General features: G+C 43.6%; 2 protein-coding genes and 1 non-coding gene across 3 annotated transcripts; 1 reads left to right on the top strand and 2 right to left on the bottom strand.

The window, feature by feature from the left end:
• Positions 1–12,554: 12,554 nt before the first annotated feature.
• LOC115106696 (transforming growth factor beta-2 proprotein-like) lies at positions 12,555–46,442 on the bottom strand. The gene is made up of 7 exons (XM_029629684.2): positions 45,136–46,442; positions 19,387–19,550; positions 15,049–15,181; positions 14,824–14,934; positions 13,953–14,121; positions 13,371–13,524; positions 12,555–13,104 (listed from the first exon to the last, which is right to left on the bottom strand). Exons 1-7 carry the CDS (start codon positions 45,479–45,481, stop codon positions 12,946–12,948), a joined length of 1,236 nt encoding a protein of 411 aa, XP_029485544.1. The 5' UTR covers positions 45,482–46,442; the 3' UTR covers positions 12,555–12,945.
• Positions 18,111–18,263, top strand: LOC115116945 (5.8S ribosomal RNA). Its single transcript, XR_003861630.1, has one exon. It is a non-coding gene; the product is annotated as a 5.8S ribosomal RNA (ribosomal RNA).
• Positions 46,443–49,657: 3,215 nt separating the features above from the next.
• On the bottom strand, positions 49,658–58,090 carry LOC115106704 (RRP15-like protein). The gene is made up of 5 exons (XM_029629696.2): positions 57,986–58,090; positions 56,768–57,147; positions 56,443–56,540; positions 53,139–53,328; positions 49,658–50,221 (listed from the first exon to the last, which is right to left on the bottom strand). The coding sequence occupies exons 1-5, from the start codon at positions 58,032–58,034 to the stop codon at positions 50,063–50,065; spliced, it is 876 nt and encodes a 291-aa protein (XP_029485556.1). The 5' UTR covers positions 58,035–58,090; the 3' UTR covers positions 49,658–50,062.
• Between the last annotated feature and the right edge of the window lie 13,999 nt (positions 58,091–72,089).

The following is a 72,089-nucleotide window of genomic DNA, read 5'->3' on the forward strand; positions in this document are numbered from 1 at the left end:
TATTGCAAAACATAGCTTATTATCGGGATTGTGAACGTTTATGAGGTAGGCCCTTTTATTGCTTAAGATTTCTGACTGCATTAGGCTATCAAGCTTCCTTCTCTGCCCACCACCCCCCTGCGGTTGACGTATTATTTGCACTACAAGCTCGAGGGTCCGATCGGCTATGATGGTTAAATTTGACTGAACAAGGCGTTCTAGCAGCGCGGTAAATTGTTCAAGATCTGCTTCGCCATTGGGTAAAATAAGAGATACTGTGTTATGCAGGCTATCTCCACAAATTTCCAACTGTAAGACATCACGAGGTTCGCCATAATCTCTTGCCGTCTCTAACAGATCATTTAGAGTGTCCATTATCATCATGTAAAATACAGCATAGTCAAGATTCTGATTCACCCATAGGAAATTGAAAAACTGTCGAATCTCTGTATCAATTTATTCCTGTACACAACCCTGACACGTCTATCAAGAACATCTGCCTCCAGATTTATTAGACATTTGTCCAATTCCCCAAAAACATCTTGTGGCATTTCAGACTCTACGGACCTGGGCGTTACTGGTTGTTCTATCGCTGTTGGGGTGGTCGGGGCCGAAATTGTCTGACTCTCGTTCATCCGATTAATTAAGGTTATGAGGGCTTCGGGAATCTGGGATAACATGTTTTCCTCAGGCGCCCCTGACTCGTTCATACGATTAATCATTTCTAAGAGTTCGGCGGGAATCTGGGTTAATATGCTTTCATCTAACGTTCCTGACTCGTTCATACGTTTAATAACTTCTAGGAGTTCGGCTGGAATCTGGGATAAGAGGCTTTCAACTGTCTCCCCTTGTTGCGGTAGTTCAGCCATTTTTGGATAATTAAGGGGGTTAGTTTTTTTGGGTCTTTCTGTAATGGTTGGTGTTACATGTATGATTTTAGCGTCTGTATTTGCGTTTTTTAATGGGGTTGCTGTTTAACATGCGTGGAATTGTTCTATGCCAGAATAACATATCGTCTCTGTACTGTCTCTCAATTAAATCCCCCAGTCGTTTGTATAGCAAAACATTCCTCGATTTCAAAGCCCTGGAAAATAATGTGAAAAGAGGCCCAACAAGTCTCCACTGTGCGCATTCCCTCAGAATATGCCGATTTGGCTATCGCCTTCTGTAAAAAGGAGGCGACCCAATTACCACCTCATCGACGAGGGGATTGTGCGATAAATCTCCTGGTAGGCGCTGCACTTCCCAGGAGTCACGTGTATCCCCTGTCACAGGAGGAGACGGTGGCTATGGAGACATACATATCTGAATCTCTGGGGCAGTGGTTCATTCGGCCCTCCATCTCACCTGCCTCCTCTGGTTTATTTTTTGTGAAGAAGAAGGAGGGAGGTCTGCGTCCGTGCATTGACTATAGAGGTCTAAATTCCATCACGATGGGGTATAGTTACCCACTACCTCTCATTGCCACGGCGATTGAGTCATTTCACGGAGCACGGTTTTTCACAAAACTGGATCTCAGGAGGGCATATAACTTTTAGTACAACATCCGGCCATTATGAGTACCTGGTCGTGCCGTACGGGTTGAAGAATGCTCCAGCAGTCTTCCAATCTTTTGTAGACGAGATTCTCAGGGACCTGCACGGTCAGGGTGTGGTGGTTTACATCGATGATATTCTGGTCTATTCCGCTACACGCCCTGCACATGTGTCTCTGGTACGCAAGGTACTTGGGCGACTGTTGGAGCATGACCTGTACGTCAAGGCTGAGAAATGCTTGTTCTTCTAACAGGCCATTTCCACATCGGGGTTGGTGATGGAGGGTGACCGCATTGCAGCCGTGCGTAATTGGCCGACTCCAACCACGGTAAAGGAGGTGCAGCGCTTCTTAGGGTTTGCCAACTACTACCGGAGGTTTATCCGGGGTTTTGGGCAGGTGGCTGCTCCCATTACGTCACTGCTGAAGGGGGGCCGGCGCATCTGGGATGGTCGGCTGAGGCGGACAGGGCTTTTGGTCGCCTGAAGGCTCTTTTTACCTCGGTTCCCGTGCTGGCGCATCCGGACCCCTCTTTGACATTCATAGTGGAGGTGGACGCATCCGAGGCTGGGGTTGGAGCCGGGTACGCCCAGCGCTCGGGTACGCCACCGATGCTCCACCCCCGTGCTTTCTTTTCTCGGAAGCTCAGCCCGGCGGAGCGAAACTATGACATGGGGGATCGGGAGCTGCTTGCTGTTGTCAGAGCCCTGAAGGTGTGGAGACATTGGCTTGAGGGGGCCCAACACCCTTTTCTCATCTGGACTGACCACCGTAAACTGGAGTACATTCGGGCAGCGAGGAGACTGAACCATCGTCAGGCAAGGTGGGCCATGTTTTTCACACGATTTAGGTTTACCATCTCCTATAGACCAGGCTCCCAGAACACTAAGGCAGACTGTCCCGACTATATGATACGGAGGAGCGGGCCATTGTTCCTGCGCCCATCCTCCCGGCTTCTTGTCTAGTGGCACCTGTGAGGTGGGAGGTGGACGCAGACATTTAGCGAGCATCACGTGTTGAGCCTACTCCACCACAGTGTCCAGCGGGACGGGTGTATGTTCCGCTGGAGGTTAGAGACAGGCTAATTTGGTGGGCTCACACGTCCCCCTCCTCTGGTCACCCGGGGATCGGTAGGACGGTGTGATGTCTTAGTGGGAAGTACTGGTGGTCCACTTTAGCCAAGGACGTGAGGGTTTATGTGTCCTCCTGCTCAGTGTGCGCTCAGTGCAAGGCTCCTAGGCACCTGCCCAGAGGGAAGTTACAACCCTTTCCCGTTCCACAGCGGCCTTGGTCACACCTGTCGGTTGACTTCTTGACCGATCTGCCACCATCACAGGGCAACACCACGATCCTGGTCGTTGTGGATCGGTTTTCTAAGTCCTGTCGTCTCCTCCCTTTGCCCGGTCTCCCTACAGCCCTACAGACGGCGGAGGCCCTGTTTACTCGCGTCTTCCGGCACTACGGGGTGCCTGAGGATATTGTTTCTGATCGGGGTCCCCAGTTCACGTCCAGGGTGTGGAAGGCGTTCATGGAACCTTTGGGGGTCTCGGTCAGCGTTACCTCTGGGTTTCACCCCGAGAGTAATGGGCAGGTGGAAAGAGTGAACCAGGATGTGGGTAGGTTTCTGCGGTCGTATTGCCAGGACCGGCCAGGGGAGTGGGCGAAGTACATCCCCTGGGCAGAGATGGCCCAGAACTCACTCCGCCACTCCTCGACGAACCTGTCGCCCTTCCAATGTGTGTTGGGCTATCAGCCGGTCCTGGTACCATGGCATCAGAGCCAGACCAAGGCTCCTGTGGTAGACGATTGGGTGAGACGCTCAAGGGTTACCTGGGAGGCCGCCCACGGGTACCTTAAACGGGCCGAAGGGCGGCAGAAGGCCAGTGCCGACCGCCACCGCAGCGAGGCCCCGGTGTACACACCGGGGGACCGGGTCTGGCTCTCGACCCGAAACCTGCCCCTCCACTTGCCCTGCCAGAAGCTGGGTCCACGGTTTGTGGGGCCATTCAAAGTCCTGAGGAGAATAATCAAGGTGTGTTATAGGTTACAGCTCCGCCGTTATTACCGTATTAACCACTCGTTTGATGTGTCTCTCCTCAGGCCGGTGGTGGCTGGTCCGCTTCAAGAAGATGAGGTGCGGGAGGTCCGCGCCGGCGTATGCAGTTCGGTCCATACTCGACTCGAGTCTTCAGTACCTCGTGGACTGGGAGGGGTACGGTCCGGAGGAGAGATGCTGGGTGCTGGTGGAGGACGTACTGGATCCACCTATGCTAAGGGAGTTTCACTGCCTCCATCCGGATCGCCCTGTGCCTCGTCCTCCGGGTCGTCCTCGAGGCCGGCGTCGTCGCGCTGTGGGAGCCGAGCGTCAAGGGGGGGAGGGGGGGTACTGTTACGACTTCTACCGAAGGTAACTCCTCTCCCTGTTCGGGTGGCGCTCGGCGCTCGGCGTCGCCGGTTCACTAGCCGCCACCGATCCCTTTTTCCTTTTCTGGTTGTTTTGTCTGTGTTCCTTTTCACACCTGGTTTCAATTGCGTTTATTTCTGTGTGTATATAGGGCACCTGTTGCCTGCAGGATTAAGCTTGTGTGTATTTGCGTTCAATGATCTATGATGTTTATTGTTTTCGCTATTACGTACGTGTAGTTAAGTTTCGGAGCTGAGTTTGTTCCTCCGTGCGTTTGGCACGAGTTTCTGTATTATCTTCACTATTTAGGCACTTGTATGTAGTGTCGAAACTGTGGTTGTTCCTCCGTGTATTGGCACGAGTTTCTGTTCCTTCGAGAGCGTAGTTTTGGATTTTCATCTGTGCCAATTTTGTATTGGTGGACTATGCTACTATATATATATATATATTAAACATGCTTCTCAGAAATCCCTGCTCTCCTGCGCCTGACTCCTACACCTCTCACCGAGACGCACCTTATCACAGGTGTATTCATACACAATTGAAAGTAATAACTTCACAATGCTCAAAAGGATAAGCATTTGTTTTTGTCTATGTTCCGTGTTTGGGCACATTTAATGTTACTTTGTGCTGTCATTTTGGACCGGAATAAAACGTGTGCCTGTTCACTACACTCTGCTCTCCTGCACCTGACTTCACCTCTAATACACACTCCTAACACAGATTTTCATTTTTTATTAATTTGTAAAAATTGTGAAAAACATAATTACACTTTGACATGATGGAGTATTCTGTTTAGGCCAGTGAAAAAACATCTACATTTATTCAATTTTAAATTCAGGCTGTAACACAACAACAAAAAGTCAAGGTGTGAGTATACATTCTGAAGGTGCTGTAGCTACTATCTTACTGCTAAAAAAGTTGGTTTATCATTTCAACTTGTATTTCTTGGCAAGTAAACATATTTCAATAAAACAGTAGCAAATCAATATAAATAGATTGTATTCAGATAATGCTCATTTGCTCAGGAGACCGAGGTGAGTTTACACAGCGGTATGCAGGAACAGTTATGGCAAACCCACTGGCTCCAGGTCATCTACAAGTCTCTGCTAGGTAAATCCCCGCCTGGTCTCAGCTCACTGGTCACCATAGCAGCACCCACCTGTAGCACGCGCTCCAGCAGGTTTATCTCACTGGTTACCCCCAAAGCCAATTCTTCCTTTGGCTGCCTTTCCTTCCAGTTCTCTGCTGCCAATGACTGGAACAAACTGCAAAAATCACTGAAGCTGGATATTCGTATCTCCCTCACTAGCTTTAAGCACCAGCTGTCAGAGCAGCTCACAGATCACTGCACCTGTACATAGCCCATCCAACTACCTCATTCCTATACTGTATTTATTTATTTATCCTGCTCCTTTGCACCCCAGTATCTCTACTTGCACATTCATCTTCTGCACATCTACCATTCCAGTGTTTAATTGCAATATTGTAATTACTTTGCCACCATGGCCTCCCTTATCCTACCTCATTTGCACATACTGTATATATAGACTTTTTCTACTGTATTATTGACTGTATGTTTGTTCATTCCATGTGTAACTCTGTGTTGTTGTGTGTGTCGAACTGCTTTGCATATGGTGTGTTTGGTGGGTGCAGTGAGGTGTTCGGAGTCACTTTGATACAACAGGAGATTTCACATCTTATTTGTATCCAACATACTGTCCATTGTGTGAGGGATGTATGGCCCCAACAGGCAAGGGGATTCGGTGTCCTGTGCCTAGCTTCTCCCCACATAGAACTAACTCCAAAAAGAATCCGTAGGCCATCAAACGGTATTGCCTGTACGAGAATGACAATTAAACGCTACTAGACTTTCTTACTGTTGCAGCACAATGAATGGTATTACACATATCACAGACACACGTTAGCAATCTAGCTACAACACACAGGTATAGTTACTCAAAGACTAATATGTGTCATAAAACCAAAGACATTCCATTACTCTTTGTCGTCGTCGTCATCATCGTCATCATCATCAAAACATTTCTCCAGTTTTGCTAATAAGAATCTCCTAATAAGATGCACTAAGGGTATCTAGGCTTGCTAATAACGTTAGCTAGCTATCTAGCTATAACATTAGGCTACAGTATATTTTGGGTATAGCAAACAATTCTACCTAGCTCAATTTGGCTAGCTTGCCTTGTAGTGGTACTAGCAAGCCCCGTTACGGCCGACTCAATCACGAAATTACACTGCACTGGAGAACAATGCCTCGTGTGAAAAGAGAGATTATAGTGCTAGCTAGCTACTGACAGCAAAACAACTTACTCATTTGTCATTTAACCTGCTGGTCAAGCTGGTCTAGGCTGCTGCCGCCAGTTGATCTTGGAGGTTCTGAAGAACGTCTCCAACACACCTCTATCTATATCTGCATCGAAACTTTGATGGTCTGTCACAGACACACGATCCATGGGGTCTGTGACCCTCTCCAGTAAGAACTGTCCGCCCCGTTTGAAGATCCTGCCATTTTATAGCTGTCAGGCTGCATGTTGTGGCAGATAGGAACATCGTTGAGACAAGTCCAATGGCTCTATTGAACAAGGACAACCATATTTACGCACTGCTAGTGTGATTGTGTAATCGGTGACACACAATTGGCCTCCATAATTGCTACAAAAACATGACTCTATTCAATTTGCGATCATACTGCTATGGTGGATAATTATGTATGAAACACCTCTCATCACTAATAATTATGTAGGTAGACTAGACTGAAAAAAACCCCATTCCAAATAGTTTTGTTTAGCGATGAGGTTTCCGTTTAACCCCTAACCCACGAGGGAAAATGTCCCTTGTTTTACTATCCTTGTGGGGACTTCTGGGGATTTCCATTACCCATACGGCCAGGTCGCAATTGTAAATGAGAACTTGTTCTCAACTGGCCTACCTGGTTAAATCAAGGTGAAATAAGAAAATAAATAAAAAAATTAGGGTAGCAATACAAGCACACATGCGCGCGCACGAACACGTGTAAGCACGCATGCACACACACGCACACACAAACTGTCAACAGACATACATTTTCTGACAAGTAGCCTGAGATTTTCTCTGTGATAATCAGGGCCTGTGCATTGCTTCATGCTGATGTCACCGTTCAGAGTGCCTCTCTCTGATTTCATATTATTGTGTGCCGCCAGCTGCGGCTGAATCACCAAATCGCTTTACTCCCTCAGGAGGAGGAGCCCTTTCACCCCAAAACCCCTCGCTCTGATCTGCTGGATACTCTCAGGCTTTCACTCTGTGTGTGTGCATGAATGCCAAGGAGGGAGAACACTTCTGAGGTATTGCAGACATCTAAAAGTGTGTGGTGTGTGCAGTATGGGTGTTTGCAGTATGGGTGTTTACAGTATAGGATGTGTGCAGTGTGGGTGTGTGTGTGAGAGAGACAAATAATGCATGCGTGTATACGCGTGTGTGAGAAAGATTGAATGTGTACGTGTATGTGCATATGCATGCGTGTGTGTTTAGAGCAGAAAAGTGTGCATGTGTGTGTGTACGTTTGTGTATGTGAGAGAGAGAGAGAGAGAGAGAGAGAGAGAGAGGCCACACCTGGACACAGTAAGACGCGATGTGGAGAATCAAAGAACAAAGAAGAAAATGACAACCCAGTTACTCTGCTGTTCACTGCTCGTCCTGCCGCCACAGCTGGTCAATGTCTAAAGCCCAAGAGCACTATACTCACTGAGCTGTGTGTTAGTGTTTCTCAGTTGAATCCCATAGCCCTGCACCTGTCAACCATTGGTAATCTTGTGCCGTTGTTCCTCATGTTTATGACTGCCTATAACAGATGTCATAATGTCTTATGTAGCTATTATAAAGACTTTATGAATGCATACATATGGGAAGATGCATTAAAGTGTTCCCAACCCTAACAGGTTAGAAGTTCTTAGCTTACTGTAGGTCTGGCAATGATCGAAATGCTATCTACTACTTTAGAAGAAAAATTATTATTTCTAATGGTTTCAAAGTTTTAATGTTACTTGCACAAGTGCAGTGAAATGTCTTTCTTGCAAACCAAAAACCCAACTATGCAATAATCAATAACAATGTATTACTAGAAAAAAACACGAGAAATAAGAATAAGAAATATGAAATACACAATAAAGTAAGTAAGCATACTAAACTCAGCAAAAAAAGAAACGTCCTCTGCGTTTATTTTCAGCAAATTTAGCATGTGTAAGTATTTGTATGAACATAACAAGATTCAACAACTGAGACAAAAACTGAACAAGTTCCACAGACATGTGACTAACAGAAATGTAATAATGTGTCCCTGAACAAAGGGGGGTCAAAATCAAAAGTAACAGTCAGTATCTGGTGTGACCACCAGCTGCATTAAGTACTGCAGTGCATCTCCTCTTCATGGACTGCACCAGATTTGCCAGTTCTTGCTGTGAGATGTTACCCCACTCTTCCACCAAGCACCCGCATGTTCCCAGACATTTCTGGGGGAATGGCCCTAGCCCTCACCCTCCGATCCAACAGGTCCCAGACGTGCTCAATGGGATTTGAGATCCGGGCTCTTCACTGGCCATGGCAGAACACTGACATTCCTGTCTTGCAGGAAATCACTCACAGAATGAGCAGTATGGCTGGTGGCATTGTCATGCTGGAGGGTCATGTCAGGATGAGCCTGCAGGAAGTGTACCACATGAGGAAGGAGGATGTCTTCCCTGTAAGCACAGCGTTGAGATTACCTGCAATGACAACAAGCTCAGTCCGATAATGCTGTGACACACCGCCCCAGACCATGACGCACTCTCCACCTACAAATCGATCCAGAGTACAGGCCTCGGTGTAACGCTTATTCCTTCGACGATAAACGCGAATCCAACCATCACCCCTGGTGAGACAAAACTGCGACTCGTCAGTGAAGAGCACTTTTTGCTTTTTGAACACTCCTGTGTTCCAATGGCACGTTATGTTAGCGAATCCAAGTTTATAATTTAAAAGGCTAATTGATCATTAGAAAACCCTTTTGCAATTTTGTTAGCACAGCTGAAAACTGTTGTTCTGATTAAGGAAGCAATAAAACTGGCCTTCTTTAGACTAGTTGAGTATCTGGAGTATTAGCATTTGTGGGTTCGATTACAGGCTCAAAATGTCCAGAGACAAAGAACTTTGCGAGAAATTGCCAAGAAACTGAAGAGGTGACTCCGGGATACTGGCCTTCTAGGCGGAGTTGCAAAGAAAAAGCCAAATCTCAGACTGGCCAATGAAAATAAAACATTAAGGTGTGGCAAAAGAACACAGACACTGGACAGAGGAAATCTGCCAAGAAGTTCAGCATCTCGGAGTCGCCTCTTCACTGTTGACGTTGAGACTGGTGTTTTGTGGGTACTATTTAATGAAGCTGCCAGTTGAGGACTTGTGAGGTGACTGTTTCTCAAACTAGACACTCTAATGTACTTGTCCTCTTGCTCAGTTGTGCACCGGGGCCTCCCACTCCTCTGTCTATTCGGGTTAGAGACCGTTTGCGCTGTTCTGTGAAGGGAGTAATACACAGCGTTGTTCCTAGATATTCAGTTTCTTGGCAATTTTAAAGCAATATCAGTGGGTTTTGTGACAAGGAACCATCTGATGCAATGAATGATGGAGCGGAGTTTGCCTTTTTGCCCAAAATTTCAGTTAAGGTGCTCCAAAGCTTTTTACTATCATTCTTTATGTAATTTATCTTTGTTTCATAGTGTATTCCTCTTATCTAGGTGGGTGAGGGCACCGTGGAGAGCAATTGAAATTGCGTCATCTATGGATCTGTTGGGGTGTATGCAAATTGGAGTGGGTCTAGGGTGGCTGGGATGGTGGAGTTAATGCAGAAGTGAGTGCTACAGGGCAGTAGTCATTGTGGAATGAAGCCTTAGAGTTCTTAAGAACAGGGATGACTGTGATCATCTTAAAACGTGTGGGGATTACAGACAAGGAGAGGTTTAAAATTACTGTGAATATATATGCCTCCCAGCTGTTCTGCGCATATGCCTCCCAGCTGGAACGCGCCCTGGAATACTGCCGGGGTCCGCGGCCTTGCGGGTGTTGACCTGATTAAAGACCTTTCTCACGTCGTCCTTGGAGAGCGAGATCACCCAGTCCTCTGGGTCGGTGACGGCCCTCACACCCGGCTCGATGTTGTGGTTTTCAAAGCGTGAATAAAATGCATTGAGAACGATGTGTTGAACATTGCAGTCGTATCCAACTTGATCATTTGAGAATAGAACTGCCCCCCCCATTGGTTCAGGCTCAGATGATGCCAGAGTCTCGTTGGGTCCAGCAGAGATGTTGAGACATGTTTTATGAGGGGCCAGATGACTTTAGAGTGGAGCCAGGCACTAGGTTGGTCTAAAGGGTGTGTGCGTTGTGTGTCTTCCTGAGTTACCACACAGAAAGTCCAGCTCTGCCTAGGACCACACTGTCTTTATTTATCTCAGCGGTTACTTAGATATCTGCCATGTCATATTTCTACCTGGGCAGCCTGCCTGTCTCCCTTTCACTCTCAAGGTGAGAAGCGTCATACCAGGACTGACTCAAACCTCCCACGTCCTATTAATACTGTTCATACTCCTTCCATCTCTCTTTCCTTTCCTGCACCCTATCTGTGCACACACTCCCTCTTTTCTCCTCATCTGCAGACTCCCTTTCGTTCCCTTCTGAGTCCATCTCTGGTAGTTACCGTTCTGGAGAGTTATTCAATTCTGACAGACACTGTAAATGTACATTCGTGGAGTACTAACAACGTGCCATTCTAGCTTCCATAGCTTTTCACAGTAAGAAATAGAGAGAGATGCATTAGGTGCTTGTGTTGGAGATGTAAATGACAGCCCACTCATGCAGCATAAGAAAATCATACGGTTATTGTTTTGCTCAATGGGAGTGGCAAATTAATCTGTTTTTGAAACTTCTCTCTCAACATCTTTCTCAAGGTTTGATAACATTTATGTAATATCCTGCTTTGATTAACACAGATTAACAGCAAAAAGGAAAGGCGAATTGTGTTATTCCCTTGTAATTTAAATAATTTATTTACCACTAGAGTACAACAACAATAATGTGTTACAATACATCATAGTGGGTCAACAACAACAAAAACATAATCATCATAAACAACAACAACGAAAAATAATAGCTCTATCATGACAATATTGGTGCCTCGCTCCTCTTCCTGGTTTTCCAGGAAGTCCTCTGGCGCGGGTGCACAAAGGGGGGTGGGGTTAGGGGCGGGGTAGTGTCACCTACACTTCCTGCTCTAAGTCACATCATCAACACTCCTCATTTAATAAGGGGGAAGTAACGACTATTAAAAAAAAAAAAAAAAAAAAACAGAATCAAAATAGCGTCAGTGCAATTCTTTGTATCCAACAATTTTTATTCCACAAAAGGACAAAAACCTATGACTGAATAATGGCTTTACACTATGAGGGAGGCGGGCGAGACAAAGCTTTTCGGATGCAAATGAGCAGATACAATGCTGGTGTCCATAACAACTACTGCACACCTGTAAATATGACCTTTTGACCTCTGACCTAAAGTAATCTCAGACCTAATGGAATGGTCTCAAAGGTACATGGATAATCTCTGAACCAGGTCACATCTACTGTCCATTCTCACCTATTGTATCCCTTCTCTCTAATTGTCACGACAACACTAGTATACCTCCCTAACTAACATACTTCCACATTCCCATACCACTGCATCATATAGACAACGACAACCCGGTTCTACTCAGAACAATCCAACATATCCACAGAAATCTTAAACGTGTGTTTATGATGACATACCTTGTGTAGTTGATGGAATCACTGTTGGGCTTCCTAAAGCATTCAAGATTCAATGCACAAGGTAAACAGAGTTCAACATTACTTTGGGACACTTTTCTTGTTTAGTTGTTTTGTTATCAAAATGTCAGGACTGTTCATTCCAGCAGAGTTTGAATATGTTGCCTGCTGCAGTGTTTGGGATGGGTGTGTGTGTGTTTTTTTTAATGAGTATGCCTGTGTGAGGATGAGTCTATATTGAAAAGGTAGGCATGCTAGGTGTGCTTATTTTCTTTTGTTCTCTGTCTCTCTCTTACAGTCTCCTAGCCTCTTTCTGCCTAAAGTGGCTGTTACAGCACATATAAACAGCATATGGGATGCGATTATAACATTACTATGTTATAACATATTAGTAAACTGACATTGGGAAGTGGATTCATCCACCACTTCTCGAGAGAGTTGAAAACGTGTTGGGGGCTAACCATAAAACACTGGATATTAAATAGGCAATACAATTATCAAAAATCTAAACAAAATATAAAATTACAATAGTTTCAAAAGGATGCAAAACGAGACAAACAAAATCAAGGAGATGGCTTGCTTTGAATGTTGAAACCGGGGGGTTGTCTTTGTTTCTCAGACGTATTATTTCACATATAGACACGTATACTTTTTTCCAGTGTTTGCCGTACTCTTGTGTCTTTGTGTGACAAGTGTGTGAGGTGAGGCATGTTAACAGGGCCTTTCTAAACACAAAAACACAGGCACACCTGTACAAAAGCCACAGCTGCGTGTGTGTGTGTGTGTGTGTGTGTGTGTGTGTGTGTGTGTGTGTGTGTGTGTGTGTTGTGTGTGTGTGTGTGTGTGTGTGTGTGTGTGTGTGTGTGTGTGTGTGTGTGTGTGTGTGTGTGTGTGTGTGTGTGTGTGCGCATGGATGTTTCGGGAGACATGTTTTCTGTACCTAGATCTGCTCAGCACCTTTTCCACTTGTGCTTGTAGGAGATCAAATATGTCTGTACAATAGTGCAGGAGACTAATAGTGTGACTGACTGTGTGAATGTACAGTATGTGTTTGTTGATGAATGTGTGTATGTGTATATGTACAGTATGTGTATTTATATGTGTGGGTGGGTGGGTGCATACACGCGTGTGTGCATGTGTGTGTGACTGAATGTGTGTGTATCCAAGTGTGTGTGTGTGTGTGTGACTGAATATGCACAGTTCCTAGCTGCACTTGCAGGACTTGACGATCATGTTGGAGAGCTGCTCTATCTTGGGGGTCTTGCCGATGTAGTAGAGGATGGTGAGAGGTTCCAGATCCTGAGACACACAGCAGGGCGATGCTGACGCCTCCGGGTTGATGGTGTTGTACAGGCCTAGCACCTGAAGCGAAGAATCACACACAGAGGTATGAGTATGAGGCTTGATGTTGACAAAGGCAATGGTCTTTGACCAGTGCTGCTTTGAAACTATGAACAAACTAAAAAGAGGAATGAGACAATCTACAGAAGAACTCCACTGCACAATGCTGCCACAATGACCACTACTCCACACTGCTACTCTCACCACTTCTCTACTACCACTCTGACCTCTGCTGGCTCTAAACCAATCCCTTTGGATTATTTAACCTTTGACCCTTGACTTCTCACCTTGGAATGCTGGGTGTCAGCGCTCCATAGATAGGGACAGGCCCCGGCGCAGAAATTAGCATTGTAGCCCTTGGGCTCATGGATCCACCTCCAGCCCAGATCTTTCTTGAAGTCGATGTAGAGCGACCGCAAGCAGCAGTTATCCTGGACATTTCTGTGCGTAGGAAGACAGAGAGAGTTAGGAGTGAGGGATGGATACGGTTCTGTGGGAGCCACACGTGTGTGTGTGTGTGTGTGTGTGTGTGTGTGTGTGTGTGTGTGTGTGTGTGTGTGTGTGTGTGTGTGTGTGTGTGTGTGTGTGTGTGTGTGTGTGTGTGTGTGTAAGAGAGAGTGAATACATGCATAGCTGTGAGCAGAGAGAGTTCTGCAATAAGAACAACTGCCAAGTGTGTGTGTGTGTGTCACTGAGAGGGTGAGCTGCTGACAGAGAAGGTAACAATTTACTCGGTGTGTACAGTATCTATTAGCTGTGAGTGTGCATGCACACATGCTTGTGTATGTGTGTTGAGTTCCCGCCAGCAGAGTGGTGTCGAGGTCAGATGAGGATCAGTGGGGTCAGTAGGGGTCATTATGGGTCAGTACCTGGAGCAGAAGGCAGCATCCAGGGCTCGTTTGGAGCGGTGGCTCTTGTGCTGGGACTCTAGGCGGTAGGAGGGCAGCAGCATCATGAGCAGGTGTGGAGCCTGGGCGCTGTGGCGCCGCTTCCGATACACCTTCAGGTCTCCGCTGTGGTGGAAGCTGTCATCTATACCTGTCAATCACACACATACATATCATCAAAATCCATCATGTTCATACAATGTCAAATCAAGTTAGGGGAAATCATGTGTGACATTTTAAAGTGGAAATGACACTTTTTAAAAGCTTTTTAAAACCTTTGGAATATACTACAATTTGCATTTCCTGCTGTGCAGAGTGATCAAATTAAGATAGAACATATGTGTAGGACCCATAGGGCTCTGGTCAAAAGTAGTACACTATATAGTGACTAGTGTGCCATTTGGGACATACTCCAAATCATCTGTACCAGTGAATCACACAAACTGCATATCTGCTACTTACTGCACTTCTTATTTACACTTGCCAAACACATTGCTGCATAAGTATCCATGTCAGTTAGCTACATATGAAGGAAAGTAAAATACAATGTACTTATCTCTCAATGTACAGATATTCTATCTTTATTTGATCACTCTGTTGTCGCAGAAAATGTTCCTGCACTGCAGGAAATGCAAACGGTAGTGTTCAAGGCTTCTAAAGTTTTTAATTTCCACTTAAACATTTCAGACTTGATTTTCTCGAATGAAAAATGTATCATCCCCTTCAAAAAATTTCCATAATAATTCACATTTCCTTTAACTGCAGGATTCTTCCCCTACCGTGAGAAACTAGTCGAATTAAGACAGCATCTGTATGCCTGTAGAGTAACACACATATACTGTCCAATACATACCTGCAAAGCGGGTTTCCAGCTCCTCACTCTTATTGGGGATGATGTAGTTGTTTGAGGGCACAAACGTACAGCACGGACAGTGCAAGCTGATCTTGAATCCACTGTTTCTGTCTGGGGGGAAAAATAGACAGGATTGTTAATATACAACAGGCCAATGAGATTTCCGAATCATGTATGATCAGTGATTCAGCTGTAGTATAGGAGGTCAAAACCTCTGCGTCCTACCTCTATGAAGCAACCATTCACTGACTGCCTCTGTCACGTCAAAAGACAGCCACTCCCCTTCCGTGCGCGTGCGCACCACCTTGCTGTCAATGTAGCGCTGCGTCGGGGATGCCAGGTCCTTGTGACTCAAAATCTGTGGAAACAACATGTGTCCTATGTATGAGAACAACCTGGAGGGAAATTCTGGCAAGAGTCCCAGAAGTCGCTCCTGGTTCAGTTACTCGGGTCTAGTAGTGGTCCCCCCAGTCTCCAAGACTGCTCTCTCCCTGATCGATTGAGCAGGTCTAGGAGGAGCTGAGCTGGGCCGGAAACAGATGCCGGACAGAGCGTTGTTATTCTGCTGTCCTTCATAACCATGTATTTATGTTGGCCATGCTCTCCTTAATGTGAGAAACACTGCTTCTCTACTCCACCACTGTCTGCTACACCACTGTGATCTACTGCTGCTACAGGGAAGCCTAACGAGAGAGGGAGGGAGAAGAGGCAAGAGAGAGGCAGAGAGAGATAGAGTGAGAGAAAAAGGAAAGAGAGGTTGAGACTAGTCAAAATCTCTGAAAAGTAAGCTTACAGAGACTGGGGCCAATTGCTTACAAACCCTTGAGATGAGAGACCGACAAGGGGGCCCATCTACCTGGATAGTCACTTACTTCAACATATATAGGTCCTATCTTTCCTCTAGGCCCTGGCTAGTCTTCACTAGGCCCTGGCGAGTGAACCATCTCAGGGCCCGATCACTCCTCAACAGTCATGGCAAAGAGAGAACCTTCCTAGTAGTTAATGTATAGTAACACTGTATCTCTGAGACACACATCATCGTGTATCGGCTCAATTCCACTCTGCATCTGAATGGGTGTCCAGTTCATGTACAGCACGACTTGAATGTATTACTGAATGTTATCAGTTCATCTCCTTGGAGAAACTCTCCCTGGTTGCACCGGCTCTATCTGTCCTCCCTCACACGCTTTCAACCGCCTGTGTTGGCGTGAGAAAGTCCTCCATGTTGAGCTGTGTTTAGGTCACCTGTCATTCCCCTGGCTGGACATAAACACCACCACGCCCTGGGAATGGGCTGGTGCCGACGGTCCTACACCGTGTGGAGGCAGGAGACGCTGGGCCGGAGCGCAGCCCCCGGAGACTCAGCACCGGCTCTAAATCACCGCTCTGCATTCCACACTCCTCTCTCCACTCACAAATAACGCTGGACTGATCCATGCGCTGCCCGGCTCCCGACACTACTGACTCACACATTTCTAACAGGCCCACACTGAACTTTATAATGTGTGTGTGCACGCATGTACACTCAAGTATGGCATATACTCATTTAGTGGTAAGCATTTAGTCATCTATTTCATACTGGTCTCAAGTGGTAAAACTTAAAAAACAAAAGTAGTATATTTGTGGAATTCACCATATTATCATTCATCCTGTGTCAGGTGTGCTAATAGTGCTAATTGTTTTTATTTGTCAAATGGCAGCCAAGCATCGATGATCATGTCACCAGAATAAGACCCTCGATGTTTATTGGAAAGGAGCATCAAGCTCATCACATTGCACTTTCACAAACCTGTTCATCATCATTTATTTAATCTGTAACCTAATGACTCCGGTTCTATTTTGTGGGTTTTTCTTCTGAACTGGGGCCATGATTGAGAGGGACGGCCGGGGGCATATGTATTGTGCAGCTCGAGGTGAAATTCTTGGACCTGCGCTAGACAGACGAAAGCATTTGCCAAGAATGTTTTCATTAATCAAGAATGAAAGTCGGAGGTTTGAAGATGATCACATACCGTCGTAGTTCCGACCATAAACGATGCCAACTAGTGATCCGGCGGCGTTATTCCCATGACACGCCGGGCAGCGTCCGGGAAACCAAAGTCTTTGGGTTCCGGGGGGAGTATGGTTGCAAAGCTGAAACTTAAGGAATTGACGGAAGGGAACCACCAGGAGTGGAGCCTGCGGCTTAATTTGACTCAACACGGAAACCTCACCCGGCAGGGACACGGAAAGTATTGACAGATTGATAGCTCTGGTGGTGGTGCATGGCTGTTCTTAGTTGATGGAGCGATTTGTCTGGTTCATTCTGATAACGAACGAGACTCCGGCATGCTAACTAGTTATGCGGCCCCGAGCGGTCGGCGTCCAACTCGTTCGAGGAACAAGTGACGTTCAGCCACACGAGATTGAGCAATAACAGGTCTGTGATGCCCTTAGTTGTCCGGGGCTGCACTCGCGCCACACTCAGCGGATCAGCGTGTGTCTCCCCTTCGCCGAGAGGCATGGGTAACCCGCAGAACCCCACTCGTGATATGGATTGGGGATTGCAATTATTTCCCATGAACGAGGAATTCCCAGCGCGGGTCATAAACTCGGATTGATTAAGTCCCTGCCCTTTGTACACACTGCCTGTCGCTACTACCGATTGGATGGTTTAGTGAGGTCCTCGGATCAGCCCCGCTGAGGTCGGTCACGGCCCTGGTGGAGCGCCGAGAAGACGATCAAAAAAAAAAGTTTTCCGTAGGTGAACCTGATCATTAACGGATTGCCAGCCGCAGGCGTGGGGCTGTGCTCCAAGAACAAAACTGCTGTGGGTTGGGTAGGGTGCTCACGCCCCCTGGCTCTCCCTTCCCTCGGCATGGGGCTCTTGACCTGGAGGGTGGCTTCGGCCCCAGCCTGAGCCCGGTTCCCCGCATCACCATGTCGCCTGGGTTGCACCCGACCGGCTCCATCCCCCCTTTCCCCATTAGGCACGGCCACATGGCCCACCTCGGTCACGTCCGAAGGGGATTGGGGGTTGCCGGTGAACCGGGTCTTCATGACTCGGTCTCCATATTTAAACTGCTTGGGTCTCACCCAGGGCCCTCGCGAGGCTCTGGGAAGCCAGCCAACCGCTCTGTGCCCCGGTGCAGGTTTAATGTCTCCCCTCCCGGATGTTTTTCGTTCAACCTCAAACCTTTTTGCTCCGTAAACTGTGGCCTCTTGCTCTGGCGAAGGGTGTGCGGGGAAAAGGAGGGCAATCTCCTCAACACCGCCTAGCCACTAGCCTCTGCATAAAACAAGAGTACAACTCTCAGCGATGGATCACTCGGCTTGTGCGTCGATGAAGAACACAGCTAACTGTGAGAACTAATGTGAATTGCAGGACACATTGATCATCGACACTTCGAACGCACCTTGGTCCCCAGGTTCCTCCTGGGGCTACGCCTGTTTGATGGTCGCTTTGCCATCAATAGGAACCCCCAGGTTTCCGCGGCTGGGGCAGTCGCAGGCCGCCTCCGGGCCTCGGCTGTCTCTCCTCTCCCCCGTGCTCTCTTCCTTTCCCTTCCCACCTCGGCGGGAGGCGCCCACGTTCCCAGCATGGTGGACTCTGTCTTTCTGTGCTGCCCACATTACGCATGCAGTTCCCGGGGTAGCGCTCGGGGGTCAGGTTTGGGCCGTGGAGAAGGTGACAACGGAAGCCCAGCCACACTCCATTCACTTTGACTACGACCGCAGATCAGACGAGACAACCCGCTGAATTTATGCATATTACTAAGCGGAGGAAAATAAACTAACCAGGATTCCCTCAGTAGCAGCGAGGGAAGAGCCCAGCGCTGAATCCCCGTCCGTCCGGCAGGCGCGGGAAATGTGCATGCTTTTCCGGACAAGTCATAGTGGGAGTACCACACAAGTTTACTTCGATATGATGGTTATTATATCAATATTTGTGAATAAAAGCTTTTCCACTGACATTTCTCGCATAATTAATTATACTGACACAAAAAGATGCCAACTTGTCTAGCCTATTTTGTTTAGTCTACATCTGGAAAGTTAACCGACAAATTTTCTGTTTACATCAGGCTGGTCGTAAAATGTACTTCACTCACATCAAAAGGTTGGATTGGCCTCCCGAGTGGCGTCACTACAGACCTAGGTTCGATCCCAGGCTGTATCACAACCTGCCTTGATCGGGAGTCCAATAGGGCGGCACATAGTATCCGGGTTAGGGGAGGGTTTGGCCGGGGGGGGCTTTACTTGGCTCATCGCGCTCTAGCGACTGCTTGTTGCGGGCCGGGCGCCTGCAGGCTGACTTCGGATGTCATTTGAACGGTGTTTCCCCCGACACATTGGTGCAGCTGGTTTACAGGTTAAGAGGACAGGTGTTAAGAAGCGCGGTTTGGCGGGTCATGTTTCGGAGGACGCATGACTGGACCTTTGTACTTCCAAGCCCGTTGGGGAGTTGCAGCGATGAGACAAGATCAAAATTGGGGAGAAAAAGGGGGTTAAAAATGTTTTTACTAAGAAAATAAAAAAAGGTTGGATGGAAACCTGGTTAGAGATGAGGACAGAAGGGAGGTTTACCTGGTACATTTCAATCCTCTGTTCAGACACGCGGGCCTTGGGGTTCTGGAGGCGGAAGACTCGTAGCTCAGCCTTGACCAGGTTAGAGGCATTCTTCTCCATGGAGGTCACGTCGAAGGTGAGCCGTCTGTAGTACGGGTTGTAGTGCGTGGGAGAGATAACATCTGAAACAAAGGAAGGAGGACGGAGTTTAGCAACACAACTGACGATTTTGTTTATGTGTGTGTAAAGACAGACCAATCCAAATGGCTGACAGGGTGGAAATTCTTCCCTACTTTTACTCTTCCCCACTCACTGTGTTCAGTTGAGAGGTTATAAAAAGACAAAGAATGGTCAAATTCTCATAGTTTCACAGCAGTTATCAAAATGGCTCACACACCAGATTAGAATTTGATGACATTCGCTCACTTGCAATGTTAACACACACATCTCCCTGTCTCCCGCGTGGGTCACTTGGGGGTAATGTTGCAGTTCACATGGTTCCTATAGGAACCCGGTACCATGGTAACGCTCACTGAATACTCCCGAACATGTGCGTAAGTATCTGATATGGGACCTGCACAGTAGTACTGTAACGCTCACACAACTCAAAACCATGTGTGGTGGAAGCGTGTGTTTGACAGAAGCTTACACAGTAGAACCGGGTGACACGCTTAGCACTGACAACCTTGTGTGTAGTGGTGCGCCTGACAGTCGTGTGCTTGGGCGCAGAAAGTAATGCAACACACTTAATGCTGGGAACCATGTGTGCGGTGGTGTGTGCTTGACAGTTCCCTACACCACGGTGTATTAGGAGGCCCGGAGCCTTAAATTGATGGCTGCAACGTTAGGCAGAAGCCCAGGATTAGCCAGCCACCATGGTTTGTTTAAAGAGAGTATACAACCGCAACGACCATCAGGACAGGATGGAGAGAAGGGGGAGAGAAACTGCTAAGCAGTTGTACTTGGAGCCAGACCTTAAAGGACAACGACAGCCAAAATACCATTTACTTTACTCAACACTGAGATAAATTAGTTGAATTATAATAGCTTGCGTGTGTGCGGTTTGTGTGCGTGTTAAACACAAAGCTGTGACAATGCTCTTGTGTCAGAGGGAGCATGTGTGAGGTGACTGTGTCTAATGTGACCTTTGACCTTCTTAGTGAGAGACCCATTCAGGTCTCTCACAGGCACCTACCAAATACCCGTCCCAGGGTCATGTTTCAGAGCAGATCCTGTCTTTTTTTTTTATCAGCCTATCAATCTTTTTTCTCTCTCTCATTTTCTCTCTCTCTGTGTTGCGCCAGTGACCAATGGACTGGGCGCGCCAACACTAACCCTTCTCTGTGTGACCAGAGAGTCAGATGAGCCAAGACTAACTACGCTCTTGCTCGCTTCCTTCCCATCTGTCAACAGAGAAAGTCACACTTCCAAGTCCCAATGGGCCAGCTTAAGGCAGTGTGTAACTTCTACACAGCGGCGCTGCCTCATGAATGATGCCGCTGTGCTTAACACAACACTGGCCGCATTGACTGAGGACACAGGAAATAGGGCAGCTGGACTAACCACAATGAACATACACTCACCTAATGTACAGGTCTGGATATCCATTCGCACACATACAATCTATTTGCATACACTTCAAACAGACATATACTACAAGTCAAAAGTTTTAGACCACCTACTCGTTCAAGGGTTTTCCTTTATTTTGACTATTTTCTACATTGTAGAATAATAGTGAAGACTTCAAAACTATGAAATAACACATATGGAATCATGTAGCAACTAAAAAAGTCAACTTTATATTTGAGATTCTTCAAATAGCCACCCCTTTGCCTTGATGACAGCTTTGCACACTCTTGGCATTATCTCAACCAGCTTCATGAGGTAGTCACCTGGAATGCATTTCAATTAACAGGTGTGCCTTCTTAGAATTTAATTTGTGGAATTTCTTTCCATCTTAATGTGTTTGAGCCAATCAGTTGTGTTGTGACAAGGTAGGGGGTATACAGAAGATAGCCCTATTTGGTAAAAGACCAAGTCCATATTATGGCAAGAACAGCTCAAATAAGCAAATAGAAACGACAGTCCATCATTACTTTATGACATGAAGGTCAGTCAATAAGGAACATTTCAAGAACTTTGAAAGTTTCTTCAAGTGCAGTCGCAAAAACCATCAAGCACTATGATGAAACTGGTTCTTATGAGGACCACCACAGGAATGGAAGACCCAGAGTTACCTCCGCTGCAGAGGATAAGTTCATTAGAGTTAAAAACCTCAGAAATTGCAGCCCAAATAAATGCTTCACAGAGTTCACTACGACAGACACATCTCAACATCAATTGTTCAGAGGAGCCTGTGTGAATCAGACCTTCATGGTCGAATTGTTGCAAAGAAACCACTACTAAAAGACACCAATAATAAGAAGAAACTTGCTTGGTCCAAGAAACACCAGAAATGGACATTAGACCGGTGGAAATTTGTTCTTTGGTCTGGAGTCTAAATGTGTGATTTTTGGTTCCAACCGCCGTGTCTTTGTGAGACGCGATGTGGGTGAATGGATGATGTGTATTTCCCACCATAAAGCATGGAGGAGGAGGTGTTATGATGTGGGGGTGCTTTGCTGGTGACACTTGTCTGTGATTTATTTAGAATTCAAGGCACACTTAACCAGCATGGCACAGCATTCTGCAGCGATACGCCATACCATCTGGTTTGGGCTTAGTGGGAGTATCATTTGTTTTTCAATAGGACAATGACCCAAAACACCTCCAGTCTGTGTAAGGGCTATTTGACCAAGAAGGAGAGTGATGGAGTGCTGCATCAGATGACCTGGCCCCCACAATCACCCGACCTCAACCAAATTGAGATGGTTTGGGATGAGTCGGACCACAGAGTGAGGGAAAAGTGCTCAGCATATGTGGGAACTCCTTCAAGACTGTTGAATAAGCATTCCAGGTGAATACGCAGCTGGTTGAGAGAATGCCAAGTGTGTGCAAAGCTGTCATCAAGGCAAAGGGTGGCTATTTGAAGAATTTAAAATATAAAATGTATTTAGATTTGTTTAACACTTTTTTGGTTACTACATGATTCCATATGTGTTATTTCATAGTTTTGATGTCTTCACTATTATTCTACAATGTAGAAAATAGGGAAATAAAGAAAAACTCTTGAATGATGGGTAGGTGGTCTAAAACGTTTGACTGGTAGAGTACATACGTCACCAGACACGCCACAACGGGTTTCTTCACGGTACACAAACCAAAAACAGATTTAATGCATTGCTCAGTTATGTATGGAGCCATGTCATCGTGAAATGCTCTGCCACCAGATGTTACTCAAGCAAAACGCCAATTAAGCTTTAAAAAAACTGATAAAAATACATGGTGTATCACAGCACCTCCTCTTTCTAAAGATGTAATTGAACTGTACTGTATATAAGAATATGAATATGTATATATGAATAGTGTGTAAATAGTATTTTTTGTTGTCTCCATGTGTCTTTCCTATATAACATTTATTTAATATGTTTTATATATAATTTCATGTGATATCTCATGTTGTTCTCGTCTATAACTGTTCTGTACTTCGTTACGTATTTGTAAGTTTTATATGGACCCCAGGAATAGTACCTGCTGCATGTACAGTAACTAATGGGGATCGTAATAAACTAAACACCACACTCAAGCACGCACACACATAAAGCTACTGTATATCCGTTATATACATTTGGAATGCTCTCTCACACACAACTACTGCACAATAGGTCATTTTACTCAACAAAACATAAACAGTCAAGCAGACACACACACACACACACACACACACACACACACACACACACACACACACACACACACACACACACACACACACAAGACAGTAATACATCCTCCCTCAAGTCAACTGGGGAATTCTGGGTGACTCAATAAGCCAACCACTGGTTGACATTTAAGTCATTTAGCAGACGCTCTTATCCAGAGCGACTTACAAATTGGTGCGTTCACCTTAAGACATCCAGTGGAACAGCCACTTTACAATAGTGCATCTAAATCTTTTAAGGGGGGTGAGAAGGATTACTTTATCCTATCCTAGGTATTCCTGAAAGAGGTGGGGTTTCAGGTGTCTCCGGAAGGTGGTGATTGACTCCGCTGTCCTGGCGTCGTGAGGGAGTTTGTTCCACCATTGGGGGGCCAGAGCAGCGAACAGTTTTGACTGGGCTGCGCGGGAACTGTACTTCCTCAGTGGTAGGGAGGCGAGCAGGCCAGAGGTGGATGAACGCAGTGCCCTTGTTTGGGTGTAGGGCCTGATCAGAGCCTGGAGGTACTGAGGTGCCGTTCCCCTCACAGCTCCGTAGGCAAGCACCATGGTCTTGTAGCGGATGCGAGCTTCAACTGGAAGCCAGTGGAGAGAGCGGAGGAGCGGGGTGACGTGAGAGAACTTGGGAAGGTTGAACACCAGACGGGCTGCGGCGTTCTGGATGAGTTGTATAGGGGTTTAATGGCACAGGCAGGGAGCCCAGCCAACAGCGAGTTGCAGTAATCCAGACGGGAGATGACAAGTGCCTGGATTAGGACCTGCGCTGCTTCCTGTGTGAGGCAGGGTCGTACTCTGCGGATGTTGTAGAGCATGAACCTACAAGAACGGGCCACCGCCTTGATTTTAGTTGAGAACGACAGGGTGTTGTCCAGGATCACGCCAAGGTTCTTAGCGCTCTGGGAGGAGGACACAATGGAGTTGTCAACCGTGATGGCGAGATCATGGAACGGGCAGTCCTTCCCCGGGAGGAAGAGCAGCTCCGTCTTGCCGAGGTTCAGCTTGAGGTGGTGATCCGTCATCCACACTGATATGTCTGCCAGACATGCAGAGATGCGATTCGCCACCTGGTCATCAGAAGGGGGAAAGGAGAAGATTAATTGTGTGTCGTCTGCATAGCAATGATAGGAGAGACCATGTGAGGTTATGACAGAGCCAAGTGACTTGGTGTATAGCGAGAATAGGAGAGGGCCTAGAACAGAGCCCTGGGGACGCCAGTGGTGAGAGCGCGTGGTGAGGGAGACAGATTCTCGCCACGCCACCTGGTAGGAGCGACCTGTCAGGTAGGGACGCAATCAAGCGTGGGCCGCGCCGGAGATGCCCAACTCGGAGAGGGTGGAGAGGAGGATCTGATGGTTCACAGTATCGAAGGCAGCCGATAGGTCTAGAAGGATGAGAGCAGAGGAGAGAGAGTTAGCTTTAGCAGTGCGGAGGGCCTCCGTGATACAGAGAAGAGCAGTCTCAGTTGAATGACTAGTCTTGAAACCTGACTGATTTGGATCAAGAAGGTCATTCTGAGAGAGATAGCGGGAGAGCTGGCCAAGGACGGCACGTTCAAGAGTTTTGGAGAGAAAAGAAAGAAGGGATACTGGTCTGTAGTTGTTGACATCGGAGGGATCGACATGAGTGGCGGGGTGCAGTGGCAGAGAGAGCGAGAGAGAGAGTCAGTCAGACCACGGTAACACTGATTTATACAAACGTGACACCAAAATGATCCACCACAACTGGCGCCGCTGTGGTCTGTCTGTGTGCACTGCACCCGGGCTCAATTAGGGAATTGAGAAGCGAGGAGGCACTGGTGATGTCACACACGGGAACGGAACACACCAAGTGCAGGCTCATTGGGAGGGGGTGAGTAGGTTGGTTAGAGGGATGGCACTATACTTTCATTAACCAGACCAAGGCCTCCGTTCCCTCTTTCCTCCCAGAGCAGCCTGATGTCACATGAGAGCTGTCACACACAGCGTATAGACAGCCCCCTGATCCCTCTAATCATTCCCTTCATTCATTACTCATCACTTCCATGACATCACAGGCCAATGGCAAAATAGTCAGGCATGTGCTGCTGGGAGAAAAAGACTATACTGCTCCCATGTATATTCAGAAGCCAAGCAATGATTGTCATAGACTTTTCAAAAATAAACAACAAGCACATACTCTTTACATATTTATTTATTATCACATTTTCAACCGGGCAAGTCAGTTATTTTTCAAATAGTTATTTTACCTTTATTTAACTAGGCAAGTCAGTTAAGAACAAATTCTTATTTTCAATGACGGCCTAGGAACAGTGGGTTAACTGCCTGTTTAGGGGCAGAACGACAGATTTGTACCTCAGCTCGGGGGGATTTGAACTTGCAACATTCCGGTTACTAGTCCAACGCTCTAACCGCTAGGCTACCCTGCCGCCCTGGCAAGTGGCAAGTCACACAAGCAACTGAGGGAGGAAAGAAAACTAGGCCCACCTTTCAGGGATCATACTGTTTCATAATAATACAGCAGGAATGTCTTCCTGCGCGGGGAGGAAGAAACTTGTCCTAGGATACTTCAAACATCAGCTTCCTTCCTGTGAGGAAAGAGAGGGCAGTGTGCTGGGCATGGCTGGACTCTCTATTCACCTTGTGCTGCCGACACAGAGTATTGCCATGGCAGGTTAAAGCAACACCAGTGGGCTGGTGTGGTTACAATGGCTGAGTTAGCTGGAAGAGGGTGCCTGTGACACCAGGGTTGTGGGGTGGGTTCTTGTATATTAGGCCACATCCAAGACTTAGACAATTTAATGTGCCCTGTTATAACATGTATTGATTCCAACCTATATATAGTGCCTTCGGAAAGTATTCAGACCCCTCGACTTTTTTCACATTTTGTCATGTTTTTCCTTATTCTAAAATTGATTAAATAAATAAAAAATACTGAGCAATCTACACACAATACCCCATTATGACAAAGCAAAAACAGGTTTTTAGAAATGTTTGTACATTTCCTACAATGAAATTGGTGCATCCTGTTTCCATTGATCATCCTTGAGATGTTTCTACAACTTGATTCCACTTGTGGTAAAATCAAATGATTGGACATGATTTGAAAAGGCACACACCTGTCTATATAAGGTCCCACAGTTGACAGTGCATGTCAGAGCAAAAACCAAGCCATGGGGTCGAAGGAATTGTAGAGCTCCAAGACTGGATTGTGTCGAGGCACAAATCTGGGGAAGGGTACAAACAAATGTCTGCAGCATTAAAGGTCCCCAAGAACACAGTGGCCTCAATCATTGTCAAATGTAAGAAGTTTGGAACCACTGAGACTCTTCCTAGAGCTGGCCGCCTGGCCAAACTGAGCAATCGGGGGAGAAGGGCCTTGGTCAGGTAGATGACCAAGAACCTGATGGTGACAGAGCTCTAGAGTTCCTCTGTGGAGATGGGAGAACCTTCCAGAAGGACAACCATCCCTGCAGCACTCCACCAATCAGGCCTTTATGTTAGAGTGGCCAGACGGAAGCCACTTCTCAGTAAAAGGCACATGACAGCACACTTGGAGTTTGCCAAAAATACACCTAAAGACTCTCAGACCATGAGAAACAAGATTCTCTGGTCTGATGAAACCAAGATTCTGAATTTGGTCCTGAATTCCAAGCGTCACGTCTCGAGGAAACTTGGCACCATCCCTACAGTGAAGCATGATGGTGGCACCATCATGTTGTGATGGTGTTTTTCAGCGTCAACGACTGCGAGACTAGTCCGATCGGGGCAAATATGAACGGAGCAAAGTAGAGAGATCCTTTATGAAAGTTTGCTCCAGAGCGCTCAGGACCTCAGACTGGGGCGAAGGTTCACCTTCCAACAGGACAACGACCCTAAGCACACAGACAAAACAAAGCAGGAGTGGCTTCGGGACAAGTCTCTGAATGTCCTTGAGTGGCCCAGCCTGGACTTGAATCCGATAGAACATCTCTGGAGAGACCTGAAAATAGCTGTGTACTGAGCAAAGGGTCTGAATACTTATGTAAATGTGATATTTCCGTTTTTTTTTTTTTTTTATCTAAAAACCTGTTTTTGCTTTGCCATTATGTGATATTGTGTGCAGATTGAGGGAAAAAAACAATTCAATACATTTTCGAATAAGGCCGTAACTTAATAAAAAAAAGTCTAAAACCCATTAAAAACCGAATAAAGGTCAAGGGGTCTGAATACTTTCCGAAGGCACTGTATATACTTGCTCACCAAACATCTAATTCCAAAATTATGGGCATTAATATGGAGTTGGTCCCCCCTTTGCTGCTATAACAGCCTCTTCTGGGAAGGCTTTCCACTAGATGTTGGAGCATTGCTGTGGGGACTTGATTCCATTCAGCCACAAGAGCATTAGTGACGTCGGGTACTGATGTTGGGCGATTAGGCCTAGCATGCAGTAGGCCTTCCAATTCATCCCAAAGGTGTTCAATGGGGTTGATGTCAGGGCTTTGTGCAGGCCAGTCAAGTTCTTCCACAACAATCTTGACTAACCATTTCTGTGTGGACCTCGCTTTGTGTACAGGGGCATTGTCATGCTGAAACAGGAAAAGGCCTTCCCCAAACTGCTGCCACAAAGTTGGAAGCACAGAATCAACTAGAACATCATTGTATGCTGTAGCATTAAGATTTCCCTTCACTGGAACTAAGGGGCCTAGCCGAACCATGAAAAACAGCCCCAGACTATTATTCTTCCTCCGCCAAACTTTACAGTTGGCACTATGCATTCGGGCAGGTAGCGTTCTCCTGGCATCCGCCAAACCTATATTTGTCCGTCGGACTGCCAGATGGTGAAACATGATTCATCACTCGCGTTTCCACTGCTCCAGAGTCCAATGGCAGTGAGCTTTACACCACTCCAGCTGAAGCATGGCATTGCGCATGGTGATCTTAGGCTTGTGTGTGGCTGCTCAGCCATGGAAACCCATTACATGACTCTCCCAACGAACAGTTCTTGTGCTGACGTTGCTTCCAGCTACACCATGGTGCTACCCTAGAAGGTGCTGTTGAGGCTTCTGTAGACATTCATTGCAAAACAGTGAGTTTTATCAGTTATTTGGTGACGTGATTATATTTAGTATAGTTTTATCTAATAAGGATAACTTGTTATTCAGCCACACTATTTAAATTTCTATGAAATTCACTGAGTATGATGGTGCCCCCCTTCCTCCTTTGAAGAGCCTCCAGGAGCGTTAATCTTGGGGGAATTACATTAAATATGCATCTTTCCCACGGCTCCAGAGCCGGGAGGCCTGTGAACTGCTCAATGTCTGCCGTGCAGTTATCGAAACAGCAGAGTCACAGGGACCTGTGCCAACCAATGCAACCCCTCCCAGTGTCCTTCACTCCTCACACTGTCACTGACCTCCACTGACCCTACACACACTTCCTGCGCCCTGGCTCCACCCACTTGCTTCCTGTCCCCGGAGCGGTTCCAGAACTGCAGCCAGCATCATCTTTGTCCTTTAATGCACTCCAGACATGCAGGTTTTATACAGTACACCGTGTGTGTGTGTGTGTGTGTGTGAGAGAGAGAGAGAGAAGAAGTTAGACTAGCCTCCAGCTGCCCAAACTCTCTCAGTTTATACTGAAATGACACTAAAACTGGCCTTAATTGCAGACTGTTTGACAAAGAGCGATGTTTCAAGCTGTGTCTGGCTTCTACTTTACAGAGCGACATTAAGGAGATTTTGTTTTACATGAAAGGGACTTCACGGTGCTTGGCACAGCTCAGTGAAACACCTGCAGTGGGAAAACATTTGACCTTCGAGAAAGAAAAAAACAATTTAAGGCCAAACTGTTTCATTTGGAGTTGGTCTGTGCTGGTTTCGGTTGAGCCCACTGTTCCAGCAGTACTAGACTCCTTTTGCTAATGGTTAGCCAATAAATATGTCTGCACAGTTTTTTAGTTAGGATCTACACACTATATTAAAATCTCATTCAACAAGCTCTTTGAATGAAAGATTTTTCCTTGCCCATACTCCCTGAAAATAAACAGTGCAAATCAGTGAAAAACAGCCGAAGAGTGCCTACAAAAGTTAAAATACCTAACTCACAAGGTTCTGCTCCGGAGAAAACTTGCCTGGTCCCAGATATGTGTGTGCTGTCTTGCCAATTCCTATGATCATTGTCATGCCAAACATTTAGCATGACAACAACCAGAAGTTAGCTATACAGCACAATCAGATCTGGTACCAGGCTAAAAACTGCGGTTTCAATAAAATCCTGTGATATTAGCACAGGCTATTAGGATTTCATAACAACACCTGCAAGTGTTTTAGCAGATAAATTGGCATGGCGCATGCAAACACAGTCACACACACACACTGGGGGATATTACAGGGTGTTTTGTGTAATATTAAAACATTTGAGTTGCCTGGAGACCTTTATGGCATAACATGTGGCTTTAATAAAATATGACATTAAGTGGTATATATTTTATGAGGAGACATTCATTTTCTTCATTGTTGGAATGGTCCTACAAGCCCTGAATTACGAGGAAAATATCAAAATGTTTGTTCAAATTCCCCAAAAGTCTGATTTATGACTTTTGTAAAATTACCGGATGCAACTGTTTGCTACCTCAGAGTCATTTTTACCATTTGAAAATGGAAATTGAGACCAAATATTGGTTTGCAGGGCTGAGATATCCCGGGATAGACCAAAGGGGAAATTATTTGACCTACTTTGGAGCATTTCTCACTTCTATAAGATATGCTCTCAGATTCCCCAGGTTTCCTCTATGCACGGACAGTCTGTTCTCTCTCACACACTCTGGACCGGCAAGTGGTACCGATGCACCGAGTCTGGAACCAACAGGACCCTGAACAGCTTCTACCAGGAGTAAGCCATAAGACAACTTAATAGTTAACTAAAGAGCTACCCGGACAATCTCAGGACTTTACAGTGTGACCATTTTACTCACATATGTGCCTAAACATTTTCCTGTGCAACCTAGAATTTTTATTTTAGGAGCACCAGTGCGCCTAGAAAAATGAAGGAATCTAGCTTTATTACCTTAAATATTTATCATTGTGCTCCAACATATCTTTGTGCCAGTCTACATTTTCCCACTTAGGCACACACGTGTTCCTTGTAAAAGAAAAGTCAGCATAGAGCCCTGTATCTGCATTTGACTCTCTTCGCACTAACTATTTTGACTCATCACATACACTGCTGCAGTTACTGTTTATTATCTATCCTGTTGCCTAGTCACTACCTATATGTACATAAAGTGCATTCAGAAAGTATTCAAACCACTTGACTTTTTCCACATTTTGTTACGTCACAGCCTTATTCTAAAATGGATTAATATGTTTTTTCCCCTCATCAATCTACACACAATGCCCCAAATGTATTGCAAAGAAAAAACTGAAATATCACATTTACATAAGTATTCAGAACCTTTACTCAGTACTTTGTTGAAGAATCTTTGACAGAAATTGCAGCCTCGAATCTTCTTGGGTATGTCGCTACAAGCGTGGCACTCCTGTAATTGGGGAGTTTCTCCCATTCTTCTCTGCAGATCCTCTCAAGCTTTGTCAGGTTGGATGGGGAGCGTCGCTGAACAGAAATGTTAGATCGGGTTCAAGTCTGGGCTCTGACTGGGCCACTCAAGGACATTCAGAGACTTGTCCCGAAGCCACTCCTGTCGTTGTCCAGTTGGAAGGTGAACCTTCACCCCAGTCTGAGGTCCTAAGCGCTTTGGAGCATATTTATTTAATTTCTGTTTATTCAGTTTTACACACAAGACAACACAAAACAATATAAATAATATACTCAACTAGAACAAATACAAATAAAAAAGAATAGCTTTAAAGATACCGTACTTTAGACAAGTTAAACACACCGGGCAGAAGGCTACAAAGGTTAAAGGGCAATCTATAGTACAGGGACAGAGCCGACACCTCACCATTGTTCCTGTAAGCAGGCAAGGGATAAGGGTGGAGAAATGCAGTCACTCACAGACAGTCATGGCCACAGACCGACCATCCACTGGAACAAAAACAAAGTTGACAATGCTTAAATTTTTTTTAAATAAAAGTAATAATCATTTAAAAAAATTATACGCGTGAACAAAAATAAAAATAAAAACAGGGAAAAACAAGCTCACATTTTAGTCTCTGACCGGGCAAGATGAACAAGGCATCTGCAGGTCACAATCAATAAGCACATCATCAACCTTAATGCCCCCCCCCCCTCACAGTCTTATTTTTGTTTTAATATGAATGCCATCAGAGGATGGACTGTTTAAAGTAAGACCGGATTGGAGCCCAAGCCTCATAAAACAGTTTGGGGTTCCCACGTGTATTGAATATAATTTTTTCTAGTTTCAGAGAGCACAACACATCTCTCACCCAATATTTATAAGATGGGGGAACTGCCATCTTCCAGTTCTGTAGTATTAGCCGTCTAGCTAAAAGAGTTGTATAAGCAACAGTGTCCAACTGGATTCTTGACAGGGGGGTACCTATGGGCAGTACTTCAAAAAGGGCTGTAAGGGGAGACGGATCTATAACAGTGTCATATATATCAGAGAAACATTTAAATATTAATTCCCAGAAACCTGACAGTTTGTGACAGCCCCAAAACATATGATACAGTGTGGCTGGTTCCGTTTTACATCGGACACAGTTAGGATCAAAATCAGGGAATATTCTTCCTAGTTTGGCCCCAGACCAGTGGATACGGTGAACCACATTGAATTGAATGAGGCTGTGTCTAGTGCTAAAAGAGGACGAATGCACCCCGTGCAGCACAGATTCCCAGGTGTCTTCCCCAAGTTCCTCCCCTAAAATCCTTTTCCCATCGAGTCTTTAAAGGCACCAAACGGGGGTTCTGTAAGTCATTAATCATTGCATATACATCTGATATTGCGCCCCTAGGAAGCTTGTTCAGCTCCAAGATGCTCTCTGTAGCTGTATTCGCAGGGCTATGGGGAAATTCAGGTGTGTTAGCTCTAATAAAGTTCTGAGTCTGGAGATAGCAGAAAAAGTGGGATTGGGGAGGTTGAACTTTTCCTGTAGCTGAGCAAAAGAGGCAAATGTATCAACAAAGAATAATTGGGCGGGCGAGGAGAGGCCTAGTGAGTGCCAGATGCCAAAAGCCCCATCATTTAAAGATGAAGGAAATAAAATGTTCTGATTGATTGGGCCTGATAGAGAAAAGCTTCAGAGGCTAAAGGCTAAACGGAACTGATACCAAATTTTAAGAGACTGCTTTACAATTGGGTTGACACACCTTTTGCCTGGGGACACTGGGAGAGACGAGCACAACACAGAAGAAAGTGCAGCAGGTTTACACGATTCAGACTCCATCTGAACCCAGAGTGGTCTAGGGCCAGTAGGCTCAGTCTGCAGCCAGTACAAAAGGGCTCTGAAATTTGCAGCCCTGAAGATTTGGTAGAGCTAAACCACCCAATGCCTTAGGCTTCTGTAAATGTTTTCTACCAATCTGGAGCAGATTTTCATCAACGACCTCTCTGTGCTCCATCCATCTTTCCCCCGATCCTGACTAGTCTCCCAGTCCCTGCTGCTGAAAAATTCCCACAGCATGATGCTGCCACCACCATGCTTCACCGTAGGGATGGTTCCAGGTTTCCTCCAGACATTACGCTTGGCATTCAGGCCAAAGAATTCAATCTTGGTTTTATCAGACCAGAGTGTCTGGTTTCTCATGGTCTGCGAGGCCTTTAGGTGCCTTTTGGCAAACTCCAAGCGGGCTGTGCCTTTTACTGAGGAGTGACTTCTGTTTCTCCCAACTCCACAGAGGAACTCTGGAGTTATGTCAGAGTGACCATCGGGTTCTTTGTCACCTCCCTGACCAAGGCCCTTCTCCCCCGATTGCTCAGTTTGGCTGGGCGGCCAGCTCTAGGAAGAGTCTTGGTGGTTCCAAACTTCTTCAATTTAAGAATGATGGAGGCCACTTTGTTCTTGGGGACCTTCAATGCTGCAGAAATGTTTTGGTACCCTTCCCCAGATCTGTGCCTCAACCACAATCCTGTCTCGGAGCTCTACGGACAATTCCTTCGACCTCATGGCTTGGTTAAAAAAATTATCTCAAAAACATTTTTTTCATTGTCATTATGGGCTATGGTGTATAGATTGATGAGGAAAATGTTTTATTTAATCCATTTTAGAATAAGGCTGTAAAATAACAAAATGTGGAAAAAGGGAAATGGTGTAAATACTTTCAGAATGCACTGTGTCTTCCGCAATTACCTCGTACCCCTGCAGATCAACTCGGAACTGGTACCCTGTGTATATAGCCAAGTTGTTGTTACACATTGTGTATTTATCCCTTATTATTTCTTCTATATTTTTCTCTGCATTGTTGGGAAGGGCCCATAAGTAAGCATTTCACTGTTAGTCTACCCCTGTTGTTTACGAAGCATGTGACAAATAAAATGTGATTTGAGATGAGGAGACGTGGAGAGGAGAGAAAAGATAGAAGGGAGGAACGCAAAGGTGAGCGGGAGAGAGGGAGAGACAGATCCTGTGTGGAATCAAGACGACCATCTGAGGATTAAAAAAAAAGCATGCGCAATAGGAAAGGAGAGAAACATTAGTCAAGAAATGGTAACGAAGAGGACGAGGAAAGGAGAGGAGAGGAGAGGAGAGGAAAAGGCGACTGGCTGAGAAAGTCAACCTCGTCAGGCGGAATAGGAGAACAACGAGACAGCGATAAAGAGAGAAGTCGAGAAGGAAATAGGGACAGACAGACAGGAGATCACAGAGGAAAGAGTGGGGGAAGAGCGAGAGTAAAAGGGGGGAAGAGTGAGAGTAAAGGCGGGGAATAGACGACAGAAAGAGCGAGAGGGAATGTGAGACGGAAGAGAGCTCCCGCCTGTCTCGTTCCCTGCAGACGCCTCCGCCCAGCCACTCACCTGCCAATAGCAAATTGAAAACAACTCTGCACATAATCCCTGGGAACTAAAAATACCCGGTGCTTTGAAGCCCCTTCCACGAAGGTCTGTCAGTCTCCACAGGCCTCTTTCCCAGCAACAGACCAACACACACACACAGAAACGTATATACACACATACACAGAAACACACAGTGTGAGAGTGTGAGAGAGAGAGAGAGAGAGACAGAGACTCAGATGAGAGGGGCTTTTGGGCTTCAGCCAAGAGACAGACACATGGTCCCTCTCCACTGTTGCTGTATGGCAACCAGAAAACAAGCAAGCAGCATAACAGAGCAGCGAGGGAGGAAGATGAGGTGAGATAGTGTAAGAGGGAAGGAGAAAGAGAGAGACCCCATGGCGGCGTGTGTATGTTTGTGTTTAAATGTGTGTATGAGAGAGAGAAAGCGAGAGCGAGCAAGAGAGAGTGAGAGAGAAAGAGGGTGTGCATGCATGCTGGGTAGCAGTGGCCTGGTCCAAACTCAGTGGGAGAATACCTCACCTCATTAATCGCTGAATACATAAACCTTCGGAACACTATGACACACACTGCAATTCACTATCCTCTGCTCGACGATTGCATAACATTACAAACCGCAATCACACATTCAACAGTCCCATAAAACGTGCCTCTCTGCAGTACACATTCACTAAACTGCCCTCCACTAACAACAGCACTAGCTCTCACTCCCTTCTATCACTGTCATGTTAGAGTAGCATCTTACACGGGAACCTGTCCCATTGTTGTAAACAACACCAAACGTCGTTGGAGGAACCGTGGTTACTCTTTCTCTCTCTTTCCCCCGTTTCTTTTTCTCTCTTTCCCTCGGTTACGCAATGCTGCTTGGCCACGGTTGTCCTCCAATTCAAATGGCAGCAGCGTCCAGGTCTTGCGTAAGTTTTAGCGGAGGATCAAGCCCCATTCTCAACAACAACCCCACAGTGCTGCTGCTGCTGATACCTCCTGGCTCTCTCTCTCTCTCTCTCTCCTTCTCCCTCTCCAAGAGCACCAATGAGACATCAACAGGGTGCACAACAGCAGAGAAACTGAACACTGACAAAGACCTATTGCAGACCTCAAAGAACTACACAACACCAAGGCTACATGGCATTATGATTACATAGCAAACACAGTTTCATTATGATAGAACTCAGCTCCATGACACAGCAACAATAAAGCCCCCAGTACAAAGAAAGCCATATACCTGAAAACAGGGATACAGGGGCAACACGTTGACTATAGGAGTTGCCATGCTGGTTAAGTGTGCCTTGAATTCTAAATAAATCACTGACAGTGTCAGTAGCAAAACACCTCCACACCATCACACCTCTTCCTCCATGCTTCATGGTGGGAACTACACATGCGGAGATCATCTGTTCACCTACTCTGCGTCTCACAAAGACACGGCGGTTGGATTCAAAAATCTCACATTTGGACTCATCAGACCAAAGGACAGATTTCCAACGGTCTATTGTCCCATTGCTCATGTTTCTTGACCCAAGCAAGTCTCTTCTTCTTATTGGTATCCTTTAGTTGTGGTTTCTTTGCAGCAATTCAACCATAAAGGCCTGATTCACACAGTCTCCTCTGAACTGTTGATGTTGAGATGCGTCTGTTACTTGAACTCTGTAAAGCATTTATTTGGGCTGCAATCTGAGGTGCAGTTAACTCTAATGAACTTATCCTCTGCAGCATAGTTAACTTTGGGTCTTTCTTTCCTGTGGAAGTCCTCATGAGAGCCAGTTTCATCATAGAGCTAGATGGTTTTTGCGACTGCTCTTGAAGAAACTTTAAAATGTCTTCTAATTTTCTGGATTGACTGACCTTCATGTCATAAAGTAATGATTGACTGTTGTTTCTCTTTGCTTATTTGAGCTTTTCTTGCCATAATATTGACTTGATCCACATCTGTATACCACCCCTACCTTGTCACAACACAACTCATTGGGTCAAACACACTAAGGAGGCACACCTGTTAATTGAAATGCATTCCATGTGACTATCTCATGAATCTGGTTGAGAGAATGCCAAGAGTGTACAAAGCTGTCATCAAGGCAAAGGCTACTTTGAAGAACCTCGAAAATAAAATATATTTTGATGTGTTTAACAATTTTTTCGGTTACTACATGATTTCAAGTGTTCATTCGTAGTTTTGATGTCTTCACTATTATTCTACAAATGAAGAAAACAGTCAAAATAAAGAAAAACCCTTGAATGAGTAGGTGTGTCCAAACTTTTGACTGGTACTGTACATGCTTGAATGCACATAATCACACATGTAAACAAACATGGACACACACACATGCATGCCCACAATACACACCATTACATCTTAATAAAAGCAGTGCTATTCATAAATGTGCATTTGTCTTTAAGACCTATGTAAGTCTGACATGCTTCCCACAGAAAGTTTAAAAAGCTGATTAGATGTCATTATGTAACTCAAACACTTGGCACACACACACTGGGCTGTTCTTATTATCTGGCCCCTCTGCAAACTCTCACCAGAAGAATGTCTCTACACAGCGCTAGGCTAGCTAGCTCACCTTAGGAGAGTTATATTATGAAGAACAAAAAACTGGACAAAAGCAAAATATCAAATCAAATCAAATTGTATTTGTCACATGCTTTGTGGACAACAGGTATAGACTAAGTGAAATGCTTACTTACTTCCCACATTTGATTATGTTACAGCCTTATTCTAAAATGGATCTAATTGTTTTTCCCCACTCATCAATCTACACACAATATCCCATAATGACAGAGCAAAAACAGTTCAAACTGAAATATCACATTTACAGAAGTATTCAAACCCTTTACTCAGTACATTGTTGAAGCACCTTTGGCAGCGATTACAGCCTTGAGTCTTCTTGAGTATGATGCTACAAGCTTGGCACACCTGTATTTGGGGAGATCCTCCCATTCCTCTCTGTAGATCCTCTCAAGCTGTCATGTTGGATGGGGAGCATTACTGCACAGCTATTTTCAAGTCTCTCCAGAGATGTTCGATCGGGTTCAAGTCCAGGCTCTGGCTGTGGCACTCAAGGACATTCAGAGACTTGTCCCGGAGCCACTCCTGCGTTATCTTGGTTGTGTGCTTAGGGTCGTTGTCCTGTTGGAAGGTAAACCTTCGCACCAGTCTGATGTCCTGAGTGCTCTGGAGCAGGTTTTCATCAAGGATCTCTCTGTACTTTGCTCCATTCAGCTTACTCTCGATCCTGACTAGTCTAGCAGTCCCTGCCGCTGAAAAACATCCCCACAGCATGATGCTCCCACCACCATGCTTCACTGTAGGGATGATGCAAGGTTTCCTCCAGATGTGATGCTTTGCATTCAGGCCATAGAGTTCAATCTTGGTTTCATCAGACTAGAGAATCTTGTTTCTCATTGTCTGAAAGTCCTTTAGGTGCCTTTTGGCAAACTCCAAGCAGGCTGTCATGTGCTTTTTCCTGAGGAGTGGCTTCCGCCTGGCCACTCTACCATAAAGGCCTGATTGGTGGAGTGCTGCAGAGATGGCTGTACTTCTGGAAGATTCTCTCATCTCCACAGAGCAGAGGAACTCTAGAGTCACCTCCCTGACCAAGGTACTTCTCGCCCGATTGCTCAGTTTGGCCGGGTGGCCAGCTTTAGGGGAGTCTTGGTGGTTCCAAAATGTTTCCATTTAAGAATGATGGAGGTCACTATGTTCTTGGGGACCTTCAATGCTGTAGAAATGTTTTGGTACCCTTCCCCAGATCTGTGCCTCGACATGGTCCTGTCTCGGAGCTCTACGAACAATTCCTTCGACCTCATGGCTTGGTTTTTGCTCTGACATGCACTTTAAGCTAATGGACCTTATATAGACAGGTGTGTGCCTTTCCAAATCATGTCCAATCAATTGAATTTAGCACAGGTGGACTCCAATCAAGTTGTAGAAACATCTCAAGGACACACTTGAACTCAATTTTGAGTCTCACAGCAAAGGGTCTGAATACTTCTGTGAACAAGGTATTTCTGTTTTTTAAATTTTTTAATACATTTGCAAAAATAAAATGTCTTCCTGTTTTCGCTTCATCATTATGGGAAATTGTTTGTAGATAGATGAGAAGAAAAAAGTATTTAATCCATTTTAGAATAAGGCTGTAACGTAACAAAATGTGGAAAAAGGGAAGGGGTCTGAATACTTTCCGAATGCACCGTACACATACAGTAGGTAGGGATAAAGACAACAGGATAGATAATAAAACAGTAGCAGCAGCGTATGTGATGAATCAAAAGAGCTAGTGAAAAAGGGTCAATGTAGATAGTCTGGGTAGCTATTGGTTAACTAATTTACTAATTTAGCAGTCTTATGGCTTGAGTGTAGAAGCTGTTCAGGGTCCTGTTGGTTCTAGACTTATTAATCAGCATCATAGTTTGTCACAGATTAGCAACATGGACATTGTTCTATCAGGTAAATTTTCAATTAATTTACCTTAGTAGAGTTGTGTTACTGCACCCCAAAAAATTGTTACTTAACTATACTAAACTACAGCGTATATCAATGAGGCTTTCTGAGAAAATAACACCGGTGCACTCCAAATCTAAAGTGATTCAAACTAATGCCTTTTATTTGAACCATGTAAAGTTTGATGTTCAGAACCTGTTCGAAGTGTAATGTACTGGCGTGTTGTTGAAAGGCTAGGTAATTAGTGCTCCTTTGAATCCACATGACTGAAGAAAAGGCAGAATCAACATGTGGTCTCTATTTACGCTGGTACAGCACTCACTGTGTTAGCTGACCTCTCTTAAAACACTTTGAAATGTTTGCCCGACAACGACTCATTAAATTGCAAATATGTCTAGTGATTTGCTGTGAGTACAACATATCAATGTCTACTGCATTGAGTGTGGTTTAGATAGTGTAGTACAATTTACTACACTATATACAATGTAATCGTGTTTTCTACAATGTACATTTCCAAAGTTAACGTTAATGTAAATCAAATGCCACATATAGTTTAATACAAAACACTTCCAGTGATATGACTAAAATGATGGGAGGAGTAGGCTGCTCTGAACGAGGATTGCACTTCTATATTGTACAAAAATATAAACGCAACATGTAAAGTGTTGGTCCCATGTTTCATGAGATTAAATAAAATATTATAGAAATGTTCCATACGCACGGAAAACGTGTTTCTCTCAAATTTTGGGCAGAAATTTGTTTACATCCCTGTTAGTGACCATTTATCTTTTGCCAAGATTATCCCTGCACCTGACAGGTGTGGCATATCAAGAAGCTGATTAAACCGGCATGATCATTACACAGGTGCACCTTGTGCTGGGGACAATAAAAGGCCACTCTAAAATGTGCCGTTTTGTCACATTTTTGAGGGAGTGTGCAATTGGCATCATCACTGCAGGAATGCACACCAGAGCTGTTTCCAGATAATTTAATGTTGATTTCTCTACCATAAGCCACCCCCAATGTCATTTTAGAGAATTTGGCAGTACGTCCAACCGGCCTCACAACCGCAGACCAATTGTAACCACGCCAGCCCAGGACCTCTACATCCGGCTTCTTCACCTGAGGGATCGTCTGAGGGGTGCTGAAGAATATTTATGTCTGTAATAAAGCCCTTTTGTGGGGAAAACTCATTCTGAAAGGCTGGGCCTGGCTTCCAAGTGGGTGGGCCTATGCCCTCCCAGGCCTACCCGTGGCTGCGCCCTTGCCCAAGTCATGTGAAATCCATAGATTAGGGCCAAATTTATTTATTTCAATTAACTGATTTCCTCATATGATCTGTAACTCAGTAACATCTTTGAAATTGTTGCGTTTATATTTTTGTTCAGTATATAATGAGCAGAATGTTCTATATTCAAGTACAGCTGTAACAGTTTGCATTGTAAAGTTTGGATTGTAAAGTGTAAAGTGCTTAAGTAAAAAATACTTTAAAGTTTTTTTGGGGTATCTGTACTTGACTTAACTAATTTATATTTTTGACTACTTTTACTTTACTACATTCCTAAAGAAAAGAATGTACTTTTTTACTCCATACATTTTCCCTGAACCCCAAAAGTACCTGTTTACATTTTGAATGCTTATCAAGACTGGAAAATGGTCCAATGCACGCATTTATCATCCCTACCGCCTCTGATCTGGTGGACTCACTAAGCACAAATACTTTGTTTGTAAATTATGCCTGAGTGTTGGAGTGTGCCCCTGGCTATCCGTAAATGTAAAAAAAAAAATGGTGCCATCTGGTTTACTTAAAATAAGGGATTTTAAATGATTTATGGTTTTACTTTTACTTTGATACTTAAGTATATTTTTGCAATTACATTTACTTTTGATACTTAAGTATATTTAAACCAAATACTTTTAGGGAAAGGGAAAGGGGACACCTAGTCAGTTGTACAACTGAATGCATTCAACTGAAATGTGTCTTCTCAACCCCTTTTACTCAAGTAGTATTTTACTGGGTGACTTTCACTTTTCTAATAAGGTATCTTTACTTTTATTCAAATATGACAATTGGTACTTTTTCCACCACTGCTAAATATGAACCAACCAGCATTCCTGTCTTATCACAAGGACAAGACACCATAGGTGATGCTACTCTCACGATGCCACCCTTCTAAGTCTAGGCTATAATGCTTTCTCCTTTCCAACCATTTATCATAGTCAATAAAGGTTTGCACATGAAGAACATGTCAGAATTAATGTGCGGATAAATTAATAAGGTCATTCGTTTCACCCCTGCCTTTGAACGATGCTGTGTGCATGACATCATCTAAATCCCATTTTATAAAAGCAAGCAACACATATAGTTTAAACATATATACACCCCGGTAAAAGGGAATGGCAAAACTATCCCCAACAGACACACACACACACACACACACACAAACACACTAGGGTCACTGTGAGAGCTCTAGTCCACAGGAGAGCTATAAGCACACTGGAGACATACAATAACTTAGAGACTAGGCAGGGCAAATGCTAAACAAGCATTTCTGTATAGGGCAATGAGGGCATGCTAACAGGCCAATGTTGTATCAGCTTTTACAGTGGCAAGAAAAAGTATCTGAACCCTTTGGAATTACCTGGATTTCTACATAAATTGGCAATCAAATTTGATCTGATCTTCATGTAAGTCACAACAATAGACAAACCTAGTGTGCTTAAATTACCAACACAAATTATTGTATGTTTGTTGTCTATATTCAATACATCATTTAAACAGTTACAGTGTAGGTTGGAAAAGTATGTGAACCCCTAGGCTAATGACTTCTCCAAAAGCTAATTAGAGTCAGGAGTCAGCTAACCTGGAGTCCAATCAATGAGACGTAATTGGAGATGTTGGTTAGAGCTGGCTTGCCCTATAAAAAACACTCACAAAATTTGAGTTTGCTATTCACAAGAAGCATTGCCTGATGTGAGCCATGCCTCGAACAAAAGGGATCTCAGAAGACCTAAGATTAAGAATTGTTGACTTGCATAAAGCTGGAAAGGGTTACCAAAGTATCTCTAAAAGCCTTGATGTTCATCAGTCCATGGTAAGACAAACTGTCTATAAATGGAGAACGTTCAGCACTGTTGCTACTCTCCCTAGAAGTGACCGTCCTGCAAAGATGACTGCAAGAGCACAGCGCAGAATGCTCAATGAGGTTAAGAAGAATCCTAGTGTCAGCTAAAGAATTACAGAAATCTCTGGAACATGCTAACATATCTTTTGATGAGTCTATGATATGTAAAACACTAAACAAGAATGGTGTTGATGGGAGGGCACCACGGAAGAAGCCACTGCTGTCCAAAAAAAAACATTGCTGCATGTCTGAAGTTTGCAAAAGTGCATCTGGATGTTCCACAGAGCTACTGGCAAAATATTCTGTGGACAGATTAAACTACAGTTGAGTTGTTTGGAAGGGGCTGCTTTGCTACCTCTGGGGGTGGACAGCTTGCTATCATCGACAGAAAAATGAATTCCCAAATTTATCAAGACATTTTGCAGGAGAATCTTAGGCTATCTGTCCACCAATTGAAGCTCAACAGAAGTCGGGTGATGCAACAGGACAACGACCCAAAACACAGAAGCAAATCAACAATATAATGGCTTCAACAGAAGAAAATACGCCTTCTGGAGTGGCCCAGTCAGAGTCCTGACGTCAACCCGATTGAGATGCTGTGGCATGACCTCAAGAGAGCAGTTCACACCAGACATCCCAAGAATATTGCTAAACTGAAACGGTCCAAATGGTCCAAAATTCCTCCTGACCGTTGTGCAGGTCTGATCCGCAACTACAGAAAACGTTTGATGGTCAACCAGTTATTAAATCCAAGGGTTCACATACTTTTCCCACCCTGCACTGTGAATGTTTGCACAGTGTGTTCAATAAAGACATGAAAACATATAATTGTTTGTGTGTTATTAGTTTAAGCACTGTGTTTCTCTATTGTTGTGACCTAGATGAAGATCACATTCTATGACCAACTTATGCAGAAATTCAGGTATTTCCAAAGGGTTCACATACTTTTTCTTGCCACTGTACAGTCCATAATGCAGCATCATGAGAGACTGTCGCATGACATAGCCTAGGTGACAATGTTGAAAAAGATGCAGCACACCTACACGCAATGCATGCAGCACGCACACACACACGCCTGCATACCTGTACATATGAGATTGGGAAAGGGGGCGTGAGAGAAGGCAAACATTGCGAAGAGTTTAAATGGGGGCCAATGAGTATCAATGAGGGGCAAAAATGAGTGGGGAGATGAGAAAGAGAGAGGAAGAGATTGGGATGGGGAAGGATAGGTTATCTTTCTACCAACCACTCCACAGCCTAGAAACAGTGCGTCTCCTGCTGGAATTTTCCATGCAGCAAGTGGCAGAGCAGAGCCCAGGGCAGCATTCGGTATTATATGTATAATGCCTGCTTGCTGGTTTAAATAGTGTACTGTGGGCCTGCCAGGCTTCTGTCTCTGCCCCCACTACACAGCCCCTCAACCCCAGCCATCCCCCCCTTGTCCAATCCACTCCACAGCCCATCCTCTCCCCCGTGCACATTTTAGTGTGAGTTCCAGTGCCATGGTGCCCCACAGTGCTGCCTCTGAGGACTTCCTGGCACCCTACCAGATAAGATTGATACCCTTGTGTGTATGTGTGTGCATTATTAGCTGGCAAAGACATTCACACTTTGACACTGGATCACACACACACACACACACACACACACACACACACACACACACACACACACACACACACACACACACACACACACACACACACACACACACACACACACACACACACACACACACACACACACACACACACACACAGTCGACTGTTAAAAAAATAGCCATCCGTATCGTCTTTGGCTGTGCATTTTGGGACTAACAACTGGTGGTTTGACTCCCTCTCCCTCTCTCCTGTCTCTCTCTTTGTCATCTTTCCTCCCAGGAGCTAAAGAGTAGAGCAGCGTCAGAAGAAGATTAAAAAGGATAAATAAATAAAATAATTCAGCCTTTTTCTCTGAATGTTGACTCAGGATGATTTATACCCTGTAAATGTCTTCCTGACTGCGCTTGGCACATCGCCTGATCTATACATATTTAGGTGTATTTATACAACGGGCAGGGCCAAGGATAATATTTAATGCAAAATATACCTTGGGGCATATAAAATATCTCCTAATTAATTTTTTCTCTGTGCCGTGTACTCACATTTGATCTGGAGGAGAAAAAAATGATTACAGAATAAATGGCACAATAGCAGTGTTTAATATGATTATGTTTAGGCAACCATGAATTTGAAAACATGAATGTGTGTGTAAAAATGTAGCTAGAAACACAGTGGTTTATTACTTGAAAGCAGTGAGGGGGAAAAAACAACTTTAAATTAGGTAATTGTAGTGACTCTGGGAGCCCAGGGTTAGCCGTCTCAGACCCCTATTAATCCAATTTGGGAGTGTAGGTCTACACATAAAACACACACACACCACTTTCTCAATATCACCCCCTGCCTCCTGAGATGAAAGGAATAAAACTTGATATCTCAAACCTGTTCTGACAATATTTTATATTGCCCTGCTCTTCATGCTTTTGACATGTAAACAATGAAGAACTTGCCGTGGGAGTGTATTATCAATTTTGATAGGGTTTATAGCAGTCAGGTAAAATGGGAATTCAGAGGCGGCCCACTGAGAATAAGAGGTTATCACTGATATAATCCACTCTTTCAATGTGATAAATACTCATATGCCTCTCTATGAGGTCAATGAGTCCTTGGAGCTCACCCTGTCCCTATCTACAAAGCAGCTCCACGCTGGAGAGACTCAGGCAAGGACACGCTGAATTAACATAACATTAGGGAAAACTTGCGTGTTATGTTACAAATGTACCAACATACACAATACGAACTCTTTCTTTAGAGTGAGATGGGGGGAGGGGGTAAATATTGAATCAGTGTTTCATTGTAGTCTGCTTCTACTACCTCATAACTATGCAATAACACATTGTCAAGGCGGCGCCGGGAGTCAGCCTAGGAGGAAATCGATCCCCCTATCCCACGAGAGGTTCATGTCAGGCTACTTTTTTCGATGACAGCTCTAGCAGCACAGGCCGACCTGCAGGGTTCGCATTGTCGTTGTTTTGCTTGCCTGGCTGCAACAGTGCCAGGAATAGTTTGTATAGTTTCCCCCAAAATAATCACAAACACACATGAAGTACATAAAGGGAATGGGGATCTTTGAAAACTTTGCAGATAATACTACACTGAGCAACAACCTGCTGAATCAACGTTGTTTCCATGTCATTTCAACCCAAAAAGGAACAGGGGAAAACTGATTGGATTTGCAACTTTTAACCTAAATCCAATGACATGGTGACATGTTTTGTTGATTTCACTCTAGCTGTCAACTCAACCAAATGTACGTTGAACTGACTTCTGTGCCCAGTGGGTAATTACTGGTTATTGGAGCTTTTCAATTATGCATTAAACCGTTACACGGGTGCGCGTGCGCTCTGGCACGTATTCAGGCGCGCACACACACACACAAACACACACACTTACTCTCAGAGGGGTAGGGGGGTTGCATGTCGATTTTGTGAACCTCTTTTGCGTAGTACTCCTCCTCGCTTCGTTGGCGCTCACACGTCGCCGCCCGATCGTTGGCTTTCTCCTGCAACAGGTCTCTCGTGCTGTTATAGATGGCGATGATATCCCGCGACACCTCCTCGGGCTTGGGATATGTCTCCGGGGGGCTCGTGAGCTTCAACTTGCTCAGTATCTGTCCACGGATGGCTTCTATGCGCTTTTTCATAAACTGATCCATGTCCAGCGTACTGCATGTAGACAAACTGACGGCCACAGTGGCTAAATCCATGGTCAGGAGAAGACTTAAAACGCAGTAGTTCATTGTGAACTCTAAAAGTAGACTACAGCAGCGTCTTGAAATCTTGACCAAAAAAAGATAACAGCGGCCTTGGAAAGTATATTTAAATATAACGGAAAGGCAATATAAACATGAAAAAAAAGCCTAAATATTGGATATATAGGCTTGCACACTTAAGTACTTGTGGCCTAAATATTGGGAAACGTAGTAGTTTTGTGATCCCAGTTTCAGCACAGTATTTCAAATTGTACCTGGAAATCCATTCAACCATGGAAGTGAACTAATCTGTAAAATCCGTTATACGGGCAGCGGGGAGCAGACAGCAGCAGTAGGCAATGTATGATATTACCAATCACTTCACAATAAACGCATACTAAACGCGCGTAAAGTTACAATTGTCCAAACGAAAAAGACCGAATTGTGGCCATTAAATGCCAATCAAGGTTTAATATAAAAACCTTGAAGCAAAAACAAACTACAACCAGCTAGCTCGCTATCTCCAGTTGTGCAGAACAGACGTGTAGCCTGTGGGTTAGCGCACACCTCTACCGCATCAGAGCGCTGCGAGCTTTCCAACTGTGGCCAGTACCGCGCTCAGCAGAAATCCGTCTTTGATTTCTCTATCTCAAGATCAAGGTGGGCTTCGCTGAGCAGTTGCATCGCGGTTCTTGACAGAAGAACATACAACAGTGCAAAAATCAACCCGTCCTGGTACTCGCAAGGTGTCGTCTCGACGAGATATAACCTATTGAAGTTGTTATAACGCATGTGTTGGGTCAATGTAAATTGAGAAAATGCGGGGAAAAAGTGTATCAAAAGTATGGCAAGTAGGTTGAAGTATAAAGATAATCGGTATTTCCTTTTAATACAATGGTAGACCGTTGACGCGTTCCTCCATCTCTTCTTGCTCTGAAAATCGGTCCGCAGAGCTGATGTTGCCAGTGGCACAACAGCATGCGGCCGGTTGTAGAGGGATATTTATAAGACTTACTTAACCACGTGCTCCTTCTTCTTCAAATGGATGTTGTGGTCGTCACTTTCAGGCCGGGGGACTCCTTCAACTTCAGGTTACGAGACGATTTATTGTAATGAGTGTTTAGTGTGCCCATCCGGACAATGCAGCGGGCAATGTCCCTGCGCGCAACCACGGGGTCCTAACGCCAGATGTTTCATTTGGCGTCCACTAGCTCAATAACCATATCCACAAATCCGTTGTAAAAACATACACTTATTTTGGTACCTCATTTTGCAATGGATAAAGTAGACAATAAATATTTCATATTCGAGCTGGGATGGTTCTAAAGAAACGTCTCGCAGATGAAAACTTACAAGAACATTACAATAACATAAAATGGAGCTTCCTGAGAAATTATATGAACGGGATAAATACGTGATAAAGGCTGATTTGATTTGTGGGTTCCGGGTATGCATGCTCTTTTCGCAATCCTCAATAACACGACAGAAGTTGGCAAGAATACTGCTTCCCGTAAGGTTTGAATAACTTCAATAAAAACAACATCACCACTACAAGTAATTTGTTATGCCCATTATTTTTAAAACACTTTATCCAGCTCTTAAATGGGGGATGTTTAGAATGGTTCTCCCCTGGGTCTTTGTTAGGGAGTGGTACACTACAGCTCTCTTGTCATCCCTGCACCTGTTTTAGGGGGACTGCACCATGTCAGCCATGAGAGTTTATGGACATTCCCGCATCCACTCTGTTTCTATTTTCTTGGATTCTCACTCTATTTTCTTGGATTCTCACTCTCACAGTCATAATGCGCCAGGTTGATTTACATTTACGCTCCCAAGAAAACCCCACTGTTTTCATCCTTTGCCAAGGCTTTTTTCCCTGTCTCTGCTAAAACCTCCCTCTCTCTCACCCTGCCCCCACACCTCCGACCCCACTCCACCCAAACCAAAGCCTGCAATTCATCAGCAATGACAGGCTCTCAGAAACTCTCTCAGAGCCCGGACTTACTGGTGTAAACCAGATGTTGTCACTAAATCAATACCCACACATACATCTTAGGCCAACAAGAGGTGTGAGTGTGTGTGTGAGATGCATTGGGAATAGAGGTAGATATCTCACACAGGGAAGACAGTTCCTGCATGTCCTCTCCGACACCTGCTCACTGTGTTGAACACACCATGACCGGTCAGAGTATACGGTACAGTAACACAGACAGAACACCATTATTACTTTAAAGCCCTCTAAACATATGTAGTGAGTGACCCTGTCATGTTTAATCTCCTTCTGCACCTGTAGATATCCCTATATCATTCTTTTACACCCAGTGAACCTGTATTAGTAACTCCATCTCTACAATCCCTGTACACCGGCTCAGGAAAACCCTTGGGTCGTGTTCATTTGGGCACACTGACAAAATGACAGAAAACAAGTGTGTCTTATTGGGCACATTCAGGTAGTACCTCGCTAATTACCTACATTTTCTTCCACTTTGTGCTTAATGAACATGGCCCAGGTCAGAGCAGCAAAGGGACAGCTGGACCTAATAGAGAGGGACAGAGGACAATACCATATAGACTGAAGAGGATGAGATGACATAGCAGGCTGGTTCTCTAGCAGTGTGTCAACAGAGCCAGGAGAGCCCTGGCATTCCATAGTGGCAGGTCGCAGTGTTGCCATGACGAATGGGCGCTCTAAGCGGTGGAGACAGGTCGGCTTGAGACGTGGCGGCATTCTCCTTGCGTCGATAAGGGCGCTTTGCAAATATTTCCACTACTTGTGTGAGTGTGGCAAGGGTCAGACAGGAAGAATTTTTTTTTTTGTGAAAAAAGAAGCGAAAGGGAGAGAAAGAGAAAAGAGGAGTAGGCAGAACTGCCACTGGGCAGTCGCCACATCAACTTGGCGCTCAGGGTCACTCCGATATGAGGGCTGTCACCTTGGCAACCGTCCAGTAGACACACGCAGGCAAGCAGTGTGTAAAACGGGGTGGGCGCCACAAAACGAGAGGTTTATGTAGTGGGGCAGCATCTCAATGTCACCAGCTGTTCTATGCTCTCTGGCACACACACATTTCCTCTCCGAGGGGTCATCAGTAGGGCATCTCACATTCTCTGAAAGTCAGGGAGCATGTCTACTACATCTTTTGTTTGTCACATGATCACTACAACCATACCACGTAAAAACCAGTGGTGTCAAGTGCTTAAATAAAAAATACTTTAAAGTACTAAAGTAGTGTTGTGGAGTATCTGTAGTTCACTATTTATATTTTTGACTGGTACTTTACTACATTCCTAAAATAATGTTTTACTTTTTACTCCACACATTTTCCCTGACAACCAAAAGTACTAGTAACATTTTGAATGCGTAGGACAGGATAATTGTCAAATTCATGCACTTATCAAGAGACTCACTAAACACAAATGCATCTTTTGTAAATAATGTGACCCTTGCGACACATACATTTTAAAAACAAGAAAATGGTGCTGTCCGCTTTGCTTAACACAAGGAATTTGAAATTATTTATACTTTTAATACTTAAGTATATTTAAAACCAAATACTTTTACTCAAGTAGTATTTTACAGGCTGACTTTCACTTGAGTAACTTTCTATTGAAAGGCATCTCCACTTTTACTCAAGTATGACAATTACGTACTTTTTCAACCACTGCAAAAAATAAATATCTAAAAATGTATGAAATAAGCTAGATAAACACAATGTACAAAACATTAAGAACAACTTCCTAATATTGATTTGCACCCCCCCGCCACAAGGTGCCGAAATAGTTCCACGGTGATGCTCGTCCATGTTGACTCCAATGCTTAACAGTTGTGTCAAGTTGTCTGGATGTCCTTTGGGTGGTGGACCATTCTTGATACACACAGGAAACTGTTGACCGTGAAAAACCCAGCAGGGTTGCAGTTCTTAAATCTTATGTGTCTTGCCCATTCACCCCCTGAATGGAACACATACACAATCCATGTCTCAATTCTTAAAAATCTTTCTTTAACCGCTCTCCTCCCCTTCATCTACACATTGAAGGGAAATTAACAAGTGACATCAATAAGGATCATAGCTTTCACCTGGATTCACCTGGTCAGTCTCATGGAAATAGCAGGTGTTCATAATGTTTTGTACACAGTGTATAAAGACATCAATAAGGCTTTAGTTAAACTAGTGCTATAACTCAGTTCACCAAAAAACAATTAAAACACAAAACTGAAAAGGCAAATGTTTATCAACTGGCTTTTTATTGAGGAACATGCAACTGTTAGGGGGGAAAAGGGTCTATATACACAGCAGAGTTCAGATGGAAAAATGTTCCGTGGGACAAGCCAGAGAGCACCAGCATTACACAAACTAGGTATCCTGACCCAAAGCATTGTGGGCCAGAACAGGACCTGGACCGCAGTCTTTCTTCAGCTCCTTGTTCCATATAGAAAATTCAAAGAGGGGTTTTTGGGCCTGGTAGAGCTGCCTCTGGGGGAAGAGGAGAGGGAGGCCGGGTTGAGCCGGTCTCAGCGATGCAGGACCCTTCAGCTCCATTCCTCACAGTGGACTCAAAAGGCACAGTCTTGTGTACACACACACTCCTGGGCGTGCTCAGTCATATACACACTTAGATGGGCCAGTCTGCTCAGTCCGACTCGCTGTTGTCGTCCTCCACACCCTCTGGTGCCTCCTGCTCGCCCCCCTCCTCGTCGCTCTCCTTGTCCCAGTCCTTCATGGAGGCTCCCATCATAAAGTCGTCTCTCAGCACGCTCCAGGCTGGCTTCTCTTCTGCCTCCCTGCCAGTCTATACACAAACAAAATATATCAGCTTTTTACAAAGATGGTACTTATTACCCATACATGATCCGTTTCTTATAGAATAGACCACCACTATAACTCCCAACTCCTCAGTCTCATAACAATAGTCTCCAAGAAAGTTTCACAACATCCCACAGCCAACAGTGACACCATGTGGACATCAAGGGAAACTACACTTCGCAACAGGCCACTACAGAGAATATTTATTAAATTATTACATTAAATAAGCGGTTATGGTGGAAATTATTACAGACCTGCCCTATACAAGACGCATTTTATTAATGTTAAAATCCCACGTCAATCACCAGAAAAATATCCTGGGTTTGGGCGTCTGAAAAATTTCGTAGACGCAATAGATGGTAGCTTGATGCCAATCCCCAATCTAAACCCGTCAATCTCCACTGATCCTCTAACCCTGAAGCTCAGAGGCCCTGTTAGTATGTCAGACTGTCCCTATGGTGCTGCTGTTAGTATGACAGCAGCAAATTTCTCTCTATATTTATTAGAGGTTGGCCGATTAATTAGGGCTGATTTAAAGTTTTTATAACAATCGGCATTTGTGGACGCCGATTACATTTGCATTCCATGAGTCAACTGCGTGGCAGGCTGACCACCTGTTACGCGAGTGCAGTAAGCCAAGGTAAGTTGCTAGCTAGCATTAAACTTATCTTAGAAAAAAACAATCAATCTTCACATAATCACTAGTTAACTACACATAGTTGATGATATTACTAGGTTAATTAGCCTGTCCTGCGTTGCATATAATCAATGCAGTGCCTGTTAATTTATCATCGAATCACAGCCTACTTCGCCAAACGGGTGATGATTTAACAAAAGTATATTGCTGAACAAAGCACAATCGTTGCACGAATGTGCATAACCATAAACATCTTTTGCCTTTCTTAAAATCAATACACCGAAGTATATATATTTTTAAACCTGCATTTTTAGTTAAAATAAATCCATGTTAGCAGGCAATATTAACTAGGGAAATTGTGTCACTTCTCTTGCGTTCCTTGCACGCAGAGTCAGGGTATATGCAACAATTTGGGCCGAGTGGCTCGTTGCAAACTAATTTGCCAGAATTGTACATAATTATGACATTTTTTATTTTACCTTTATTTATACAGGTTTTTTCTCATTGAGATAACATCTCTTTTCCAAGAGAGACCTGGTCCAATAGCAGCCGGGGGAACAACGTTTCAGACAAAACAACTTACATACACTACCAGAACATTTAAACAAAACTATAAACACACATACAGCACAACAATTACATATTACATTAAAAACACAAACATCTTGACCAAAAACAGCTGGCCTAAAAACAATTACTCTTCTATGATTATATACATCGATCAAGTGTTTAAACGATCAAGTGTTTTAAAATGTTCAGGAGAGAATTCCAGGACCACGGAGCTAAGTAACTAAAACGATTTCTACCATGAACTTAAACTTAAGCTTTTTTACATGGCACATATTGCACTTTTACTTTCTTCTCCAACACTGTTTTTGCATTATTTAAACCAAATTGAACATGTTTCATTATTTATTTGAGACTAAATAGATTTTATTGATGTATTATATTAAGTTAAAATAAGTGTTCATTCAGTATTGTTGTAACTGCCATTATTACAAAAAAATGAAAATATTTACCGATTAATCGGTATCGGCTTTTTTGGGCCCTCCAATAAATCGGTATCAGCGTTGAAAAATCATAATCGGTCGACCTCTACTTTAATGTACTACTTAAGTAGTTTTCTTGGGTATTTGACAACTTTTACTTCATTACAATACCTAAAGAAAATAATGTAGTTTTTACTCCATTCATTTTCCCTGACACCGAAAAGTACTCTTGCTTTAGCAAGACAGAAAAATTGTCCAATTCACACACTTATCAAGTAAATATGCCTGGCCATCCCTACCGCCTCAGATCTGGCAGACTCACTAAACACAAATGCTTAGTTTGTAAATTATGTGAGGGTTGGAGTGTGCCCCTGGCTATCCGTAAATTTAAAAAACAAGAAAATTGTGCTGTCTGGTTTGTTTAATATAAGGAATTTGAAATGATTCATAGTTTCACTTTTATTTTTGATATGTAAGTACATTTAAAACCAAACACTAAGACTTTTACTCAAGTATTATTTTACTGGGTGACATTCACTTTTACTTTTTTATGAAGGCATCTTTACTTTTACTCAAGTATGACAATTAGGTACTTTTTCGACCACTGCATATTGGAACATTTGCACGTAGCCTACTGCCGTGTGCGCATTGCTTATAATGTAAAAAAAAAAGTTTATCTAAATTAAGCTAAACTTGATCTATTGCTTAGAAAAAATATTTAAAAAAATGTGTAGTGGTTGTATGAATTTGGGATCCATCGTCCCACAACTGCCCCAGAGTCTGATTCAAATGTTTTTTTTCTCGCACAGAACGACAAGCTAACCAATAGATTAGGTTAACTTTCCTACTATGGGGTATAGAACATTGACATAGGCGAGTGATATTGCAGTTTGTTTACTTGTCTTGTTGGCTGAGGAAAAGCAAATGTGGACAGTTCTTCTAACATCTTCAAAGTGCGCATCAGAATTCGATAAGAAGTATGTCTGTCTTCACTTGTAGGCTACTTCGGAGCTGCTAGGCCTGTGAGAAGTACCCGACTAATAAGAAATGATATAGCTGAGAGAGCCATGTGAGTGAGGTGCATTGGTGCACAGCGACTGGCATCCGGGAGAATAGAATTATAACTATTATATTCAGCACAACTACAACTGGCTGCAATTTACACTTTAGCTGCAATAAATCTTTAGCGGGGGGGGTGAATTTAGCACCTGCCTTAAGACCAACTCTGGGAAAACAACACATCAATGGGAGAGAGAGGTATCGGGGATGAAACTCACCACCTGTCTCTCTGTCTTGGTGACAACCTCGCTGCCTCCCTCTGTGCCACGCAGCACGTTGATGAAGTCTTTCTTGGAGACAGAGGAGAGGAGCTTGGCCTTCTTCCTCTCCGAGCCGCCCGCCTCCTTCACCTTCTCATCCACCGTTTTCTGGTGCTTCCTCACAGCGTTGAACAGCTGTACTACCCCCCTGTGGAGAGGAGAGGTACACACATCACACTGTCATTCTGGTAGAATTTAAAGCCAATTCACTGTAAGATTAATTGTAATATTTTGTGGCGCTTATATTTAGCACAAAATCATAAATGCATGGGATTTTTTCCTGATCTAATAATTTTTGTTATCGCCATCCTCAAATGGCAGGCATTGTATCATCATTAAGCGATATGCTGTTGAATTACACCTTTTGTTGTGTTACAGCGTGAATTCAAAATGGTTTAAAGGTGTTTTTTTCCACCCATCTACACACAAACCCCCATAATAAAATGGAAACAGATTTAGAAATATTAACTAATTTATTGAAAATTAAATAAAAAAATAACCAATTTACATAAGCATTCACACCACTAAATCAATACATGTTAGAATCACCATCGGCAGCAATTACAGCTGTGAGTCTTTCTGGGTAAGTCTCTAAGAGCTTTGCACACCTGAATTGTACAACATTTGGCCATTATACTTTTCAAAATTCATCAAGCTCTGTCAAGTTGGTTGTTGATCATCGCTAGACAACCATTTCCAGGTCTTGACATAGATCTTCAAGGAGATTTAAGGTGAAACTAACTTGGCCATTCAGGAACATTCACTGTCTTCTTGGTAAGCAACTCCAGTGTATATTTGGTCAGATTATTGTCCTGCTGAAAGGTGAATTAATCTCCCAGTGTCTGGTGGAAAGGATTTTGCCTGTGCTTGGCTCCATTCTTGTTTAGTTTCTCATCCTGAAAAACTCCCCCAGTCCTTAACGATTACAGGCATACCCATAACATGTTGCAGCCACCACTATGCTTGAAAATATGGCGCATGGTACTCAGTAATGTGTTGTATTATCCCAAACATAAACATGTATTCAGGACAAAAAGTGAATTGCTTTGCCACATTTTTTGCAGTATTACTTTCATGTGTTGTTGCAAACAGGGTGCATGTTCAGGAATAGTTGTATACTGTACAGGCTTCCTTTTCACTCTGTCAATTAGGTTAGTATTGTGGAGTAGCTACAAAATTGTTGATGCATCCTCAGTTTTCTACTATCACAGCCATTAAACTAACCGCTTTAAAGTCACCATTTTAATGAGAAATCCCCGAGAGGTTTCCTTCCTCTCTGGCAACTGAGTTAGGAAGGACACCTGTATCTTTGTTGTGACTTGGTGTGTTGATACACCTTCCAAAGGGATATTAAATGTCTGCTTACATTGTTTTTTTTTAGTATACCAATAGATGCCCTTCTTTGTGAGGAATTGGAAAACTTCCCTGGTCTCTGTGGTTGAACCTGTTTGAAATTCACTACTCGACTGAGGGAACTTAAAGATAATTGTACGTATGCGGTACAGAGATGCGGTAATCATTAAAAAAATGATGCTAAGCACTATTATGGCAGAGTGAGCCCATGCCAGTTATCATGCGACTCCTTACAACAATGGGGTTGAATACAGTACATTCAGAAAGTATTCAGACCCCAGACCTTTTCCATGTTATGTTACAGCCGTACTCAAAAATGTATAAAATTCAAATCCCTCAATCTACACACAACACCCCATAATGACAAAGCAAAAACACCATAAGTATTCAGACCCATTGCTATGAGACTAGAAATTGAGCTCAGGTGCATCCTGTTTCCATTGATCAACTTTGAGATGTTTCTACAAATTGATTGGAGTCCGCCTGTGGTAAATTAAATTAATTAGACATAATTCTGACAGTGCATGTCAGAGCAAAAACCAAGCCAGGAGGTCAAAGGAATTGTCTGTAGAGCTCCGAGACAAGATTGTGTTGAGGCACAAATCTGGGGAAGGGTACCAAAACATTTCTGTAGCATTCAAGGTCCAAAAACAGTGGCCTCCATCATTCTTAAATGGAATAAGTTTGGAATAACCAAGACTCTTCCTAGAGCTGAGCAATTGGAGAAGGGCCTTGGTCAGATAGGTGACAAAGAACCCGGTGGTCACTCTGGCAGAGCTCCAGACTTCCTCTGTAGAGATGAGAACCTTCCAGAAGGACAACCATCTCTGCAGCACTCCACCAATCAGGCCTTTATGGTAGACTGGCCAGACAGAAAGCCATTCCTCAGTAAAAAGGCACATGATAGCCCACTTGGAACGCCTAAAGGACTCTCAGACCATGAGAAACAAGATTCACTGGTCTGATGAAAACAAGATTCAACACTTTGGCCTGAATGCCAAGTGTCATGTCTGGAGGAAACCTGGCACCATCCCTACAGTGAAGCATGGTGGGGGCAGCATCATGTGCGGGGATGTTTTTCAGCAGCAGGGACTGGGAGACTAGTCAGGATTGAGAGAAAGATGAAGGGAGCAAAGTACAGAGAGATCCTTGATGAAAACCTGCACCAGAGTGCTCAGGACATCTGACTAAGGCGAAGGTTCATCTTCCAACAGGACAACGACCCTAAGCACAAGACAATGCCAAGACAATGCAGGAGTGGCTTTGGGACATGTCTCTCTGAATGTCCTTAAGTGGCCCAGCCAGATCGGGCTTGAACCCGATCGAACATCTCTGGAGTGACTTCAAAATATCTGTGCAGCAACGTTCCTCATCTAACCTGAAGGAGCTTGAGAGGATCTGCAGAGAAGAATGGGAGAAACTCCCCAAATATAGGCATGGCTAAGATTGTAGCATCATACCCAAGAAGACTCAAGGCTGTAATTGCATCAACAAAGTACTGAATACTTATGTAAATAAGGTATGTGTTTTACTTTTAATACTTTTGCAAAAAATTCTAAACTTTTTTTGCTGTCATTATGGGGTGTTGTGTGTAGATTGAGGGGGGTAAAAACAATGAAATCAATTTTAGAATAAGGCTGGAAAGTAACAAAATGTGGGAAAAGTCAAGGTGTCTGAATACTTTCCGAAGACATTTCAGCTTTTCATTCATTTGTAAAAAACAAAACAAAAAAACAACATAATTCCACTTTGACATTATGGGGTATTGTGTGTAGGCCAGTGACCAAAAATCGAAATTGAATCCATTTTAAAATCAGGCTTTAACACGACAACATTTGGAAAAAGTCACATGGTGTGAATACTTTCTGAAGGCACTGTAGGTTTGTAAGCGGCACACGTGTGTTTGTACCTGGTAGCAACTCTCTGCAGGTTCCTCTCATTCTCTCTGTCTTTTACAACGTCTGGTTTCTCTCGACACATCATCTCCCAAGCTCGCTTCTTATCAGTCTGGCGGCCAGGAAAAAAAAGTTATTAAGCACGTACATACAGGCAAGCTGTACTGAATAAATGCCATGGGTGCAATTTAACGCCAGGTGAACTGGTCTAAGGACATTTCTGTTATGAGGCTATCATCTGATTTCAATAACCAGTTTAATACCTGTGTTCATTAAAGTGAGAAATTGACATACAGGTACATACACAGAAACATGTACAGACATGAAAATAAACAGTACCTGTTTCTTCCTCTCCAGACTCTCCTTCTTCTCTTTCTCCTTCATCTTGTCCAGCTCTTTGTTCTTCAGCAGGATGCTGGGTTTGCTCGCTGGCGTTTTCTTCTGCAGAATCTTGGCCATGGCCTCCGCCCATCCAGCATTGGGGTTGGTGTCTACATCATCTGCTTCTCTGTTGCCTTCACCCTCTTCTTTCTCTCCTTCGCTCCCTCCATACTTAGCCTGCTCCCCATCACTCTCTCCATCCTCTTCTCCGTCATCACTTCCTCCATCCTCTGACCCCTCTCCATCGCTCCCTCCATCCTCTGACCCCCCGCCATCGCTCCCTCTGTTAGAATCATCACTCTCAGCACTGTGGTCCTCCTGGGGCTCAGAATCCTCTTCTGATGTGTGAAAATAAAGGCATTTATCATATTGACTTATACAAATAATAGCTAGGCTTAAATAGGTTGCAAATTCAAAACAATTTAGCTTTGCCATTTCAGATCTAGCTTAACCTAGCAGACAGTTAACACCTAATGTTTGCATTGTTCATGCTTCTCTATAAACACTAGCTACAATCTAAGGCTGGGCATTAAGTATTGATTCGATCAAATGTTTAGCTTACACAGACAGCTTACTAACCAATTATCTAAGTTAGCTCCCTAAACTAGCCAAGTTACGTCACATAGGCTAGCTACTTTTTAGGTTTTGGTTTATTATTTCACTTTATTAACTAGGCAAGTCAGTTAAGAACAAATTCTTATTAACAATGGCGGCCTACACCGGCCAAACCAGGAAGACGCTGGGCCAACCTATGGGACTCCCAATCACGGCCGGTTTTGATACAGCCTGGATTCGAACCAGGGTGTCTGTAGTGACGATTCAAGCAATGAGACCGCTGCGCCACTCGGGAGTCCCCACCTTTCGCGTGTAAAGCGAACGCTAATGCCATTTGATATTTCAAATGCAGAGCGAAGACGACTAAAAGCAAGTACCATAGCTAGCTAGTCCGTTGATCTGCCTACTTAAGACTCCACAGGGTTTAATGTAACTTTTTAGATACTTAACGTACAGCCATAGATTCTGATCATGCTAGAGTGCCAATGCTATAGCTAGCCTAGCTACCAGGCTTGAGTCCAGTCTATTGAGTCTGGGAGAGACCAACGATACAAGGTTAATCATCTAGCTAGCTGCCTATACTTCTATTGAACAATTATAAGAAAAACTATTAAAGCTTACCTAATACCACAGCTGAGTTCTCCACATGTGCCTTTTCCACAGATGCCATTATTGTGCAGCACTGAAACCATTCCGTGAACAACGTTCCGTTCCGTGATGTTTAGTTCCGTATAAAAAGTTCCCACTTGACTTGATTGTAGTCCAAAGGCCGGCAGATGGCGATATTGAGCCGTTTCATCTTACTATCCAAATGAACTGCATGCAGCCAGCTATACACTTGTATCCCCTGTGGACCGGTTCATACGTAAAACATTCTCTATTCAGGCTACGAAGGTGTCGATTTCCTCCTTAACTCGATTTAATGGTGAGAAGGCAGGGAAAAAATTGGGGAAATATATGTACTTTCTTTATGAAACTTCACTTTCCACCATCATGCTTGGCTAATGGATAGGAATGCTCGACCCAGATGTTGCGTATCGCGCTCAGCGATTTGGTCCAGTACGGACCGACAAAATTGGGTCTTGTTTAGTGCTGGAGCTCATTCAAAAAAAATTGCAAGTGCTTTGCAAGTGTTAATTTTTACATTTACATTTGTCATGTAGCAGATGTTTTTTTATCCAGAGCGATTTACAGTCAGTGCATTAAACTAAGTTGCTATAGCTAGCCGACCTACCTACCTACCTACCATTAGCCACTCTAGCATGGTGGTGGAAAATGGTGTTTCACAAACAGTATGCAGCCTGAATGGAGAATGTTTAATGTACGAACCAGGGATATGAGTGTATAGCTGGCTGCATGCGTACCCCAATATCGCCATCTGCCGACCTTTAGGCTAACTTGACTAAAGATTATTATTGGCTAATTTAACTGAGGTTCTGCCTTCTGTTAGGGTCGCGTCAATTCGAATCTGGTATCAGGATAAGTATGACACTGAGTCACCGATTGTATACTATGTATTTTTTATTAGCTAAGCAATAAGTGGTAAATGCAATTTTCGTATATACGGACTCTCTGTCCCACCTCGCAGGGCAAAACAGAGAACTGACTTGTTCTTGACAAAGATATTATAAATATACTCTGACAGAAATAGTTCCTGCTTCCGAGCCGGCCTGTCAGAGTAGAGACTGGGCGTGGTTTAGACTCACCCAGCCTATCGTTGATTGTTGGCGCAGAGCTGGTCCCAGCCCCCTAAGCGCTTCAGCGGTCAGTGTTGTAGCTGTGTATAATATGCAGTTATCAGGCACCTGGCTCCTGTTATCTAACAAAAGACCGTTTGTTCTCGCAACACTACGTTCTGAATGTGCTCCCCCCAACTCATTGCACAGTTCCTGTCTTCATGTTATTCTGTATTTTTCCATCATGAGAAAGGCCCATGGCCCTGAAACTGTTAACAATGTTTCAAGTCAGCTATGTTGCATAACACATACATACATCCACACAAGCCAACAGCAGATAATATTCATTCACATATATGGTAACGGGCTATATTGCATAACACAGAATCCTCATAATCCCCCTTTTTACACCCCCAAGGGGTGTAACCACACCATCCGATATACTAGGTTGCTGATGAACCCAGGAACTTTAAACCTTTATTTTGTGAATATATGAAGTGATGCACGTCCCTTTGTTTATTAACTTATGTATAAACTGGAGTTTTTGATTCCCCCTTTTGACACCCACAAGGGTGTCACTCATTATCCTTTATTTCAGCGGTCCCAACATAGTAATATGTTAATAGCATTTCATGAAAATAATAATTATTTTGTACTTTTTTTTTTTTACAGAAAAACAGAAAAGAAAAATCAACCAAGAAAAATAGAAAAAAAATCAACAAGTGATATATGCTTTTGGCTCCCCCTTTTGACACCCATAAGGTTGTCACTTATCAAAAACAGGATACAACTTTATTGTTTATTGACGTAAGATATAGGATAAAACTTTGGTCATGGAAAACAGAGTAAAGCAGAGCAAAGCAAAGCATTATTTATAAACCATCTGGTCCTCTCAGCTACTCCTATCCTGTACCAGGTGGGCTCCTTGCCACCCAGGGACTCTAAACCTTCACATAAGAGAGGACAAGTTATATCGTACACGTTATGTATTTAAGAAGTTATCATTCCACGACCTCACCCACAGCAAACCAGGGGTCATCCTCAGTCAGCCCCATCTGTCTCCGGAAGTTAGATTCCGTATCTGCATCTCCTTCAGGAGCATCAAGCAAGGGCATCATACCTGAAGCCTGTACCACATCTGTAACAGACTTCTTCAAACAAGGTATGATGCAAGCAGCCCAACACATCAATAACAAAAATACAAGAATTAGGGTCGGAAATCCAGTAACCACCATACCAGTGTACTTACCAAACCAGGCTCCCAACCAAGAGAACAGTCCAGACTCCTCCACCCCCACCATGGTCCTCATCTCAGCAGATAGTGCATCAAGCCCACTAAGGGCCTTAGATATACTACCATCTGGACTGGTGTTATTAGGAATAAACGTGCAACAATGTTCACCGAACATCTTACAGACGCCCCCCTGACTGGCAAGAAGCATATCCAAAGCAAGTCTATTCTGTCTGGCAACCCTAGATGTGGCCTCCAGCTGTTCAGACATACCAGTGAGTACAGCACGGGAGTAATTCACAAAACGCTGTTGATTATAGTAGATATAATTAATCTATGCAGTCTGTCTTGCATCCACTGTGGCTGGACCTATAATAGGTAGTAAGTGCCAGAGTCCATCATTCCTACCCTTCTCTAATTCCTGGCTTGCCATTATTTATCGTATTTGATTAAATCCTATAAAGTACTTATTTACCAAAAACCTTAGCTATGTATCAACAAAATTTGGAATCCTCAATTTAAATAATAAAAATGCGCAGTTATTTATCCTCCCTTACTCTTATGCAATATAACCAGGTACTATAACCCTTATAAGGATCTATAAACCTTTCATTCAAACTTGATACCAGCTACAACTGAAATATCTAATGTACTACATATGCTTCAGCAACCATCCAATGTAACACAGGTCTTTTTAATTTGTTGGCCTGCAAATTCAATCCGTAGATCATTCACTCTGATACAGCGCGCCCACTTATATCCCAGTGTTACTGCACTCACTCTAAATTTACCCAAAGTAAATATCCATTTATACTTGAAAATTTCCTCATGCACACCAGTACACAGCATTCATTGTTACATTGCAATCCTGCTCACACACACACTAGTGAATTCCTTTAACCAATCCGATTCACCGTCATTCAAACAACTGGTAAAATGTACTGATTATTTGACTGATTAATTGTGACACAGCTCGAATACTTTTCATTTTGTAACAAGTCGTATGTATTGTTGTGATTGCATTGTGTTAATAGAAAATAGCATACAACTGCAAGGTCTCCTGAGGTGCATCCACATCCCTGGCAACACTGGCAGAATGCCTAAAAGCTTCATGTGCTCATGCTTGTGATGAAGTTGCTACTCGGGCTAATGCTAGTGCTGTTCCTGTACTAGTGCACAGACAGAGTAGTCCCAGTAAAATCGGAACTAGCAAGATGGCAGCAGCCACGAATTGGTATATGCGACCGTGAGTAGATAACGTTGTAAACAACAGGCGGGCACCTTGGAGGTTGTCTCTAGCTCTTATTATTGCTGCCTTCAAGACAACTGGGAACTCTGAAAAAAACTTCAGTTTTCTGTGGGTGAGTAGAATATTCCATCAACCAAACATATACATATACACCAAACATATACAGAAAATGGTTGCCATGTTCTCAGAACATTAGATATTAATGTTCTAGCCGCGTTAAATGAAAACCTTGCAAGAACATTCATGTGTCCAGTTTTATGTGGGTTAGGAGAATACTCCATCAACGTCCCAGCAAACATACACAGAACATGTTTGCATGTTCTCAGAATACAATATATTAATATTCAAGACAGGTTTCATGGGAACATTGCGAGAAAATTAATGTGTCCAGTTTTCTGTGGGTTAGGAGAATATTCCATCAACGTCCAGCCAGGTCACCCGTGATACTAGCCAGTATTCAACGTCCATCCATATGGATGGTCTGAGGACGTCGGGAGATGATGTGGAGACCGGCCATTAGGGGCAACAGTGAGCACTGTTACCTTCAAGTAGGTTTTGGTTTTGCTAGGGCGTTGTGGTTGGGGATAGAAGACAGTTGTAAACATCTGCCTCTGGTGCCAAAGGTTGGATATTTGAATCCAGCAATATAATTTGTTTATTTATTTTTGTTTTAAGCCTATCCCAAACCCAAACCCTTACCTTAATCATTCAGAGTTAATGCCTGACCTTAAGATTTCAGAATTCATTCCTAGACTTAACCCTAACCTTACAAATTTGGATTTGATGCATAAATGTACCCTAAACACTTCGAAATTTGAAGTTTGGAAGAACTTATATATTTTACGTTTGAGAGTCTTTTTTGACATGAGACTGTGAGAGCTTTTTACAAAATCCCACCAAATAGTTTTGATTTATTTATTTTTTTATTTCACCTTGATTTAACCAGGTAGGCCAGTTGAGAACAAGTTCTCATTTACAATACACAGATCCTGTTTGCCAGGTTCTCAGAAAATAAGATATGAATGTTCTAGACACGTTTCGGGGGAAAATTGCATGTGTCCAGTTTACTGAGGGTTAGGAAAATATTCCATCAACGTCCCACCAAACATACACAGAACATGGTTGCCATGTTCTCAAAATATAATATATTAATGTACCCTGGTCTGTACCCTTGTTCATACTCTAGTCTGTACATTATGCCTTGAATCTATCCTTTCGTGCCAAGAAACCTGCCCCTTCACTCTCTGTTCCGAACGCACTAGACGACCAGTTCTTTTAGCCTTTAGTCATACTCTTATCCTACTCCTCCTCTGTTCCTCTGGTGATGTAGAGGTTAACCCAGGCCCTGTAGCCCCCAGCATCACTCCCGTTCTCCAGGCACTCTCATTTGTGGACTTCTGTAACCTTAAAAGCATTGGTTTCATGCATGTTAACATTAGAAGCCTCCTCCCTAAGTTTGTTTTATTCACTGCTTCAGCACACTCCGCCAACCCTGTTGTCCTAGCCGTGTCTGAATCCTGGCTTAGGAAAGCCAACAAAAATCCTGAAATGTCCATCCCTAACTATAACATTTTATGATAGAACTTCCAAAGGGGGCAGAGTTGCAATCTACTGCAGAGATAGCAGAGTTCTGTTATGCTATCCATGTCTGTGCCCAAACAATTCAAGCTTCTTCTTTTAAAAATCCACCTTTCCAGAAACAAGTCTCTCACCGTTGCCGCTTGCTATAGATCCCCTTCAGCCCACAGTTGTGCCATGGACACCATTTGTGAATTGATCGCCCCCAAACTATCTTCAGAGTTCGTACTGTTAGGTGACCTAAACTGGGACTTGCTTAACACCCCAGCCACCCAACAGTCTAAGGAAGTTGCCCTCAATCTCACACAAATTTTCAAGGAACCTACCAGGTACAACCCAAAACCTCTAACCATGAGCACCCTCTTAGATATCATCCTGACCAACTTGCCCTCTAAATACACCTCTGCTGTCTTCAACCAGGATCTCAGCGATCACTGCCTCATTGCCTGCGTGCGTAATGGGTCCACGGTCAAATGACCACCCCTCATCACTGTCAAAAGCTCCCTAAAACACTTCAGCGAGCAGGCTTTTCTAACCGACCTGGCCCAGGTATCCTGGAAGGATATTGACCTCATCCCATCAGTAAAGGATGCCTGGTTGCTCTTCAAAAGTGCCTGGTTGCTCTTAAAAAAGCATACTTCATTCAAAAAATGTAGAACTAAGAAAATATATAGCCCTTGGTTAACCACAGACTTGACTGCCCTTGACCAGCACAAAAAACATCCTGTGGTGTTCTGCATTAGCATCGAATAGCCCCCGCGATATGCATCTTTTCAGGGAAGTCAGGAGAGGAACCAATATACTGTACTCAGTAAGTTAGGAAAGCTAAGGCTAGCTTTTTCAAACAGAAATGTGCTTCCTGTAGCACTAATTCCAAAAGGTTTTGGGACACTGTAAAGTCCATTGAGAATAAGAGCACCTCCTCCCAGCTGCCCACTGCACTGAGGATAGGAAACACTGTCAGCACTGATAAATCTACAATAATCGATTATTTCCATAAGCATTTTTCCACGGCTGGCCATGCTTTCCACCTGGCTACCCTTACCCCAGCCAACACCTCAGCACCTCCTGCAGCATCTTACCCAACCCCCCCACTTCTCCTTCACCCAAATCCAAACAGCTGATGCAAAATCTGGATCCCTACAAATCAGCTGGGCTAGACAATCTGGACCCTCTCTTTCTAAAATAATCTGCAGAAGTTGTTGCAACCCCTATTACTAGCCTATTCAACGTCTCTTTCGTATCGTCTGAGATCCCCAAAGATTGGAAAGCTGCCTCTCTTCAAAGGGGGCGACACCTTAGACCCAAACTTTTATAGACCTACAGTTGAAGTCGGAAGTTTACATACACCTTAGCCAAATACATTTAAACTCAGTTTTTCACAATTCCTGACATTTAATCCTAGTAAAAATACCCTGTCTTAGGTCTTTTCCGCCCTCATGATGCCATCTATTTTGCGAAGTGCACCAGTCCCTCCTGCAGCAAAGCACCCCCACAACATGATGCTGCCACCCCTGTGCTTCACGGTTGGGATGGTGTTCTTCGGCTTGCAAGCTTCCCCCTTTTTCTCCAAACATAACAATGATCATTATGGCCAAACAGTTCTGTTTTTGTTTCTTCAGACCAGAGGACATTTCTCCACAAAGTACGATCTTTGTCCTCATGTGCAGTTAAAAACCGTAGTCTGACTTTTTATGGCGGTTTTAGAGCAGTGGCTTCTTCCTTGCTGAGCGGTTTCAGGTTATGTCGATATAGGACTCGTTTTACTGTGGATATAGATACTTTTGTACCTGTTTCCTCTGGAATATTCACAAGGTCCTTTGCTGTTGTTCAAGGATTGATTTGCACTTTTCGCACCAAGGTACGTTCATCTCTAGGAAACAGATCTCCTTCCTGAGCAGTATGACGGTTGCTTGGTCCCATGGTGTTTATACTTGCATATTATTGTTTGTACAGATGAACGTGGCACCTTCAGGCATTTGGAAATTGCTCCCAAGGATGAACCAGACTTCTGGAGGTCTACCATTTTTTGCAAATAAATTCATTAAAAATCCTACAATGTGATTTTCTGTTTTTTTCCCCCCTCATTTGTCTGTCATAGTTGAAGTGTACCTATGATGAAAATTACAGGCCTCTCTCACCTTTTTTTGTGGGAGAACTTGCACAATTGGTGGCTGACTAAATACTTTTTTGCGCCATTGTACATCCACAGGTACATTGACTCAAATTATGTCAATTAGCCTATCAGAAGCTTCTAAAGCAATTACATATTTTCTGAAATTTTCCAAGGCACAGTCAACTTAGTGTATGTAAACTTCTGACCCACTGGAATTGTGATACAGTGAATTATAAGTGAAATAATCTGTCTGTAAACAATTGTTGGAAAAATTAGATGTCTTAACTGACTTGCCAAAATTATAGTTTGTTTAACAAGAAAGTTTTAATGACTCCAACCTAAGTTTATGTAAACTTCCGACTTCAACTGTATGTCCATCCTGCCCTGCCTTTCTAAGTTAATAAACAGATCACCGACCATTTCGAATCCCACCGTACCTTCTCCACTATGCAATCTGTTTTCCGACCTGGTCATGGGTGCACCTCAGCCACACTCAAGGTCATGAACGATATCATAACCGCCATCGATAAAAGACAGTACTGTGCAGCCGTCTTCATCAACCTGGCCAAGGCTTTCGACTCTGTCAATCACCGCATTCTTATCGCCTTGGCTTCTCAACTGACTGCCTCGCCTGGTTCACACTACATCTCAGAGTTCAGTGTGGCAAATCGGAGGACCTGTTGTCCGGACCTCTGGCAGTCTCTATGGGGGTGCCACAGTGTTCAATTTTCAGGCCGACTCTTTTCTCTGTATATATCAATGATATCGCTCTTGCTGCTGATGATTCTCTGATCCACCTCTATGCAGAAAACACAATTCTGTATACTTCTGGCCCTTCTTTGGACACTGTGATAACAAACTTCTTAATGAGCTTCAATGCCATACAACACTCCTCCCGTGGCCTCCAACATCTTTTAAATGCTAGTAAAACTAAGTGCATGCTCTTCAACCGATTGCTACCCGCACCCTCCCACCCGACTAGCATCACTACTCTGGAGGGTTCTGACCTAGACTATGTGGACAACTACAAATACCTAGGTGTCTGGTTAGACTGTAAACACTCCTTCCAGACTCAAATTAAGCATCTCCAATCCAAAATTAAATCTAGAATCGGCTTTCTATTTCTCAACAAAGCCTCTTGCACTCATGCAGCCAAGCTTACCTTCGTAAAACTGACTATCCTACCGATCCTTGTCTTCAGCATGGTCATTAACAAAATAACCCCCAACACTCTACTCATCAAACTGGATGTCGTCTATCACAGAGCCATCTATAAGTCTTTGCTAGGTAAAGCCCCACCTTATCTCAGCTCACTGTTCACCATAGCAACACCCACCCGTAGCACGCGCTACAGCAGGTATATTTCACTGGTTATATCCAAAGCAAACACCTACTTAGGCTGCCTTTCCTTCCAGTTCTCTGCTGCCAATGACTGGAACGAATTGCAAACATCACTGAAGCTGGAGTCTTATATCTCCCTCTCTAACTTTTAGCATCAGCTGTCAGAGCAGCTTACCGATCACTGTACCTGTACACAGACAATCTGTAAATAGCACACCCAACTACCTCATCCCCATACTATTACTTACTCTCTTGCTCTTTTGCACCCCAGTATCTCTACTTGTACATCCTTATCTGCACATATCACTCCAGTATTAATGCTAAATTGTAATTATTTTTGCCTCTTGGGCCTATTTATTGCCTACCTCCCTACTCTTCTACATTTGCACACACTGTACATAGATCTTTCTATTTTTCTTTTCTTTTGTGTTATTGACTGTACTTTTGTTTATATGTAAGTCTGTGTTGTTGTTGTTGTCGCACTGTTATGCTTTATTTTGGCCAGGTCGGAGTTGTAAATGAGAACTTGTTCTCAACTGGCCTACCTGGTTAAATAAATGTGAAATAAATAAAATATAAAATGTTTTAGACATGTTTCATGGGAACATTGCAAGAACGTTTATGTGTCCAAAGAGAAATGTATTACACATCACATCTTGTTACCGAGCCAATCATGGCCCTGATTGGTGGGCCACTGATCCAGTCATAGCTCCAAGTCTGTTGGTAAGGTTTGGGATACTCACACACACATACACAGCACTTTTAACATATATTGTTTTCAACTTGCATATTTACACACGTTGACATACATGTCTATATTGTGCATGTTCATTTATACAGTAATTATTAGTTCAATATGTCCTCATCCGGGATTTGAACTCTTGGTTCACGGTACTTTGATCATCCTGCTATGCCACCAGGTCTGTGTCAGGTATCAGTTAATCTGACTATGCTCTAATCATTGATTTGATTTACTTATTTGAGCAATTGAAAGGCTTTCTGTATAGTTGTCTAATGTTGGTGGGGCATATTAACCTGTTTTAATAATACTTCTGAATCACTATGATCAATAAAATATTTTCTTGAGTATAGTTTTAACCAGTAGCGGTCAGTGCTGTTTTAGATGAGAGAGGATGATTTTATTTTCATGAGCATGGCCTTATTTCTATACAGCATATTGGATGACTGTCATTCATATTCCATTCACCCAGTTCAATGTAACAGCGATTAGTAAAACCAAATGCTTACCTTAACTTGGAAGAGTTCCAGTGTTGTGTTGGATAGTCATAGCCAGCTAGCTAACATAGCATCCCTCTGTTTGAGCAGGGTGTTTCAGTAGGCTAATCTAGCTAGCTGCATTTGCTAGCTAAGTAAGTGAAACTGAAAAAAAAACCCAGAAGAAATCTCTCTCTATATATTTCTCTCTAGCTTTTCCTTCATTTTGGAATAAATTAATTTGTTCAAACGTGTTCAACTATTGTCTTTCTCTCACATTGTAGGCACTGCCGTGCTAGCTAGCTTTAGCTTATGCTTTCAGTACTAGATTCATTCTCTAAACCTTTGATTGGGTGGACAACATGTCAGTTCATGCTGCAAGAGCTCTGGTAGGTTGGAGGACATCCTCCGAAAGTTGTCATAATTACTGTGTAAGTGTACGGAAGGGGTTGAGGACCATGAGCCTCCTAGGTTTTGTATGGAAGCCAATGTACACAGAGGAGGACGGAAGCTAGCTGTTCTCCAGCTACAACATGGTGCTACCCTACAGACTGCTGTTGAGGCTACTGTAGACATTCTTTGCAAAATAGTGTGTTTTAATCAATAATTTGGTATAGCCTAGTATAGTTTTATCTAAAAAGGATACAATTTGAAATGTTTTACAATAATTATTTTTATAAAATTCACTGAGGAGGATGGTCCTCCCCATCCTCCTCTGAGGAGCCTCCACTGCTTTTTAACAGAACTTAGATTTTCTTCAAAGTGAATTTCACCCTATTGCTTACACCTATTAAGTTGTTTCGGATCGACACAAGTGCCTATAGGGAGGAGGGTTTTAGGGTTTCTTCTGATCAGAGTCTAACCATAGTGACTCTATAAGCACATCCCCTATTCCTAGAGATATCCTTTATTGGAACAGTGTTTAGGGTCTTCGTCATTGGTGCTGGTGGCCTGTGTTCAAGACCGGCGAGGGGAGTTACCCTACTCTCACATTCCAAGCAATGTATTGTGGCAGACCAAGGGGTATGGTCAAAATGTTTTTACAGATCAGACACAGACAGAGTTGGATTAGCTTGTTTTCAAGGGTGTTTATTTCAATAACAAACAAAAATAAAATCATCCTCTTGGATACTCTGGGTCTTCTGGGTCTCCGGGTCTTGCTGTATCCTGGGGGGAACAAAACTGAGCTCCCTCCGTTATCTCTGGGACTGAGCACGACTATAAGGGAGTAACCTCTTTCCCTTCTGGCAGCTTTATGGGACTTGTCCAGCTGGTGAGCAATCAACCACTTGATTACTCACCAAACACAATTACTCCCGGCCGGAGAGCCTGTCGAGACCTGGCACGTCCAGCAGAGGGAGCCATCGCCTTGTGATGTAGATGCCGTCTGTCACCAGGCCTCGACGAGTCTCCCCCTGGTGGCTGACCTGCTGTATGCCACAGTATGTTAAAGTCATTGCCGCTTTGAATTGCATTTATCAGACACTTCGATTGTTTGTGTGGACATTTCGTTAGAACACATATATTATTTATGTATAAATAGTATTTATGCACCTATGTTTATTATCATAATGTGTATAGATTTGTCCTCTTTAACAGATTTCTGGATTTTTATGGATACCAGATGCTTTTCAGGTTTGGATTTCGTGTTTCTGGAGGAAGACATCAATGCTGCCTTTGCAGAGTTTGCATTTGACTAAAATGTTGTTCTCTTTCACCTCGATTAACTCAAAATTATTGGGAGCATTTCCATAAGGAAAACGTTAAGCAAGGCACAGTTGTTGAATCTTAATATGACAAATGTCATCGCAGGAGGAAAATAATCCTGCAGCAGGAGGATTAAATAGGTAAATAAAAATCCTACCCGCAACAGGTTAATAAATATCTCAAATGTATAATCGCCCCAAGGGGGCAGCTGGAAGCAGTGTTTGTAGGTTATACAATGCAGTACCGTACCTAGAGGGTTATGGTTTGGGGAAGGCTCTGCAGTGTAAACCAACCGACCTCATACCATCATCAAGTACTCTCACGGCCTGCTAGAGCATTGTGTACTGCATAGTGCAGTGGTCTGAGTGTCAGGAGTTCACACCCGGTGCTGAGAAATCATTTTGACAGTTTGTATGAATGGAAACTAATATTGGTGTAGCATACTGTCATGCACAAAGTAGATGTCCTAACCGACTTGCCAAAACTATAGTTTGTTACCAAGACATTTGTTGAGTGGTTGAAAAACACGTTTTAATGACTCCAACCCAAGTGTATGTAAACTTCCGACTTCAACTGTTTGTGTTGTGATAATTGCATTGTTTGCTCTATAACCTGCTAGTTCATATTTCTAGCCACCATGATATATAGGCATAAGGCCAAGACAATAAGACAGTGGCAGAATAGATTCAACCACACCTTTGTTCCATCACGAAACCGGAGAACAACATCTGTACAGTGAAGTCCATAAAGCATATTGTACGTAACAAACAGTTAGTTACATGATCTACATCATGGTCAAGCAAGCTAATGTTCCTGACATTTTCGGACTCTAAACAACTTTAGATTTAGAACCACGGAGAGTTACCACTAGTTGCAAAGAAAACAGGAGCTTCCTCCACTATTCCAGCACAATTTCAACTTCAGCAAATCACCTATGCTTACAGTGACTACTAAAATATACCAAAAACGATTTAGTCCAATCAACGTAAACTAAATATGTTATGGCTGTCCATGGTTCTGATTTGTTTGTTGCATTTGTAGGAGTAGAAAACACATGTTGACTCACCCTACTACAATGCCATCCTCCTATCTTTCATGTTGACGAAAGGTCTATGACTGTCATAGAGTACAAGATTACATTTTTTGTTGTCCTAGGCTACTTGGCTCAAATGTTTGGTTGCTAGCCTAACTTCCTTTCATGGGCAACATTAGCCTTCTACATCTAGCTACAAATTGAACTTCCATCCTCTTAGGTCAGGGGCACAATGTATGAATTTGTGGTTGTATCAGAATCGCCTTTATAATCATTGGCCTGTACGGAGAATTACGTAAAACCAGAAGTCCAAATGTTTATCTCCATCCATGGTTAATTTCGGAAAGGGACAATTTTAGCTAGCTAGCCACTGGAGGACAACACAACGAGATGCAACAATTCAAGTTGTTTCTGTCAATGACGTGTTGCTCTCAGTGTGATTTGGAGTGAAGCCAAATCCAAACTGGATTTCCTTGACACTTTCTTTTTTGGTGCTCCAGGACCATTCACAGTTGAGCTTACTGTTGTTGTTTAGCTCAACACTGATTGGATATGATTTAATACTTTTTCCATCAAGGGAGGCCAAATGCTCTTTTTGACCAGACGCATCAGATAGATGGCCTACACAGAGGGGGCGTTGTTCCGCTCGCTCTGATACTTTCTCCAGTGAGATACATTCAGCCTCTTTTGCGAACTAAAGGAAAATGATGAAACAGAGAGACGAAAGATAAACAATTTTTTTCTTGGTCAATTTTAATGGAAAGCCTGGCTTTCCTTGGCATCCATGAATAGACACCACTGCATACAATGGCGAGATGTAGCTAGCTAATATTTTTGGTTTGTTTTTCATTTTCTAAAATGTACAGTATTTACTCATTTGAATACCTACGCTCACAAAGCTGCACATTTTTGGAGCAAAGAGTTGTCAAGAGGAGGCCGCTTCTGTTCGAAACATACTGTAAAAAAGCGCACTGCACATGCAAGCGGTTTCATGTGACACAGATGTATATATCAGTTATGAAGAGGGGAGATCTACAGATGTAACAAGCAACATGGGTTGCTAATATGACCAGGATTGTGAATGTGGACTGCCACCGCTCAGATTGTAAGGTGGGTGATGTGTGCAGGGCAAAAACAGGCACCATCCTTTCTCTCCGCTCCCTTCTCTCTGCTCATGACCATTTGATTGGAATGAACTGTGCCTATGTCAACAGAATCAATCATTTAGATGTTAATATTAATTAACCTACATTATAGTTGTCAAAGATAATTGGCATTTAGCCTATATTTTTGTAATTAAAAGTCTCAACGTTTGGCTACATTTGGTTGCCTCCCTCATGTCAGCATCAGTGTGGACATGAGGCTGAAGCCAATACACAACCTAGGCTGCACTTTTACATTTAGGATAAATTATGTATGCTACATTTATGCTAAATAGATTTAAATATGATTGCAATGTTCTTTCTAGAGGCGTTCATTTTCATTAGAATTTCTGGCTTAGTTGACAGCCCATTTAGCCCTCTCTTACTATGCTTTCAAATCACTATGAATTACCTATAGGTCCTAGAGCAGACACAAC

This window comes from Oncorhynchus nerka, linkage group LG3, assembly GCF_034236695.1.
Source record: "Oncorhynchus nerka isolate Pitt River linkage group LG3, Oner_Uvic_2.0, whole genome shotgun sequence".
Classification (NCBI taxonomy): domain Eukaryota; kingdom Metazoa; phylum Chordata; class Actinopteri; order Salmoniformes; family Salmonidae; genus Oncorhynchus; species Oncorhynchus nerka.

Coding starts and splice junctions, on each gene's coding strand:
- LOC115106696 (XM_029629684.2), bottom strand. CDS start 45,481: ATGAACTACTGCGTTTTAAGTCTTCTCCTGACCATGGATTTAGCCACT. Junction 15,182..19,386: donor AGAGGATTGAAATGTACCAG/GTAAACCTCCCT, acceptor TTGTTTCCACAG/ATTTTGAGTCACAAGGACCT. Junction 13,525..13,952: donor GATGCTGCCTTCTGCTCCAG/GTACTGACCCAT, acceptor TCCTACGCACAG/AAATGTCCAGGATAACTGCT.
- LOC115106704 (XM_029629696.2), bottom strand. CDS start 58,034: ATGGCATCTGTGGAAAAGGCACATGTGGAGAACTCAGCTGTGGTATTA. Junction 57,148..57,985: donor GAACTCAGCTGTGGTATTAG/GTAAGCTTTAAT, acceptor TTCACACATCAG/AAGAGGATTCTGAGCCCCAG. Junction 56,541..56,767: donor GTCTGGAGAGGAAGAAACAG/GTACTGTTTATT, acceptor CCTGGCCGCCAG/ACTGATAAGAAGCGAGCTTG.